This window comes from Phalangium opilio, unplaced genomic scaffold (genome assembly GCF_054372755.1).
Source record: "Phalangium opilio isolate 3A_F unplaced genomic scaffold, DU_Popi_V2 ptg000194l_1, whole genome shotgun sequence".
Lineage (NCBI taxonomy): Eukaryota > Metazoa > Arthropoda > Arachnida > Opiliones > Phalangiidae > Phalangium > Phalangium opilio.
In genome coordinates, this window is record NW_028324212.1 from 274,896 (window position 1) to 346,984 (window position 72,089).

The 72,089-nt window shown below is 37.5% G+C and overlaps 3 protein-coding genes and 1 long non-coding RNA gene across 4 annotated transcripts; 3 read left to right on the forward strand and 1 right to left on the reverse strand.

Moving 5' to 3' along the window:
• Positions 1-24,128: 24,128 nt before the first annotated feature.
• On the reverse strand, positions 24,129-24,281 carry LOC149622118 (uncharacterized). Its single transcript, XR_016374981.1, has 2 exons — positions 24,240-24,281; positions 24,129-24,175 (listed from the first exon to the last, which is right to left on the reverse strand). It is a non-coding gene; the product is annotated as an uncharacterized LOC149622118 (long non-coding RNA).
• Positions 24,282-24,323: 42 nt separating this feature from the next.
• LOC149622119 (uncharacterized) lies at positions 24,324-29,138 on the forward strand. Its single transcript, XM_089853573.1, has 3 exons — positions 24,324-25,082; positions 25,164-25,283; positions 26,845-29,138. The coding sequence occupies exon 3, from the start codon at positions 27,049-27,051 to the stop codon at positions 29,026-29,028; it is 1,980 nt and encodes a 659-aa protein (XP_089709699.1). The 5' UTR covers positions 24,324-25,082; positions 25,164-25,283; positions 26,845-27,048; the 3' UTR covers positions 29,029-29,138.
• On the forward strand, positions 29,078-32,388 carry LOC149622120 (uncharacterized). The gene is made up of 10 exons (XM_089853552.1): positions 29,078-29,125; positions 29,168-29,354; positions 29,441-29,587; positions 29,672-29,764; positions 29,831-29,893; positions 29,960-30,055; positions 30,137-31,534; positions 31,633-31,850; positions 31,923-32,082; positions 32,155-32,388. Exons 1-10 carry the CDS (start codon positions 29,078-29,080, stop codon positions 32,325-32,327), a joined length of 2,583 nt encoding a protein of 860 aa, XP_089709678.1. The 3' UTR covers positions 32,328-32,388.
• A 6,514-nt stretch (positions 32,389-38,902) lies between these two features.
• LOC149622121 (uncharacterized) lies at positions 38,903-41,341 on the forward strand. Its single transcript, XM_089853553.1, has 3 exons — positions 38,903-38,920; positions 39,001-39,282; positions 39,369-41,341. Exons 1-3 carry the CDS (start codon positions 38,903-38,905, stop codon positions 40,986-40,988), a joined length of 1,920 nt encoding a protein of 639 aa, XP_089709679.1. The 3' UTR covers positions 40,989-41,341.
• Positions 41,342-72,089: the final 30,748 nt, after the last annotated feature.

Here is a 72,089-nt window from a genome sequence, read left to right on the forward strand (position 1 = left end):
AGAACAAAGGTCGTGTAGATTGAGGTCAAAGTTGTTAGGGACTGGCCAGAAAGGTTATGTTTAATTACGGCCAAGAGACAATTTGCACGGGTCACCGTCCGAGAGACATGGGAGTGTTGGTCAAGGTTAGCCGTTATAATTGTACCCAAGTCGCGGTGTTCGGTAACACGTCTGATGTTGTTGCCCACAAGTAAATACGGAGATGGCGAGGTAGGCTGAATTTTGTTGGCTTGGATACTCAGAACAATGGATTTTGAATCATTGAATGAAAGTGCGTTCGCAAACGCACAAGCCTCAAGGGTCTTCAAATCATCCTGGAGAGTTTTAACGTCAGAATAAGAATTGATGACGCGGAATAGTTTAAGGTCATCGGCAAACAAACAACATTCAGATTGTAGATGTTCTGGTTCGTCGTTAATGTATACCAAGAAAAAAAGAGGACCCAAAACGCTTCCCTGTGGTACGCCACTATAGACTGGTAACGGGTCACTTAACGTCTGATTGACACGAACCATCTGCATACGATTTTGCAAAAACGCCGATATCCATTGTAGTACGTTATTGTTAATTCCATACATCTTGAGTTTGGATAGAAGACGGGGGTTCGGGACCGTGTCAAAGGCCTTGGACACATCAAGGTATAGGACATCCACGCGCTTCTTATTTTCATAGGCATCCATCCATAGGTTAAGTGAAGAAACATATTTGTAATTGTACATTTATTTTCTAGAAATCGGTGTTGGTATGGGGAAGGATATGGCGTCAGGTGAGTTGTTAGATCAAATTTGATACACTTTTCCAGTACTTTGCATATAGTGGACGTGAGGCTTATTGGACGGTAGTTTTTGCATTGGATTTTTGACCAGAAGTTTTGTAAATAGGAGTAATGTGTCCCATTGGCCAATTTGTGAGGAGACTGCCTTGTAGCAGCGAGTGTGAAAAAGGGCATGTCGTGGGCGAAAAATTGTTGAAGAGCATTTTTTAAGTAGTCGATGGGAATGGCATCCGGGCCGGAAGAGGATTTAACGTCCAACTGATCGATAACTCGTCATATGTTATTGAAGGAAGGCACGAGGTCATCCATAGTGTTGACGGTTAACTGAGGTAGATCAGAGTCGTCCGTAATACGCCGGTTGAAATTATGAACGTACGTTTCATTGAGGCAGTTGGTCATACGCAAGTCAGAATCTGTTAAATTATTTCCATCCACCAAAATGCTTAGACGAGATTTTGGTACTCTTATCTCTTTTCGTAAAAAGCGGTAAAATGCCCTTGGGTTTTTCTTCATATTCGAGAATTTCTTGCGATTAAATTGCGATCGGGCTTCGGAAACCAGCGTTTTAACTTTCTAAACCTGGGCTTTGTACTTCGTGTGCACCAAAAGGTATTCTAGACAGTCGGTGGTCGAATAAAATCTGCGCAACTGGCGCCACAGCTTGCTCTTACGGTTTATTTCCTTTTTGATGGAGCGTGGTAGTCGGAGTTGTTTACACGCTGGCAACACAGCGTAAAGGGGTATGCTTTGTTTGATGTAATCGAAAAGTTTGGTTTTAAAAAGCTGCCAAGCATCCTCCATGGGTAAATCGCGCAATATTGTCTAGTCCTCCTTCGCTAGTAGTGAGTTCAGTTTGTCGTAGTCGCCTTTAGAATAATCATAATCACGAGGAAAAGATGTTTCGGAAGACCGCAAAGAGCCCAGTGGGTACGTTATTAGTAATGATTAATGATCACTGCCGCCGATTGTCAAAAATAAGGTTACATAAGGAACAAGTAGGTTAGATGTGATGACGAGGTCCAAAATGGATGGAACCGAGCGTCGTTTACGAGCCTGACTATAACGTGTTGGGCGACGTACGTGCTGTGTAAGCAGACTCTTAGGTAAACAGTCCAGATGGAGCTCATGTTCCTTTGTAGCTTTGCGCTTAGTTTTCATGCTGGGCCAGTTAATAGAATGTTAAAATCACAAACAAGTAAGACTTCGCTTGATTTAGCACAGATAGTCCAAATATTGTCAAAGAGAAGTATGGTGCCCTCTAAAGATGTTGTTGGGGCCCTATAAACACAGCCCAAATTTAGCCACCTAATGCTTTCCAGAGGTTTTAGAGTTAACCAGAGGGATTCCTCAAACTGGCTTGCCATACTCTCTTCAAAGACTATAAAGTTCGATTTAACGTATATCATAACACCGCCACCGATTTTTCCCTGTCTGTCCTTGCGAAAGAGAGAATATCCAGGAAGCGTAAAAAGAGCATCTGCATGAGTAGAGTTGGCCCAGGTTTCAACCACACAAATGCAATCCGCCATCCACTTTGGGGCTATAGTACGTAATTCCCGTAATTTACTCAGTATAGATTGGGCATTGAAGTAAACCACCGTAAGATTCGACCGAGTCAGAGAAGCCAATGGTGTAGCAGATGATGTAGTACTTGTGACTGATAAAGGAGAAGGCTCAAGAGATTGTGCCTGAGTTAACAGTTTTTTGAAGAGGGAGGGAATTGAGGCTGATGTTGATCCGGAACAGGAAATGGGGGTCGCAGAGGCGGTAATGTAACATCAGAAAACGGTGGACACTGAGACTTGGCTACAGTAGACATGGGCAGGATAGTGCCAGTTTGTAGGAAACAGAGTAACTCTTTAGGTACCGTGGTCGATGGTGACGATGCGTTATAATGATCATTGGTAGAGGAGGGCACATCTTGTAGAGAGGCGGAAACATTAGTACTCTCAGCAGGACGCGTGGGCATAACAATGGTGCCTCTTCGAATGTAACAATCACGATGGCCTGCCTCGCGACGTTTACGCAGCTCAGCTACGAGATTACGATGAGCAGCCCGTTGTTGCACGGTACGATCTGGGATTACAGGATAGCTGAAGACATCAGACTGATCCCGTCGTAGATCATTTGCACCCTGTACAAACAGTTGACGGTGAGTGACTTTAGTAAATCGGACCCGAAGGGGACTTTTGGGTTGTCCTGAATGAAATCGGCCCAGACGATAAACTTGTATTTTGAGACAGTCAGAGTGGCAAAACCCCAGAGTTTGAAGGATTTTAAAAATCCAACGGCGATCAGCATCGAAATCATCGTCATCAGGTACTTCAAACATTATAGCGTTATATTTTCGTTCATGAATTTCGAGGCGCTCATCGAAGTAGCGGGTAATTTCCGGGTGATGGGGCGATTGTCCATAGGAAGTGAACCATCGCCAGATTTACTCTGCAATTTAATAGTGTTTTCTAGTGATGCCGCGAATATTGATTTTGCCGAATACCGAATACCGAATATTCGGCCATGCTCTCGGCCGAAGCTCCGAATATTCGGCCACCGAATATTCGGCCGTGAGATATGTGCAACTCGCGCGAAACCGGTTATGAGCTGTAACCCGTTCCGCGAAATACGTACATCCCCCGCACGGACCGAAATAGAGTGCTGTCAGTTGTGACGTCAGATCCAAGGTTAAACGTCATGAGTCTGCCTTTAGCAATGGGCGGCCATGACAGTTACCGTTTTTTCTTTATGGGAAAACAGCATGGGTGACGTCACACCGGCGCTTCTGACAGCACTCTATGGGACAGGTCTCATGGTGAGGTGAATAGGCAGACGGCTACGCGAAATCAAGGAAGATGTAGATAGGGAAGTTTGGTCAGTATAGGAATCTCTCTTCACGAAATGTAGCAGGTCACGTGACTTATATTCGGCGTTAGTTTGAACTGCGCAGGAAACCGGTAGTGCCGCCTATCCTCAACACGATGCGCGAGAAAAGTGCGCCGCGTGCGCACATGCACATCCACGCCGAAAACGGGATTTTTGGGCGACCGGAGTTATAGCGTTACACGAAACTTCCCTATCTCCATATTCCTTGGCGAAATGTAGGGTCACGTGGGAAAACTCTCCTCTCCTCTCGGCACTAGCTGTAACGCGATTACTGCTCTGCGCAATATTGGCGCGCAAGCAGAGAGAGGGATACACTGTTTAGATCCGCTCTCTACCGCCTCTGCTACAGCGCGCCTGCGCGGAAGCTTTCAACGTTGGTGATAAACTCGGGAAGGAGGGAATGAAAAGGGCGATTTTTCAACGCGCTCTCTTTAACACTATAGGACCCGTCTATAACGTCTTTAGGTTTTTGGTTCATTTGCGAGTAGATCGTGTCACTATAGGGAGAGGGCAAACCCATTCTTGCCACGTCATAGGCTTATATCTCTTACCTTGATTCCATCCCCCTAACGGGGGAATTTCAGTATCGCGCCTACAAACGCTCCCCTAAGTAGAGGTGTCGGATGTTCTTTCCCTCCCTGACAAACACCCTCTCCCTATATGCTTTTTCTTATTCATCACAACTTACCACTGATAGATTATAAATATTAAAGTAAAAATTGTTATTGAAATAAATAATTTTTTGAGTAATTTTTCCGTTTTTTTCCTTCATGATTGGATATTCGGTATTCGGCCGAATATTACGAAATATTCGGCCGAATACCGAATACGAAAAAAATGGCCGAATAGGCCGAATACCGAATAGTAACCGAATATTCGTGGCATCACTAGTGTTTTCCGCTTGAGAATCCACCCAGGACTCCAAGTCTTGTAAGGAATTGCGCAGTTCGAGCGGGTTAAGAGCAGCAAGGGTCTTCTCGTGACCCGCAAACTTTTCTGACAGAACCGCTACACTGAGCTTTAAGTCGGAAATTGAGGCAACGACATCCGAGTGTGGAAGAATCGAAAGGTGTAATTTGAGGTCTTCCAAACCTAGTTCGACATCATGAACACTCGTTTTAAGTCCAGCTAGTTCACCAAAAATCTTAAGGGGTTGGGCCTGAGGATCCATGGTAGTAAAATCGGGCGTGGGAACTGATAGATGTTGAGCGCGGATACCTGCCGAGGAGGGTTGCAGATCCAGCTTAGAAGAAAGCGTTTCCATCTTGGTCGAAAACTTAGAAATAGTCGTTAGAATCGAGGGACCAGTCGCTAGACAGACTGCAGAAGAAGACGAAGTTCGCGGAACCAGAGTTGACATGTTCTTGATATATGGATTCGGTGCTGTTCACACAGCCGATGTGGCACCACAAACCACAGAGTTCGCATAGTAAGACCTTGTGGTCATTTGTGACGGACATAGTGCAGACCGCACAGACACATACTGAAGGTGTAGAGCACTTTTTAGAAGTAGCTGGTTTTTTCGAAGGGGCTGGTTTTTTCGAAGTAGTTTTGACACACCTTCGCGTCGGAACCGTTCGCCCCTTTCTTGACTTTTCCTGGAGGGTAACAGGTTGGCTGGACTGGAAGGCAGAAGAAGATGAGGCAAGCTGATCGGCAAAGGTGACATCCGAAACATCAAATAGGTTGGTGGAAGCCGAAAGCACGCTCTCAGAAGAATGTAGACTTGTTGAAGATGACGGCGGATCATCCGTAATGTAAAATTTGAATTTAAAAACAATAAAAAAAACTAAGCCTTGGCCTTAAAATTTCGGAGTTTGAAAATCAAATTACGCGCGGGAGAAAAACGAAAACGAGACCGCGCGCCACCAAATTCACGTGACCTCCTCAATCTTCAAAAATATTAGTCTAACAAGTTGGGAAACCAAAATAAACCTCTCCGAGCCGAGACGAATTTACTTTCTAAACACAGGTCCACCAGCCAATGAGAAAAACCGGAAATACATAGTTCAAATTGGCGAAATATTGCCAAGGTCTTTAGCAAAGGCTTAAGCGTTTAACAATTTCCTTTGTATCCTCAATACTTCTAATGAGGACCTTAAATGTATCACTGAAGGGTGTATTTAACTTTCGGCTCACTCTGAACCATTAACACCTCCTATAAGAGGAGGCGAAACAAGGTCATTTCTAGTTTAAATCTAGAGTATCTTATTTCACAGACCCAATCGTTTCAACACTTGTGAATAGATGAAGAATTAACATCCATATTATCTAATGAATACAAAAAATGCGTTTACACTATATATAAATGTAGTAAAGCTGAATTAAAAAGGAAACACCAAATTTGAAATGTTAATATCAAAAGATGTTCTTGGAATATTAAGATGAAACAGAGCATTATAGCTACACAACTACTTAAAGAATCGTAATGCCGAAAAATATTTAAAATATTTCCATTTAATATTCTGCAAAAAGGAAATGTTATCGTTTTGTAAGAGATCTTATCATTCTACTCGCTTTATATTAACTTTTATGTGCGTGTAGTGTTTCGATTCGGATGCAATCTTCATTACTCGTTCTATATAAACTCTCACTTGTATCATTACATAGAAATAAGTTTATCTTAAATAATTAATTAAATATAAATGATATTAATTATTTTAATCGCCAGTAAATAACTTTAAAAATAGTTAAATCGTTTAAAATAAAGTTGTTCCTATTATCTTTCGAAACTTTGCTAATATTGACGTTTAAAGTGAAGGGTACCCCTCTTGCCAGCTTTCTTCAAATTTTGGGGTATATATACGATTCGTTTCCATTATAATAATAGATAAAAACGCATTCGCGTGAACCGATGGTGGAAGCCCTGCCATTGGGAGGCTAGACGTTTCTCGTAACCCTAGCCGATCGCCGCGTATATCTTAAAACCAAACGATAACGATGGAGAAGAAGCCGGAATGGACAAATAACTGAAGATGGTGGTGCATTGAAGCTGGTGTCAATGTGGGATTGACGAAGAACGGAAGATGGTGGTGCTTACGAGCCAGCAAGTACAGGCTAGTGTCCATGTGGAGTGGACAAACACTAGCCGATTGTGGTCCTTAGAAGCCAGTTAGTAAAGACTGGTGTTGGTAGATGAATGGCCAAATTTCCGTGAACCACGAACGCGTTCCGGAAATCGGGTATTTGTTTGCTCCGATTTGTAAACTGCGAACGCGGTCACGTGGGGTCTGACAGACAGATAGACAGACACACAGACAGACAGACACGGCCGGTGTAATACCTCTACCTGACATACGTCACTCGAAGAGGTAAAAAATATTCATTATAAACGAAAATATACTCTTTAATGGTGTTGAAGTATGTGTTGGTGACTCCACAGCCGGGGAAATATCAAACTTTAGATTTACGCTACTGATTAAAATGAAAGTTTGATTTGGTGTGCATTTTATGCTTAAGAAATTTAATGTGCATTTAGTACTCCAGATGTTATTGAGACCAGCTAAAGACAAGGCATGAGAATGGCACAAGGCGTACTTGGGGGTATACAACTATACATCCTAATTTTTTTTTATTATGCAAAGAATTTGTTTTTCTTCATTCTCATTTACATACCAATTTATAAACTTAGGCAGGTCGTCTACGAACCCTGTTTTATTTCAGGCCTGTATAAGAACCACACGGATTAATCAGTTTAGGGTTAGTTTTTATAGCACTTTTTAGGGTCAAAACATTTTAAAAAACTGTCTCGAGTCAAATCGCGCGGCACGCGATTAGACAATTCAAAATAAGCGCGCGCTTCTATAGAGCGCGACTCTTAACGGTGCTAAAACCTGTTTCAAAGTAAAGTTATACAAATGTCAACGTAATTAAGACGTTTAAATTAGCTTGCATTTGCCTTATGTAGTATTAAAATATATGCCTGAAAACAATGTAGGGTGCTTAGGTAAATAACATCGTGCCTGTTACGACTCCTTGGGAGAGCTATGACGAGTAATGTTCCGGGACTGAAAACAGGATCTAAATACGAGTTGTTCGCAAAAGAATTGATAACCGATAATTGGGTGAAAACGTCTTTGTTTTTAAATGTAGGAGCGAATCAGATAAATTGAAAACAGAGGTGTAAGCAACAAACTAGTACTTTATTTCTTAAAAAATGTCAAATCTAAAAATTGAAACTTCGATCATTGAACTTTGAAAATAGAATGGCTAACAAAATTTACGAAGTTTTAGCATGAATCTATATAACTGAATATACAGCTGCGTTTTGCTGTCTAACCTCTCGATAAGGTTTGGGCGGGGCTTAGCAAAAGGAGACATCGGTCACCTGTCTGCTAGTGTTAGGAGCGGAAGAATCTAGTTATATAGATTCATGGTTTTAGTGATTTCCCACGATAGGATGAGAGCACTCTTTTTTTTTGTTTGCTGGTGGTATCAACTGTCCCCTTTTTGGCAGGTCGGTGCAACCTTGCACGGAACCAATTATGCCATAAATCAAGTTTGAAGGGTTTTTGGGAACAGCTTTTACCTTTGATCTCTTATCGTGGGGAACTAAAAATTATTTAAAATTTAAATAAAATGAGTCTGATACTCCATGAAGTATCAGACTCATTTTATTTAAATTTTAAATAATTAATAGAACCATGGATCGGAAGTTTAACATTTATGATTATGGGAACTAAAAAGTCTTAATTTAAATTTTATATTTAGAAAATGGGCAAATCCCAACCTCGAACTTCGCGCTTTTATTTAATATTTTCAACAGTGCTTATGGGATGCGGATGACTATGAATCATTGCATACTATTTCGTCTTTTATACCCCGGGTTAGATTTATTTAAATTTATTTATTTATTTATTTATAAATTAACAAGTTGGAAAAACCAAAATATTACCTCTCCGAGTCAAGCAGTCTAGTACTATAAACTTATTTACCTAGATATGGAACTATTTCTCTTTTTTTCAAAGTAAAAATTTACGAATTATTGAAGCAGTATTCCAAGCATTGCGAATATACAGTAAAGCAGACGATATTTTACATCAAATAAGTATAAATCTTGGACACATGGAAATCAGTCAATGGGGAAAAGAACAGGAAATGAAGTGTATAAATTTTGGGGAGATATAACGTTTATGTGTTTGTAAAGGCCCAATTGTCTACGCTTCAGCTGCTTACCCGATATACTCATAGCTACATTCACAACTGGTTTGCAGTGTAAACACTATAGTCTTGTCTCACCTCAACAATGTTCTTAGTTTGCTAACATGCGTGTTAAGGTTAAATAACACCAAAGCTGATTTGTGGCTAGACGCACTGAAAGTCTTGCGCACCATAAAAAGAATGAAAACTCCGTAGCTAATACCCGTTTACCATTAGCCCTTTCACTGGTCTAATTGCCACCATGATCTTTTCTTCTATATAAAATCTATACCTGATTATTTAAACGTGCATTTAACTTTCGGCTCACAATGAACCGTTAATGTCTCTTCATTACAGACACGAAAATCAAAACCCACAGTTTACTACAACTCAGGCCTCAATTATTTACTCTTTAGTTCACTAGGCCTATTACGGTTAATACTTGATTTAACCACCAGAGTGTAAGCCTTAGCGTTCTTCTCGTAATGACTAAAGCAAGGACTATTTTATATACAGATGTAGTGTAGCTTAAGTAATATATAAACGCCATTTCAAATAATAATATTAAAAAAATGTTAATAGAATGTTAAATGAAATAGAGCTTTCAAGTTACAAAACTACTAAAGACCTCGTAATTACGAAAAATATTTCCACATATTCACTTTATGGAAAAAGGGAATATTAAGGTTCTGTATGATTTCTTTACACATCAACACATGGCGAACTGCTAACGTGGCGCACTAGTGTAACAATGAACAGAAGGCCTGGATCTAGCCAATGCGGGGCCTAGGGCAGATTGCTAACGCGAGGCCCCTGATTTCTTAGTATAGGTTAAAAATTATATATTTATTTATTAATATCAAAATCATTGACAAAATCCTCGAGGCTAGAGGACTTACTATCAGAATTTCGTCTGCTTATATTTTGGTTCCACCCAGAATGGTGGCATGGCCTAATAGATCACGTACTCCCGCTACACAAAACTGATAGCGCATCGTCTACAGGGGTTATGACCAATCACGAACGCTTGTAATTCTCTTTCTTGGGAAAGGTTTTAGTTCAGTTTTCATTGCACCATGGGCTTTCTATTATGTTCTCAGCGGTATGTTAATGTAAAGCCCACCCTACACGCTCAATAATTTGCGCAAAATACGTGGGGCCCGCTGTTATAGTTACAAAGTATAAATAAACGTTATCCAGACTAATATTTGTGCAAAGTTCAAAGCCACAAAACGTTTTAGGAAATAAAACATCATTTGCAATAAATTTTGCACAAGTTTTCCATTAAAAACTGAAAATAAAAATTGTGCGAGTTTTTTATTGGTCAATGTTATTTAAACAATTGAACGATATTTCGCATTCGAATAACATTAAACTCTGACTTTTTGACACCTTATATTTAATGTTTGGACAATATATTTGTACCCGGACTCTAAATCAAGAGTTTTATTGTGACAAAAATATTTTCAATATAATCGGAAATATCATGTGGAATTTAATCAATATATTTGTCCAATAACGTTTTAAGGGTTTTTTTTCCAAATATTGGCCATTCATTATAACATTGGATTTTAATTTAGAAAACTAGAGAAAAGATTTGGAATAATCTATAAGATGTTGAAATTTATAGATGCCCCCCTCTTTTAATTTAAGCAAAATATTGAGCGAGCAAAGGCCGCATAATCTGAATTTTCGAACAGTTGGATTTATTGAAATAAATTGAAAGGAAAAAAATTTGAAATTCTGAAACGGCCCGGGGGCCTTTGAAATTTAGCGGGGCCCTTGGGCCCGGTCTGCCTTGCGGGCAATCCGGGTCTTATGGACGTACACACACAGACAAAAAATAGACCGCTTTGTAACTCTTTCCGTATTAATTTTGAATTAAGAAACCAGATTATCTTAAATATTAAAATAAATATAATTAATATTAAATATTTCTTCGTAAGTTGTTCGCCTTATTGAGCGTTACATCGTTTTTTAAAAGAACAATTAAACGTTCTTGAGAAACTCTACTAATATTGTCGTGTGAAATGAAGCATACGCCTTTTGTTTCGCCTTACTCAAATAAGTGAAGGATTCGAATCGCAGCTGTAGATAAGAACATCGCAATTGCGTGAACCTTTGGAAGAAGACCCTGCCATTGGAAGGCTAGACGAATCTCGTAACCCTAGCCGATGGCCGCGTACGTCTTGACCTTAATGAAGATGGAGTAGAAGCCAGTATGTACATACTGGTGTCCATGTGGGATGGACAAAGACCAGAAGATGGAGGTGTGTAGAAGCCAGTGAATACAGACTGGTCTTCATGTAGGATGGACAAAAGACCAGATGATGGTGGTGCTTAGAAGCTAGTAAATACAGACTGGTGTCCCTGTGGGATGGACAAATAACCAGAAAATGGTAATGTTAGACAGACAATGGAGTAATATCCAGTGTAAGAGGAATACAATTTTCCAAATTTCCGGGAACTGTAAAAGCGGTACGGAAATTGAGAACATATTTGCTCCGATTTTCAAACGGCGAACGCGGTCCCCTAGGGTGTAACACCTGACAGACATACTCCCACACCCACACAGACGGATACGTCGAAATTAGAACCTCTCCGTGAAAAACGTCACTCGGATATATAAAAGCCACGGCTGCCGTGTAGGTAGCAAAAGCCGCAAAAACGTGTAAAGCATTCAAGCTAAGTAGAAAGTCGTCATGATTCAACGTTGTTTAAGTTTAAGCTCGTGAAAACATAAATTCACTAGGTACACCAACCTGCTCATATTCCTACACCAAAATGTTCTGAACATAATATTTTGAAATAATAATGAAAGTAAAAATTTCATGTTGACACCAAAGTAATGTTTCTGTTATACCAACTTTTCTACACTTGTTCAATCGATAAAAGGTAAAATTTAACTCAAACATCAAGGTTTTGTTTGATGTTTAGCAATATTAATGGATAAAGTTAAAATGGACGTTTCGTAGGTTGCCTGGTTTCTCATTTGTAACACAACAAAAGTAAGTATGTCTTATCAATGGTATTACTAGGTTTTTCCATGTGAAATATGATTTCCGCCAAGCTACTTCTTATTTTTGAAACTTTAATAGATGTAGCCCCTAGTGAACCGAATTGTTTCACTATATATTTTATGTGATATAATTTTTCGTGTAATTATAAAAAATGCAAAAGAAATCAGATGTGAAATATTGATGCAATGCTAAGGCGTAAACATCGATTCCAATGCTAATTAACAAATTTAAAATGATAATTTTTTGGAAAATTTAAAAGATTCCAAAATCCAATATAATTAAATTGCTCGAAATGAAACACTTATATTTAATTTCGTTACTTATATTTCGATCGAAAACTGCATAATATATATATAAGCGTACCGGACTTGTCGTTTTGGCATAAAGTTTTATTTAAACATGGTTTATTATGAAGTGCAAAGAAGTATTTCGTTAGCTTAGACCTTGCACAAACATAGACGGCTATATTTAAAATTGTAATTGAAAATATAGCTCTGGAACTTCGAGCGTAACTCGAACCAGAAACCTGAAACATACTAAATAATAAAGGCTGAAAACCGTCGGCGGCGACCATTTTAGATACGTCTAACGGGTAAATGTCCAGACGGAATGCCATAAAAAATAGTAGCAAAGCCTCCAGTAATAATGGGTCACTTTAGTTCTGTTCGGCTGTTACTAACACATCCACGTCACTCTAATTAAAGGTGTTTGCGATTACTAAATGTTTTTGTTTTCAAAGGCCATAAATTTTGAAAACTTTATCCCAGAGAAGCATGAAAGTGGTTGGCGGCGAAGGTTTCCACCCTACCTTTGGGGCTGTACCTCGTATGAGCAGTTCCCTGTAGAGCAGTTCTCGAAATAGCAACCGCGATTCCAAAAAACAGCGGTGTTTTTCAAAACTGCTGTTTTGGAAATAGCGGCTGCTTTTTTGGGAGATAGCAGCGTTTGCGTTGAATTTGGCGCATTTCTTAACAATACAGTTGTTTTCGTTGGTTTCAAAAATGTGACATACTAACGGATCGTGTTTATGAATTTTTCTTAAGGTACACTTAAATATTGTACTATTCTTCAGGCTGTACCAGTTTACAATTCTCATACCAGGATGGAAAAATATTTCGAGAAAGGTGCTTTTATTTCGGACGTAGATAATTGTAAACAGTAATATTTTGGAAAAGGCATATTACTATTTGGGAAGTTAATGAAGATAAACTAAAATATTTTGGAAAAGGAATAGCATTGTTCCACCATTTCCAAAATATTACTAGCCTAAAGCTAACTAAACGAAACAAATTATAAAAAATCCAGATTTACCTAACCTAATATGACCTGACCTAATGCTATTTAGTTGAAATAATCAATTTTAACCTAACCAAATTGTCCATATCTGACCTAGTTCATATAACCCTGTTGGGCCAGCTTACACCATAATAAACAACTATCGTTTTTTACATATCTGTTTTTCCGCTCTTTAGAAAACTGTTGTAATGGCACAACGCGTTTACGAGAACCGTTGTATCGGTAATTGCTGTTATGAGCACCGCTATTATGAAATTCGCTCATACGGGAACTGCTCATGTGAGGGCTTCCCACTTTTGGTGCGCTACAAAGTCGGCAGTAGCGATTGTACTGCATACCTTAATACTGTGTGAATAAAGTATCTAGTGAAATCTTTAAAGCCGAAGTCTTTTTGAAAGACTTATACTTAAGTATCAATCATGTCCGGATCATTTAAACTTGGCGTTCTATTTGATATGGTAAGAAAATATTTGCTTTCAGGCGAGATTCAAAATAGATACTAGAAACAAGTTCTCTTAAAGCGTGTATAAGATTTTAAAAATTAACCAAATATCATCAATGTCAATAAATGAAAGTCTATTTATAATATTTAATAAGACAAAATACACAAAAAATATGATTCTATAGAGTTATAAAATATTGTTTTTTTTTTCAACTTTCATTTATAACTTCAAACGTTAGTGGTTATGTTTATATATTCGTAATCTCTTTGTCGAGTACAGCAATATAAACCCAGGATGCCAAATTCCAAATTCCGCACAATTTTAAGGCCCGTTTGGGCACAGTTTTTACATCGAAATTTTAGTTCAACAGTTTTTTAACATAACCCATTTCTACAATGATTTAGGGTTAAATTTGGTTCGGTGAATCGGTTAGGGTTAGGTTTAGGATAGAGGCTTGCTATTAAACCTGATATTTGACCATTGCAATATTACTATCGATATGGCTCTCGAAGTTGGGGACGCAAGCTAGATGGAGTGTTTTCTCTTCCCCCCTTGCTTTGGCTTCCCGTTCGCGTTCTTAACTTTACACACGCTAGCTTGAGTCCTCATCAATGCGATGTGTCACACCTCCTCGGTAGTGAGAGCTGGTAACCCCTACGTTGTGTGGGGGACTACCGGGTGGTGACCTCCTACTTACCCCCTTACTCGTGGGATTCTTATGGATTCTAAACACTCACCTAAAACTAAATCTAACAAACCTACAGTGCAGGGGTCTGCTCAGGGCAGAACCCTCACTGATACCACTTTACAAGGGCTTGTATCCAGCGATACTCGTGCCTATTCATCGGTGCGTGTGTCTGGCAAGACCTCGAAACGTACCGTGCGTCGTCGTCTCAAACGACAGATTGCTCGGCAAAAGGTCAAATCGGGGTCTGAAACGGTCTCCACCCCCGCAGGTGGTGCGACGGCTCGTGAAAACCCAATGAAGAGGCCCAGAGCAGAGGATTCGACTCCCTCACCCAGTATCTCGCAGGCTGCGTCGAAAACGGCTAGGTCCTATAGTGACGCCGCCAGCTCAGAAAAGATGGCCATTGTTAAAAAAGGCTATGCGACAGCGGTCATCACGGAGGAAGACGTGGGCCCAATTCAGAAGGCGATTCTAGAGGCGCTGGATGGGATACCTTCGGGTAGCCCTCTACCGCGCCTTGCGAATTTTAGCCTGACGACCGGGGCCATAGTATACTCCTGTGAGGATTCGTTCACTGGGCAATGGTTCAAGGAAAACTTAGCCGACTCAGTGGTGGGGGATGCGGTGCTCTTAGTAATGAGAGCTAGCGAACTCCCTAAGCCGTTTAAGGTAATGTTTCGCACCAAGGACCAGATCACCAAAGAGCCGGCGGTTCTATTTCGGCGCCTAAAGGCTCTTAATGCAGGTTTTGCCACTGAACGTTGGAAATGTATCCGGACGGTACTGGGTACTGCTCATTGATGGCTCCTCATTGGAAGCCATTAAGAATGCTGGGTTCGTGGGCTTTACTGGAGTGGACAAGGGTTCCTTCAAACTCCTTCAGAACACGGAAGCCACTAAAACCACAGTAGCCGAGTCTGCGGCAGGGGGTGGGACTAGCGAGATGGGGATCTCGCTGTGGAGCTCTCTGGCGTCGCTCTAGGTACAGTGGGGGAGGAGGGGCTCATTCGGAAGTCTGTTCTTCCATGGATGAGTCCACCCTACTGGAAGAATCGGATGGGACCCTTCGGGGTTCAGCCGATGAGCGTTCTAGTGGTCCTGATGAAAGGGAGGATCTTGGGACTGGGAGCTTGCCTGGCAGGGGGGAGGTGCCACTAGTCCTCTCGGGACTGATGAGGTGTAGCTAGGTCCCTTCTGAACCCCTCTCTTAGGGACCATGGGGACGTTACGTGCGATTCAAATCAATCTGCACCATACTAAGGCGGCCTCTGCGGTACTCTGCAGGAGGTTTGCTATAGAGGATCTTGATCTGGCCCTCATACAAGAACCGTGGATTTGCCATGGCAAAATCCTCGGTCTTGACGCGGCGGGGTAACTATTTTATGACCAAACTGCTGATAGACCTAGGGCGTGTATTCTGGTTCGGAGGGATCTTTGCTGTATCTCTCTACCGTTGATACGGCGGCCGTGAAACTAGTCCTGGCCATTGGGCATGCCAAGCTGACTCTCACGGCTGTCTCTGTATACTTTGCCCACGATGCGAACTCTCCCGACAATTGAGGTGATCAATTTGGTCAATCAATGCGAGGAGAGAGGGGACAAAGTAATAATTGGCTGCGACACCAATGCTCATCACGCCACGTGGGGCAGTTCTGACTGCAACAGAAGAGGTGATGATCTACTAGAATATTTAGTTGGTTGTAAACTTTATATTCTCAATCAGAACAATGAACCTACTTTTGTTACTTTTTACAGAAGGGAGGTAATAGACCTCACGCTAGCCACAGAAAACCTCGCGTCTTCCGTGTTTAACTGGCATGTGTCCAATGAGCCGTCTCTGTCGGATCATAGGCACATCTGCTTTACTGTCGCGACTACCTCTGTCCCGGAGGGGACGGAGATACGCAATCCAAAACGGACCAATTGGGCCGGATATAGGGAGGATCTACGCCACGGAGATGGTCACACCCCTAAACTTACTTCACCTAAGGATCTTGATAGGGCTGCAGTGCTCTATCATTGAGTCGTTTCACCGGAACTGCCCACTCAAGACCGTAAACCGCTCGAGGCTTGTCCCTTGGTGGAACGCGGATCTCAGCCGGCTTCGTAAATGCACGCGCAGGCTCTTTAACAAAGCCAAGCGCACGGGTGACTGGGCTGGATACAGGCAGTCCCTTAACACCTACAACAGGGCCATTAGAGCTGCTAAGAAGGACTCCTGGCGGACCTTCTGTGAGCAAGTCTCCAATGTCCCTGCTACGGCTAGGGTCATGAAGATTCTAGCGCACGACAGCACACATCGACTTAATGCTATTAAGCTGCGGGACGGTGTGTACACTAAGTCTGGGGCTGAGACTCTATAGCACATGCTGGAGGTCCATTTTCCTGACTCTACTTTTATCAATCCAACAAACCCTGACTCTCTCTACCCTGTCTTGCACAGGGCTAAGAGGGAAGACTGGCTTGTAGCCAGACAGGTTGTCACGATTCCCAAGCTTCGGTGGGCTGTCAACTCTTTTGAGCCCTACAAGTCTCCGGGACCCGATGGGGTCTTCCCTCTGCATTTGCCGGAGGACTTAGAACAAATCGCCTCTCCGCTATGCATGTTCTACAGACTCTGCATTGCTCTCGGTCACATACCTCGTGACTGGAAACGCTCTAGGGTCATCTTTATTCCCAAGCCCGGGAAGGCTTCCTATCTCGAGGCGAAGGCATTTAGACCCAAATGCCTGACCTTCTTCTTCCTCAAAATTCTGGAGAAGCTGGTGGACAGGTACATTAGAGACGAGGTACTTTCGGTAACTCCTCTCTCTTCTTCACAATTTGCCTACCAAAAATTCAAATCCACTGAGACGGCCCTTCACGGCCTTACGAATTGCCTGGATAGGGCATTCGAGTTTCAGGAAATTTCACTGGCCGTCTTCCTCGATATTGAGGGGGCCTTTGACAAGGTCTCTAGCTTGGTTATTACTGAAGCTGTTTAGAGATTTGGCATCAGCGACACTCTTGGCCGCTGGATCAACTCCATGCTTACCGACCGCGAGGTGTCGGCGTCCCTCCTTGGGGACTCTCTAGGGGTGACTACCAGCAGGGGCTGCTCTCAGGGTGGAGTGCTCTCCCCCCTGTTGTGGTGCCTGGTGGTGGACGAACTCTTGGGGAGGATCGGGGGTGCTGGGGGCTGTAGCTGCTTCGGGTATGCGGACGATGTAGCGATAGTCTTTACTATCTACTCTCTCTAGCGTGGAGCATTGGTGTCAGGCGGTTAACCTCACCGTTAATCCTGATAAAACTGTCCTTGTTACTTTTACGAGGAAGAATACTAAGGATCTGTTCAATGATATTTCTTTCTTTGGCCAGGTCCTGACAAAGTCCTCCGAGGTGAAATACCTGGGGGTGACCTTTGATTGCAGACTCACATTGAAGCCGCATCTTGATCGGTGTATTAAGAAGGCCAAGATGCTCTTCTGGAGGACCAGGAGCTCTGTCGGCCAGACTTGGGGCCTCAACCCCAAGGCTGTACACTGGCTCTATACTGGGATCATCAGACCCATACTATCTTACGGGGCACTTGTCTGGTGGACAAGGGTCCGGCTTAAGACGGTGCAGGCTGCCCTGCGCAAGCTTGAAAGGCTTACCTGCATTGGGGTTACGGGGGCCATGAGATCGACCCCAACTGCTTCCCTGGAGGTGCTCCTTGACATGCTTCCTCTTCATCTCTTCATTGAGGAGGAGGCTGTCATGGGGGCCTACAGGCTCAACATTAGTGGCTGCTGGGTTCCAAGACTTTGGGATTACAGCCATACGAATCTCTTTCGGGAGTACGCCGCACTTGAGCCGTCGCTTACGATGTGCTCTGACAAAACCGTTACCAGTTTTGATTTCACTAAGCCATTCAGCATCCACTTCCCCAGTCGGGCTGAGTGGACTAACCTGCTGCCTCTTGGCACTGGGGGTGAAACTATTTGGTTCACCGATGGTTCCAAGACTGATTCCGGCGCTGGCGCCGGCTATTACTGCCAAACCACAAGGGTCGGCTTTTTTGCTTGCCTGGGCACCTTCGCTAGTGTGTTCCAGGCGGAAATTCCCGCGATCTGTTACTGCGTAGATTACTGTATTAACAAAGGGTATACCGGACGGACTGTGAGAATTTATTCTGACAGTCAGGCCGCCCTGAACGCGCTGAACCAGTGTCAGATTACCTCTCAACTGGTGCGCAGCTGCTTTGATCTGCTAGCGCGACTGGCATCCTGCAACAGGGTTCTGTTGTACTGGGTGCCAGGGCATAGCGGATATCATGGCAATGAGCAAGCCGATAGATTTGCGAAAAGGGGTTTTGCCGACGACCCTCTCTGAAGGTCGTGTCAGGAGAACGAAGAAACATCCGCTCACGTACTTTGCGAGTGTGACCGCTTCGCCTCGCTTAGACTAGAATATTTTGATTCACACACTTTGGAACCCTCGCGGGTCTCCTCTATTACGGTGGAGCGAATTCTTCGCTACGCTGTGACCACAGGTCTATTCACGGCCTGATTACGAAGTTGCACAATATGCCTTTGGCATCGGTGCTAGGGCGCGAGCCCCCTACTTACTAATAATAATAATAATAATATTAAAAGCGTACTGATATGTTGATGTAAAATATGAGAGTTATTCAGATGCCCTTTAATTATTAGTGATAATTCCAATTCATTTCATAAACATTTTTCGTATTCATTAATATTGCATGATAGCGTTAGTGGTTGATAAGTGAGTGTCATTAATTTGCATTTTTAATAACCGGTTTCATCGAGCTTGTTTTGTATGTCAAACGTTCATTGCGAGGGTTTTAATTGCCAAGTTTCAATGCAAATTGAATTGCGATGGTTTTAATTATGAAGTTTCAATGCAAATTGAATTGCGATGGTTTGAATTACAAAGTTTCAATGCAAATTGAATTGATAGTCCACGGTGATGAAAGATTAACAAGCGAAGGAATTGAGGTTTAATCGGGTGGAGAAGGAGGGGGGGATTTGGGGTGTTTCACCACCCTCGGACACGGGGTAGTCAGTTCCTGTAGGGTAGGCATTCTGACAAGTCCCTTATTCCCTCAAAACTTTGTCGCCCAGAAGCTAGGCTTACCGAAGTGAGCTAAACTCCCGACAGTACATATACTGCTCTTATTAGGCAACCTTTGTTTGAAGAAGTTATTTTGCAAATCCTTTTACTAGCCGTTGTCTTTTCTCACAAAGTTCACATTAAAAAGCATTTTGTTCATTGTGATTTGATTTTCGAAACTTGATATTTTAGTCGAAACATTAATTTGTCGACCATCTTTGTAATCGCCACGTAGAAGACACAGAAATACGTACTTTCCGCTGGATATCAATACATCACGCTCTTGTATTGTAGGATTATTACAAAATTCGCATCGCATTTCTGTTAATCTCATCCTTTTTTCCAAAGATTTCCAATCAATTTTATCTCGGTTTTTTAGCAGAAGATTGAAAATGTTGCTTTGAACAATATTTTCCGAATTTTGTTCAACTTGGCATTTTGGACATTTGGTAACGTTTCGAGACTTTGACCAAAAAAGATCTTTTTCAGTCCTAGAGTAATCGCCTTCCATTTCTTGGCTTAGTGTCGTCAAGAGGACCATCCAAAATTCACTGGCGTCTTGATGCTCATTTTGCGCAAAGTGATTGCCAACAGCTATTCTCAGTTCCAAGCCTTTACGGCTAAAACTACCTTGAGTACTCTCGATGTCGTCTATCGCGTTATGGAGGCAGCGTAAAACAGGTTTTTCTACGAATGATTCGTTGTAAGATTTGACCAATTCTCTTAATTCCGGCACTAATAAGAGTAGTTGCAAAACGCTATTAGAATAGCATGTTACTTAAGCATCGTTAGCTAAACCCTTCAAGGGAAAACTATCGAAACTCTGTTGGTCTTTCCTTTTCTTCTTCGGCATTTCCTGCGCCGTTTCGTCACATCTCACTTCCTCGCCTTCTAAAAGGCTTTTAGATAGAGTAGGTGCACTTCTTTTTCACCACGGCTTGGACATTCCTACAACTCAAGAATGGATTTAGGAAGGTTTTGCAGCCTTTGCTTAGGATAAAATGATATATATAAACCTTACGCGTACTTTACAATACTTCGATTTTTACCTATGAAATGATACACTCAAAGAAACCACATACAGTCCTATGGTTTTTAGAACTACTATTAAATATTTGGTCATTTATGACAAATTAATTCTAATAAAAAAATAAGTAAAAAAATGAACTTTCCGTTTTTCCCCCGAATAATTTCTGGTTTTTCTTACTGTTTGTGGAAAAAACATCAAGTGTCATCAATAATCAAGCATAATTGAAAAATTTAATCCATTTGCCGTTTTGAGTTGTTATTAAGGTTTTCCAGGCTACTTCCGGGCGACTTGCACGAACGCGAAAATAACGTATAATGTCGGGCGCGACCCGCATAGCTTTAGCTTAGACAGGGTTTGGATTCCGAGAAAAACTGAGACGCTAACTTTTCCGTTGAAATTTTCATTACCGAAATTGAAAAACCTATGTACACCCGTTTAGAAATCTAACCCGACACGTCAAGACACTAAACACGCACGTTTAGGAACCCATAAGCATGTGTTTAGAAATTTGAAGGACATTGTTGAAATTTTCTGATGTTTAGTATTTACATAGAACTAGTTCGGAGGTCTATCAATGTATGGTTTTCAGGCTAAGGTTTTATGCACCTTTTCATTTTGTTTTGAAACATGTTGCAGAAAAATTTTTAGAAACTTTACATGTATAACCGAGATTTAATGACGAATTCCTAAGCCCTGTTTTTTTTCTGTGTAGAAAAAACAAATTTGAGATTACCAGAAAATCTTTTGAACAAACTAAAGAACTGCTTTTAAACTTGAAAGACGAGGAAGGAAATCTTCTTGTAAAAGGCAAAAGGGTTAGCAATTTCAATCACCAGCATCCTGGCAATATCAGAAAAACACCTCATGCCAGAAATGCCTCAATTAGAGTGAGCAATATCACATGACAACGAAACATCAACATTAGTCATTTAAATGCAATGCAAACCAAATGTTTCCTTAAATTTATTTGCTTACCTACAAATTTTCCCAAGACTACATGGAAATAATTTTTAACACAATTCTTATAAAACGAGGCTGGAATAACCATCAAACATCAAAACAGTTTGAAGGCGCTTACAAAAGATCTTTAGCGACTCGCCTTACTCCTACTTAAACCGGAAATGTAACTGCTCTTGATGAAACTGAAATCCTCAGACTTTGCAACGTTCGCCTTTACCCGGAGTATGTCACTGAAATGCAAGCGTCAACAGTAGGAGAATTTCACAATCAAGAAGATGATGAAATTAAATAATTTTACATCCAACAAGAAAATTCATCGATTTTCAGAGAAAATTCAGTTTTCTAGATTTCTGGCTTTGTGGTATCGCATCTTTGCAAAGCCATAAGCGGCAAAACCTGTCTCCAGGCAATCGAAGAGCCCCCAAACTAGCATAATTATGCTTTTAATATGCATTCGCTATTTACGCAACTGAAAGACAATGGTGGGTTGCATAGACCATCTAAAAGTGTTTTTGAACTATGTCGTTTAACCGAGTCCTACATACGTCAAAATCAATCAGTTTCCATGCCATGCAAGAACATAACTTTGGCCATTGAACTTGCTGTTCTACGAACAATAGTAGGAATAGATATTTTCCCCGGTCTCCATGAACACATGTTTGTTGTTGAAGTGCGTATTGAACACCATGCAACCGCTTTAATTAACAAAACCATTAACTTCTACTGCATAGTCTGGCTTCACAAATTGGCTAAGGATAAAAATCCAGAATTGAAGGGCCAAGCCATCAGGCATAACTATCAAAGCTAATTTTATCTCAAAGCCAGTAACCAACCACTAACTTAACCCACTAAGGATAAAAACGCCTTGGCCAATAAAACAAATCTTTTATAAAAAGATTCACTTACGTTGCTTATACGAGTACAGATTATTACAATTTTATAATTACTTTTTATTTATTCCAGGCGAATAATTACGAAATGAAATGAAATAGAAGTTTATTGTGCATAATAAAAGTTGGGTCACAACTCACGAGATTATACACATTAATTAAAAATACAGTTACAAAATCAGCATTGTGCATTCCAGGTAAATAACATAGTGATTTTAACTAAATAGAAAATAGATTAAGCTTGTAAAAATCAGTAAGCATCCAGTAACTTGGTCCGAATTGGTTTTTTAACATCAGGTAATTTGTCAGAATAGAGATCAATAAGTGAAGAGATCAAATTGCATTTAGTTTGCATTCTAATGATAGGATTTATGCTTTTCCGCAGATTATAAAACAAGGTGGGATTTCGCAAGTTTTTTGGAACAGAGAAATGAATGGCACTTAACAGATTTGAGAGGGGAATGATCGTATGTAGCAATTTATATACAAATGTTATATCATTAATAGTTAGACAATCAACAATAGAAAATAGCGGCTGTCTGCCAGTTGCTAATTCCGCGCAGGTTGAGAAATAAGGCGGTTGCATTGACCAGTTTATTTATTAAATGTCGGGGGGTCTAGTGTTGACCGTGACCACTTTTTAAACTCCCCTTCTTTAGTAAAAAATAATTTCCCAGGGTACTGTAGTCAGGGGTAGTTTTGATATATATATCATAAAGTTTTCCTTGGAGAAGAGTAACACAACAATTAGTCTCCTGGATCGTGAAATATTGCTTGAAAGCAATGATTAAATGAAGAAACTTTGAGGAGAGTGACGGAACGCCGTTCGCCCGACCGGGCCGGTTAGCTAGCCTAGTTGGCTAGCTGAGATGTGCTTTGTTTTTAGGCGTCGTTAGTCGTAAGAGGTTTTATTGTTTGCAATACAACAAAGAATTCTCTTTAAGCAAATTTAAGCACTTCAATTCTGGAAAATTCTATTCGTACTAAAATGGAACATGTTTCCATAAAATATTTTGGCTGTCAGCCAGCTCTAAATTTATACCTCGTTTCTGTCAATAGCCGCCCGTACAAAAATTTTAGGCTGTAATTCATCTGCATACGCGCTTTTTTATCGCTATCACGCTGTAATAGGTATACATTAAGGCTACATTTTCTGCAGCTCGAAAAACCCGAAAATTTAACAACAATTCCAGAACTTCAAATTGTCTGCCGTTTCTACATTTTCTGTTTATTATCTGTTAATTGTCTGTACTGGCAGAAATATGCAGCGCGATTCTGCAAACGCGATGCAAAAGTAGAAATAACAGCTGCTAGTTTAAAACTGTAATTTGACCACAGTTATAGACATGTTACAGATCTGCAAAAGTGATGGAAAAGTAGAAATCCAGCTGCCAATTTAAAACTGCAATTTGACTATATTTATTGACATGTTACAGGTTTGCAAAAGTGATGAAAAAGTAGAAATACCAGCTGCTAGTTTAAAACTGCAACTTGACCAAATTTATAGACATGTTACAGGCCTGCAAATGTGATGGAAAAGTAGAAATCCAGATGCCAATTTAAAACTGTAATTTTACCTCATTTATAGACATGTTACAGGTCTGCAAAACTTATGGAAAAGTAGATATTCAGCTGCCAATTTAAAACTGCAATTTGACCACATTTACCCTAGTAGCACGGGGTTGCCGATTTGGTGGAGGGTCATTGCCGGGTGTGCTGGGAGACTGATGGTGATGGCTACGTGCTGTAAGCCTTGACTTGTCCACCACGTAGATATTTTGCCATCACATGAACATGTCAAAACCGGCAGCTTATATTTTATGTATTTTCTGCAAAATTTGCCACTATGTTTTCATACAGAAACCCAGCACCAATAATATTTTTAGTCGTTTTTTTAACTTCAACATAATAGTTATAGCTGTTTTGATAAATTTAATTTCGAAGTAAGTTGATATTAAATCTAAGGTACATAATCAATTATATTTAAGTATATCTCTAAATTCAATGCTGGTATTTCATCGTACAACTGAAGGGTATGGTGCTGGCAATTCTTTAACCCAAAGCGTACGATTGATATAGAGTAGTGTCGGTAGAGGGGGGAGTAGACTGTGTATCCCTCCCTCTAGGCGCGCTTTTGTAAGAGGGGATACTGTACGCGCCGCATGGTAGGGGGGGATGACACTTAGCTAAGAGATAGAAGGGTATGACGTTTGCATACGTAGAACTGACATTACTCTATAGGCGCATATGTCTCGCGTCACCGCGTGAAATTGTTGACTTATAATTTTGAAATATCATTTTTTGAGTATATATAGTGGTAAAGTGATCCGTGATAAAATTGAAACAGAACAATTTAGAATATTGAAATTCTTTCTAAATCATGATTTACGAATTTGCCAAATTTAATTTAATTTTGGTGTCATCATATTTAGAATTTGTTTACTCGGTCCAAAAATTGTTTCAGACTAGGAGTAATAATATTTGCACGAGGTTAGGCTACATATGGAGTATGAAATGGGCTGTGAAAATGGTATGAATCCTCCTAGTCTGTAAAATCGTACATCAGCATTGTCCATGGAGTAGTTTTTTATTGGAGTGAAACGAAAGTTACTTTAAAATTGCTGAATTTTTCTATGTCTCCTATAATATTTCTCCATGGTAGCAGATTTCTTGCAATAGAAACGGCGTTACAACCTCGTGGAGGAAAGTTTTTCGGTCGGTTTATTTTCTGGTAATCCGCGGTTTTTAGTTGTTACGGCTTTTTCGGCGCAAAAAGAAGGGAACAAAGAAATTCTCCATTCTCCAATCTAGACGCTTTTTAACTAGTTAATCTTTTAAGGGCTGTTTTGGAACGTTGGAGTTAAAAGGTGAATATACTTACGAATTTTTAAATTGTTAATTATAAATTACCAAATAATTCAATTAATTTTCTGTTTATTACTTGGTAGGATTTAGCGAGCATCTAGTCTTCCTAATGAATTACGCCGAGGCTTAGCTGGTTGAAGTTGTCTTGTGAATCACAATTTGTGACTGAATGTTCGAAATTTATTACAACGTTTAAAATAAAGGTAAGCCATTAATAGTTTAATTTTAAAAAGCCAAACCTCTTTGGTTTCTCATTTAGATAGTTGAAATCTCCGTTAGTCTGTTTTTTTTTTAAGTATGAGATAGTTTTTTTTAAAACTTAGTAATTTTTGAAAATTTTAGTTAACTTTTTTGAAAATCTTAGTTAAATTTTTTGAAAATCTTAGTTAAATTTTTTGAAAATCTTAGTTAAATTTTTGAAAATCTTAGTTAAATTTTTGAAAATCTTAGTTAAATTTTTGAAAATCTTAGTTAAATTTTTGAAAATCTTAGTTAAATTTTTGAAAATCTTAGTTAAATTTTTGAAAATCTTAGTTAAATTTTTGAAAATCTTAGTTAAATGCTTGAAAATCTTAGTTAAATGCTTGAAAATCTTGGTTAAATGCTTGAAAATCTTAGTTAAATGCTTGAAAATCTTAGCTAAATTTTTTAATTCTTAGCTAATTTTTTAATTCTTAGCTAATTTTTTGAATTCTTAGCTAATTTTTTGAATTCTTAGCTAATTTTTTGAATTCTTAGCTAATTTTTTGAATTCTTAGCTAATTTTTTGAATTCTTAGCTAATTTTTTTGAATTCTTAGCTAATGTTTTGAATTCTTAGCTAATGTTTTGAATTCTTAGCTAATGTTTTGAATTCTTAGCTAATGTTTTGAATTCTTAGCTAATGTTTTGAATTCTTAGCTAATGTTTTGAATTCTTAGCTAATGTTTTGAATTCTTAGCTAATGTTTTGAATTCTTAGCTAATGTTTTGAATTCTTAGCTAATGTTTTGAATTCTTAGCTAATGTTTTGAATTCTTAGCTAATGTTTTGAATTCTTAGCTAATGTTTTGAATTCTTAGCTAATGTTTTGAATTCTTAGCTAATGTTTTGAATTCTTAGCTAATGTTTTGAATTCTTAGCTAATGTTTTGAATTCTTAGCTAATGTTTCGAATTCTTAGCTAATGTTTCGAATTCTTAGCTAATGTTTCGAATTCTTAGCTAATGTTTCGAATTCTTAGCTAATGTTTCGAATTCTTAGCTAATGTTTTGAATTCTTAGCTAATGTTTTGAATTCTTAGCTAATGTTTTGAATTCTTAGCTAATGTTTTGAATTCTTAGCTAATGTTTTGAATTCTTAGCTAATGTTTTGAATTCTTAGCTAATGTTTTGAATTCTTAGCTAATGTTTTGAATTCTAAGCTAATTTTTGAAAATCTTAGCTAATTTTTGAAAATCTTAGCTAATTTTTGAAAATCTTAGCTAATTTTTGAAAATCTTAGCTAATGTTTGAAAATCTAAGCTAATTTTTGAAAATCTAAGCTAATTTTTTGAATTCTAAGCTAATTTTTTGAATTCTAAGCTAATTTTTTGAATTCTAAGCTAATTTTTGAAAATCTTAGCTAATTTTTGAAAATCTTAGCTAATTTTTGAAAATCTTAGCTAATTTTTGAAAATCTTAGCTAATTTTTGAAAATCTTAGCTAATTTTTGAAAATCTTAGCTAATTTTTGAAATATTTAAAAAGCAGAAATTTAAATATCACTAATTTTTTTTACTAAATTTCAGAATTGCATTTGGTTATCAGCTTGATTTCAATGAGGTTCTAAAAGAATTGGCCACATCTTTAAAGGGCAAGTCCTATTTTCTTTCTTTGTTTGATAGGTTTGTAGGCGAGTGTTTAACCAAAATATTTTTTAATGCGAAAGTCTAATAATATATAAACATTTAGTTTTAATTTTACCTGAATTTATTACCTAATATACATTTCTTATGGAGAACGTAATAAGCCTCAGTAAACGGCACATGAGAAGAAAACGGGCCACATATTTGAAAAATGTAAAAGCTAGGGTGTCTGAACGGTCTTGTGCTAAATCTGAAAACGAAACTCTCAACGATGTGGTTTCGGTTGAAACACACACTTATTCTAGTGAGGCGACGGATATGAGCAAAATTATTGCAAGCAATTCTTATAGCGATGCTGCTGAAAATAATAATATTTGTGAAAGCTCTGAGAGTTCAGATGATAGTTATGATAGTTATCCGAGTGACAATTCAGATATTAGTGTAAGTTCTGATAATGAACCTACCGATTTAGCACAAGATCTTCGAGACTGGGTGACTGACAACAATGTTGATACTGTTAAAGTCAATAGCCTGCTGAAAATTCTTAGACTACATAACCATAGTGATTTACCAAAAGATTCCCGAACTCTCTTAAAAACTAAGAGGCGAACGACAAATATTAGTACAGTTACACACGGAGAATACTGGCATGTGGGCCTTGAAAGAGGATTAACAAATTTTTTTGATACACATCCTGATTATTCTGAAGATATATCATTTGCCACTAATATAGATGGCATTCCATTATTTGAAAGTTCAAATAAAAACTTTTGGCCAATTTTGGTTGGTGTGTACAGTTTTGAAAATGGCATTGTTGGTGATGTATTCCCAGTAGGCGTGTTTTGTGGTGACCATAAGCCAGGTTCTCTGTCAGAATATCTAAAACCGTTTATTGAAGAACTGAATAGTCTTTCGGAGAACGGATTTTCTTATGGGGGAAGAATAAGAAATTGTAATCTAGATGGCCCATTCATATTAGACACACCGGCTAGATCCTTTGTCAAGAATACGAAGGGACACACGGGTTATTATTCGTGTGATAAATGCACAATTCCAGGCTATATGGTAGACCATAATATGGTTTTTCTGAATGATTTAAATGATGTAGTAACATTACGAACAAATTTAACCTTTCGAAATCAAGATAATGAAGAACATCATTTAAGTGGAAACCGTTCTCCCCTTGAAGTTTTGGATATCGATTTGGTATCGCAATTTCCTTTAGACTACATGCATCTTGTCTGTTTAGGGGTGACAAAGAGGTTTTTAAGGGCGTGGGTTAAAAAAGGGAAGTTCACAGTACGTCTGAGTAGTAATCAAATTACTGAGTTATCATTGAGACTTAAGAACTGCTCAAAGCATATCCCTAGTGAATTTGCAAGAAAACCTCGATCGTTAAAACACATAGATCGGTGGAAGGCCACTGAATATCGACAGTTTCTTCTTTACACAGGTCCTGTTTTATGTAAAGGAATTGTCGCTAATGACGTTATAGATCATTTTAGATTACTGCAATGTGCAATTTACATCTTAGCTTCCCCTAACTTTAGTAAAACTCTTCTAGACTATGCCTCGCAACTGTTAGAGTTATACGTTTCATCTTGCCCTGATTTCTATGGCGAAAAATTTGTTAGTCTTAACGTCCACGCTTTAACACATTTGTCTCTGGACGTGAAACGGTTTGGACCTTTGGACGCCTTTAGCGCTTTTCCATTCGAAAATCATTTGTACTTTTTAAAGAAAAAATTGCGTTCACCGAACCGGCCTCTTCAACAGTTATGCAAGCGGTTAAATGAAGGTCAAAGGCTCTGTGCTAAAACGACCAAAACTAAATCAACGCTTCTTAAGGGGCCTATTAAAAACACTAGTAGAAATGTCCCTAGCAATGCTCAGTCATTTAAAAAGCTTGAGACTCCTTTTTATAGTTTAACCACTTGTTTAGGCAATAATTGTGTTAAATTAACTACTGGGGATGTAATTTTGATAAAACACATTTATCGTACAAAGGAAAAAGAGATAATGTTAGCTGGGAGCTTATGCAAAAAATATGATGACATTTTTAAATATCCTTTACCTTCTTCTACCCTAGGCATGTTTGTTACCAAAATCTCCAAAAAAGTTAAATAATACCCTTTAAGCTTGTTTGAACGCAAATGTTTTTTTCATATAAACCAAAATGATTCCTTGGCCACAGTTATTCCTGTGCTTCACAATGCCTAGTTTTGTCAACTGTTATACTGCTTTGCTTTTTTTAAATTTATTTTAGATTTATGTGATATTCAGTTTCTCTGAAGGGACAGTAGAAGCTCTTCCCTTAGCCTGGTGCCCATCAGGAAACAAATGTTATTGGCCACCAATGCGTTTCAACCATGATATTACAAAATTAATTGCTGAAAACGCCAACCCTGAATCGGATTGGATTTTATACGATGGAAAAGTTATTTACCAGGCTGGTATGTTCCTGTGGTTTTTGTGTGTGCAGATGTAACACGCCTGAATATTGAAGATAAATATCTTAACTTTTCAAATTAAATTTTAGCTGATTATAGTCAAGCACGGGCGAAATTAAAAAAATCCGAGGTAACCTCAGATTTGGCAAGCGAAGTGGAGGATGCTGGGAGGGGAAAGAGACGAAGGTTCACGGCCCAAATTTGTTCTTCATTTGCGAATATGGAAAGTTCTGAAGGTTAGTTTTGAATTACAGTTTGAAATTATCTCATAATTTTTGCCAAAATTTTCTTATCTTAAAATTGCTGTTATATTCATATAGATGACGAAATACATTCGCGTAATAAAACTAAATCTGGTAAAGGGAGAAAACTTTTACGGTTACCAAAACCCCCTCCGATACCTTTAAATGATGGTAAGTGAACGACATTTTAGACCGTGTTAGTGTGTTTTGCTAACACCCAATTATATTATATTACAGTTGATGGAAAACATTTGCAAAACCTGACAACTTCAGAAACGAAAAGCTACAGCAACACTGAAAGTAATATTCAAAGGTCACTTTTACCTATATAAATTTATGCTTATATAACCTTTATTTTATTTGCAGGCAGTATCAAGAAAACTGGAATAAAGAATGCTAAAAGGAAGCTCAACAACAAAACTGAACTAAATGAAGCGCTTTGGCTACGAAAAACAGTAAAAAGTACTGCACTTGAAACTTTCAACAAAGGGAAAAAATCAACCACTAAACTTGATTCATATATTAATTCGACCCAAATATTAGACATTAAGGACCAAAAAATTTTGGCACGAAAATGTATCAACCGAGACAATCTGCAACAAAAACATGACGACAGAGACAATCTGCAACAAAAACATGACGACAGAGACAATCTGCAACAAAAACATGACGACAGAGACAATCTGCAACAAAAACATGACGACAGAGGCAATCTGCAACAACAACCTGACGACAGAGACAATCTGCAACATCAACCTGACGACAGAGACAATCTGCAACACCAACCTGACGACAGAGACAATCTGCAACACCAACCTGACGACAGAGACAATCTGCAACATCAACCTGACGACAGAGACAATATGCAACCAAACCATGACGACAGAGACAATATGCAACCAAACCATGACGACAGCGACAATATGCAACCAAACCATGACGACAGCGACTATCTGCAACAAAAACATGACGACAGAGATATATTACCCCTGAAACACGATGTCAGAGACACGTATCCTCAAAGAGATGCATCAGCCCTAAAATGTGACAACTTGGATCTATCAGCTCAAAACGATGATGGTGAAGGTGTATCAGCTCATAAACAAGGCAAAGAAAAGCAAGACTCCTATGATATATCATATCGAAAAAATGAAATCGGAGGGAATGCAGCAAAACATGACAACGGAGACTTTTCCACATCAATTGTTAACCACGGGCTAGTTTCCACTGCAAACAGCCATATTTTGACCTTAGAACAAGATTTTACTCGCATATCACATTCCAATGCAACAGATGTTTATGAAGATGATTTGGCTTCCTCAAAATCTCCAGACCAACATTCATCCACAGAATCTCTCTCAATTACTTCTACTTTAAACAATAAGCATACGGCCCTGTCCTTAAAAAAATACTCCTGTAAAGGAGGTTGTAAAGTGAAAACTTGTACAATCCCGAAAAGTTCTTTAACGCTCAAGGACAAAGTTTTCCGCAATATTAATAAATCAAGAAACTTTGAAAAAAAGAGCAACGCAGTGTTCTCGCCTTCAAAAGTGAGAAAACGTAAAAGTTTAAAAGACCTAATTTCACCAAGTAAAGAAAGAAGGGAAGTCGTAAGTCTCGAGGAGACTACTCCACAAAGGCGAAAAAACTTGTTCAGAAACCTCGATTTTTCACCTTTGAAAGATGATGGAAATCATGAAATTTGTCAAGGAACTAATGGAATATTGGAATTTAACCACGAAAGAGGGCGTACACTACATAAAAAGGCTTTGCAATTAAACCAAGATTATGATCGTCGAAATTTAAGACAAGTTTCTCCTTATTCTCCTAATCATAATCTGGATCCTAAATATACAAATATGAAAGAAGGAGCTTTTACTGAGAGAAGTTACGAGGCAACAATAATGGAGAGACATACTAAAGGCCAAAATTTCGACTCAGGTAATATCATTAAATAAAGGTTTTGTTGGTGGAGACAAGGTAGATTCCACTATCAAAGATGACAAAACAAGATTATATAAGTTATAATTTTTTCCTAGATCGTAATGATGAAAAATTTAAAAAAGCTGTCATGCTAATGCTCACAGATCTTAATACAAAAATGGATTTGCTACTTAATCACAGTAAAGAAACTTTTAGTGGAAATCGTACGGAGTTCTTTGATATTGAAGGGTTTCCAAAACTACCAATTAGTTCCCTCAAAGACCTGAAAACTGTTGAAAGTCTTTTGGACAATGACGAGATACGAAAACAAGCTGTATGTGTTTTTGGTATTTCTTCTTAACAATATTTTTATAAATAATTATTTGCAAAAACTCTCTTTCCCTAGATTATGAATTTTTCAACTTTTGGAGGTAGGAAGCCATCTGATTGCTGTAAGAGAATTTTCAGCAAAGTAATAGCACACGAAATAGTACTCAAGTTTAACTGGGTTGGTTCGCAACAGAAGTTTTCATTCGCCGAATTAAAGCTTAAGAACGTCATAGTAGGTAATGATCTACCAAAAGTAGCGCGTAAAGTGGAAAAATTAATTTAACGGCTACAAATACTTATACTTCTAGGTGCAATACAAACGAATTTTAAAGGCATTAAAGAATTTGTAGTTGAAGGCACTGTTCAGAAATTCTTAAGAGGTGCTTCAGATCGAAATGGAGGGCGGAGAAGACGTGCAATGAAAGCTGGAATGTCAAAAGAAATTAGCGAAGACGAACACTATAATGTAGATGATGACTAAAAATGATATTTAAATGTGCAATAATAATTGAGGAAAATAAACTTGGATAAAAATAACAAAAGGAATTGTATGGCTTGAAATCTAATTGAAATTAGGGTGATTAGGTCAATAAATAATTGCAGGAAAAAGTAGTGTACAATAGTAGGGTAAAAGGGTTGATGGGTGGCGATACAGTGGTGGGTAATTGTAAGCATACAAGATGAAATAGTGGTGGAAACGTTAAGGTCTACCAGTAGTATGAGTGTAGGCCAACTAGGTTAATGAGTTAGGATTTCATGATGGTTTACTGTAGGCCTACCAAGCTTCTAAATGATGGACGCGTGTAGGCCTGCCAGGTTCTTAAATGATGGACACCAGCAGGCTTGACAGGTTGATAACCGATGGACACCTGTAGGCCCGCCAGGTTGACAAATGATGGTCATCTGTAGGCCTGCCAGGTTGACAAATGATGGTCATTTGTAGGCCTGCCATGTTGATAAACCTGGATACCTGTAGGATTACTGGATGGTGGAGTGGCGAATAAGTGATGGGTTAGCGAAGGTTTAGCGAATAGATGAATGGTGGCTAGGTGTTGGCGTAAAAGCTTAAAATATATGGCATAATGGTGGCTGTGGTTATGGGCATGTGCTGGATAAATAATTAAAACCCGGCACCAAACCAACTGCTGACCAGGTAGGACACGGCCAGTTATGACCCAGCGCTGCACCAACACTGACGGCCTGAAGCGCGCCATCACGTGGTGGGCCAGCACTTTTGTGCTGCTAGGGTATAGACATGTAACAGGTCTACAAAAGTGATGGAAAAGCAGAAATCCAGCTGCCAATTTAAAACTGTAATTTGACCAAATTTATAGACATGTAACAGGTCTACAAAAGTGATGGAAAAGCAGAAATCCAGCTGCCAATTTAAAACTGTAATTTGGCCATTTTTAGAGACATGTTACAGGTGTGAAAAAGTGATAGAAAAGTAGAAATACCAGATGCTAGTTTAAAACTGTAATTTGACTACATGTATAGACATGTTACAAGTCTGAAAAAGTGATGGAAAAGTAGAAATCCAGCTGCCAATTTAAAACTGTAATTTGACCATATTTATAGACATGTTACAAGTCTGAAAAAGTGATGGAAAAGTAGAAATCCAGCTGCCTATTTAAAACTGTAATTTGACCATATTTATAAACATGTTACAAGTCTGAAAAAGTGATGGAAAAGTAGAAATCCAGCTGCCAATTTAAAACTGTAATTTCACCATATTTATAGACATGTTACAAGTCTGAAAAAGTGATGGAAAAGTAGAAATCCAGCTGCCAATTTAAAACTGTAATTTGACCAAATTTATAGACATGTAACAGGTCTACAAAAGTGATGGAAAATCAGAAATCCAGCTGCCAATTTAAAACTGTAATTTGGCCATTTTTATAGACATGTTACAGGTGTGCAAAAGTGATAGAAAAGTAGAAATACCAGATGCTAGTTTAAAACTGTAATTTGACTACATGTATAGACATGTTACAAGTCTGAAAAAGTGATGGAAAAGTAGAAATCCAGCTGCCTATTTAAAACTGTAATTTGACCATATTTATAGACATGTTACAAGTCTGAAAAAGTGATGGAAAAGTAGAAATCCAGCTGCCAATTTAAGACTGTAATTTCACCATATTTATAGACATGTTACAAGTCTGAAAAAGTGATGGAAAAGTAGAAATCCAGCTGCCAATTTAAAACTGTAATTTCACCATATTTATAGACATGTTACAAGTCTGAAAAAGTGATGGAAAAGTAGAAATCCAGCTGCCTATTTAAAACTGTAATTTGACCATATTTATAGACATGTTACAAGTCTGAAAAAGTGATGGAAAAGTAGAAATCCAGCTGCCAATTTAAAACTGTAATTTCACCATATTTATAGACATGTTACAAGTCTGAAAAAGTGATGGAAAAGTAGAAATCCAGCTGCCAATTTAAAACTGTAATTTGACCAAATTTATAGACATGTAACAGGTCTACAAAAGTGATGGAAAAGCAGAAATCCAGCTGCCAATTTAAAACTGTAATTTGGCCATTTTTATAGACATGTTACAGGTGTGCAAAAGTGATAGAAAAGTAGAATTACCAGATGCCAATTTAAAACTCTAATTTGAGTACATGAATAGACATGTTACAAGTCTGAAAAAGTGATGGAAAAGTAGAAATACCAGATGCCAATTTAAAACTGTAATTTGAGTACATGAATAGACATGTTACAAGTCTGAAAAAGTGATGGAAAAGTAGAAATCCAGCTGCCAATTTAAAACTGTAATTTGACCATATTATTATAGACATGTTACAAGTCTGAAAGAGTGATGGAAAAGTAGAAATCCAGCTGCCTATTTAAAACTGTAATTTGACCATATTTATAGACATGTTACAAGTCTGAAAAAGTGATGGAAAAGTAGAAATCCAGCTGCCAATTTAAAACTGTAATTTGACCATATTTATAGACATGTTACAAGTCTGAAAAAGTGATGGAAAAGTAGAAATCCAGCTGCCTATTTAAAACTGTAACTATTCCACATTTATAGACATATTGCAGGTATTCAAAAGTAGAATTTCCTACTTTTGAATACCTGCATTATCTCTCTAAATGTGGTTAAATTACAGTCTTAAGTTGGTAGCTGAATTTCTACTTTTCCATCACTTTAGCAGACCTGTAACATGTCTATAAAAATGGTGAATTTAGGTCAAATTAAAGTTTTAAATTGGCAGCTGTATTTCTACTGTTCCATCACTTTTGCAGACCTGTAACATGTCTTTAAATGTAGTCAAATTGCAGTTTTAAATTAGCAGCTAGATTTCTACTTTTCAATCACTCTTTCAGACCTGTAACATGCCTATAAATGTGGTCAAATTGCAGTTTTAAATTAGCAGCTGGATTTCTACTTTTCTATCACTTTTGCAGACCTGTAACATGTCTATAAAATTGTCAAATTACAGTTCTAAATTGGCAGCTGCATTTCTACTTTTCCATCACTTTTGCAGATCTGTAACATGTCTATAAATGTGGTAGAATTGCAGTTTTAAATTAGCAGCTGGATTTCTACTTTTCTATCACTTTTGCAGACCAGTAACATGTCTATAAAAATGGTCAAATTACAGTTCTAAATTAGCAGCTGGATTTCTACTTTTCCATCACTTTTGCAGACCTGTAACATGTCTATAAATGTGGTCAAATTGCAGTTTTAAATTAGCAGCTGTATTTCTACTTTTCTATCACTTTTGCAGACCTGTAACATATCTATAAAAATTAAGCACTTCAATTCTGGAAAATTCTATTCGTACTAAAATGGAACATGTTTCCATAAAATATTTTGGCTGTCAGCCAGCTCTAAATTTATACCTCGTTTCTGTCAATAGCCGCCCGTACAAAAATTTTAGGCTGTAATTCATCTGCATACGCGCTTTTTTATCGCTATCACGCTGTAATAGGTATACATTAAGGCTACATTTTCTGCAGCTCGAAAAACCCGAAAATTTAACAACGATTCCAGAACTTCAAATTGTCTGCCGTTTCTACATTTTCTGTTTATTATCTGTTAATTGTCTGTACTGGCAGAAATATGCAGCGCGATTCTGCAAACGCGATGCAAAAGTAGAAATAACAGCTGCTAGTTTAAAACTGTAATTTGACCACAGTTATAGACATGTTACAGATCTGCAAAAGTGATGGAAAAGTAGAAATCCAGCTGCCAATTTAAAACTGCAATTTGACTATATTTAAGACATGTTACAAGTTTGCAAAAGTGATGAAAAAGTTGAAATACCAGCTGCTAGTTTAAAACTGCAACTTGACCAAATTTATAGACATGTTACAGGCCTGCAAATGTGATGGAAAAGTAGAAATCCAGATGCCAATTTAAAACTGTAATTTAACCTCATTTATAGACATGTTACAGGTCTGCAAAACTTATGGAAAAGTAGATATTCAGCTGCCAATTTAAAACTGCAATTTGACCACATTTATAGACATGTAACAGGTCTACAAAAGTGATGGAAAAGCAGAAATCCAGCTGCCAATTTAAAACTGTAATTTGACCAAATTTATAGACATGTAACAGGTCTACAAAAGTGATGGAAAAGCAGAAATCCAGCTTCCAATTTAAAACTGTAATTTGGCCATTTTTAGAGACATGTTACAGGTGTGCAAAAGTGATAGAAAAGTAGAAATACCAGATGCTAGTTTAAAACTGTAATTTGACTACATGTATAGACATGTTACAAGTCTGAAAAAGTGATGGAAAAGTAGAAATCCAGCTGCCTATTTAAAACTGTAATTTGACCATATTTATAGACATGTTACAAGTCTGAAAAAGTGATGGAAAAGTAGAAATCCAGCTGCCAATTTAAAACTCTAATTTCACCATATTTATAGACATGTTACAAGTCTGAAAAAGTGATTGAAAAGTAGAAATCCAGCTGCCAATTTAAAACTGTAATTTGACCAAATTTATAGACATGTAACAGGTCTACAAAAGTGATGGAAAAGCAGAAATCCAGCTGCCAATTTAAAACTGTAATTTGGCCATTTTTATAGACATGTTACAGGTGTGCAAAAGTGATAGAAAAGTAGAAATACCAGATGCTAGTTTAAAACTGTAATTTGACTACATGTATAGACATGTTACAAGTCTGAAAAAGTGATGGAAAAGTAGAAATGCAGCTGCCAATTTAAAACCGTAATTTGACCATATTTATAGACATGTTACAAGTCTGAAAAAGTGATGGAAAAGTAGAAATCTAGCTGCCTATTTAAAAGTGTAATTTGACCATATTTATAGACATGTTACAAGTCTGAAAAAGTGATGGAAAAGTAGAAATCCAGCTGCCAATTTAAAACTGTAATTTGACCAAATTTATAGACATGTAACAGGTGTGCAAAAGTGATAGAAAAGTAGAAATACCTGATGCCAATTTAAAACTGTAATTTGACTACATGAATAGACATGTTACAAGTCTGAAAAAGTGATGGAAAAGTAGAAATCCAGCTGCCAATTTAAAACTGTAATTTGACCATATTATTATAGACATGTTACAAGTCTGAAAAAGTGATGGAAAAGTAGAAATCCAGCTGCCTATTTAAAACTGTAATTTGACCATATTTATAGACATGTTACAAGTCTGAAAAAGTGATGGAAAAGTAGAAATCCAGCTGCCAATTTAAAACTGTAATTTGACCATATTTATAGACATGTTACAAGTCTGAAAAAGTGATGGAAAAGTAGAAATCCAGCTGCCTATTTAAAACTGTAACTATTCCACATTTATAGACATATTGCAGGTATTCAAAAGTAGAATTTCCTACTTTTGAATACCTGCATTATCTCTCTAAATGTGGTTAAATTACAGTTTTAAGTTGGTAGCTGAATTTCTACTTTTCCATCACTTTAGCAGACCTGTAACATGTCTATAAAAATGGTGAATTTAGGTCAAATTAAAGTTTTAAATTGGCAGCTGTATTTCTATTGTTCCATCACTTTTGCAGACCTGTAACATGTCTTTAAATGTAGTCAAATTGCAGTTTTAAATTAGCAGCTAGATTTCTACTTTTCAATCACTCTTTCAGAACTGTAACATGCCTATAAATGTGGTCAAATTGCAGTTTTAAATTAGCAGCTGGATTTCTACTTTTCTATCACTTTTGCAGACCTGTAACATGTCTATAAAATGGTCAAATTACAGTTCTAAATTGGCAGCTGCATTTCTACTTTTCCATCACTTTTGCAGATCTGTAACATGTCTATAGATGTGGTAGAATTGCAGTTTTAAATTAGCAGCTGGATTTCTACTTTTCTATCACTTTTGCAGACCTGTAACATGTCTATAAAAATGGTCAAATTACAGTTCTAAATTAGCAGCTGGATTTCTACTTTTCCATCACTTTTGCAGACCTGTAACATGTCTATAAATGTGGTCAAATTGCAGTTTTAAATTAGCAGCTGTATTTCTACTTTTCTATCACTTTTGCAGACTTGTAACATATCTATAAAAATTAAGCACTTCAATTCTGGAAAATTCTATTCGTACTAAAATGGAACATGTTTCCATAAAATATTTTGGCTGTCAGCCAGCTCTAAATTTATACCTCGTTTCTGTCAATAGCCGCCCGTACAAAAATTTTAGGCTGTAATTCATCTGCATACGCGCTTTTTTATCGCTATCACGCTGTAATAGGTATACATTAAGGCTACATTTTCTGCAGCTCGAAAAACCCGAAAATTTAACAACAATTCCAGAACTTCAAATTGTCTGCCGTTTCTACATTTTCTGTTTATTATCTGTTAATTGTCTGTACTGGCAGAAATATCAGTGAGCACAAAAATAGAGGAGTGCCGGAGAGACCAAAATCTCCGTCAGCCCCCCTTTCAAAACGTTACCAGTGCCAGTGGCTCTCTAGGAGCGTGGCGCACATGCGCAATCGGCGCAAGCGAGAGAAAAAAAATCTGAGAAGTTTGTTTACGTTTTTACGGCCGAGGCTTAGTGTAACTGTGATACTCGTGCATCAATATACGGTCCTGTACCGCAGCGCTTCGTGTATCGTGCATGCTTAACAGTGCCTCGGTAATTATCAAATTTCTTTCTTGTTTTTAATCTACTGACCCTTTCCAGTGTTTAATTTTTTAACTTCTCAATATTCACAGAAAAATATGGCCATTATAAAGTATTGTTGTTACCGTGGCTGTCGCAATAATTCGAGGGATTTAGATCCCTCTGTTGTTCAAGGGGCAACTTTTTACCCTTTCCCAAAGCCCAAAACTAAACTTGAAAAATGTAAAAAGTGGTTAATAGCTATAGGAAGAGAGGATTTAAATAATGTGGATCAGATAAAGGGTCACCATTATGTATGCAATTACCATTTTGAGGATGGTCAGGGACCTACAGATAGAAACCCAGATCCGATTCCATATGGAGGGAACGTTAATGTGAGTATTATCAAAAGCTTAAGTATAATCTATTAGCTTTGTTTTTTCTTATTAAAATAATTACATTGTCTATCATTGTGTCAAAGGAGGCTAGAACAATTTCACCTGTCTTACTCGATCACGAATCTGTACAAGATATGGATGTACAAGAAAACAATGTGGTTCACCAGGGTGAAGTTACAGAGCTAGTAATGCCTGATAATAATAAAACCAGCAATGTATTGAACAGTGAATCGTCAACAAATATTACACACATTCAGCAGAAGCAAGGAAATTTGAATGATCTAATGTTAAAATTTTTGCAATACCAAGTTCAAAATTTGGAAAAGCAACTAAATTGGGGTGTTGTCAACAATTATGATTCTGATTCCCTGCTTTTCAACAAAGCCACAAGTTATGGGAAAATTGTTTGCGTTTGTGTTGAAATTAACTCTATATTTGAGGTCAAAGTAGAAGCGCTTGGCAATTTAACTAGAGAAACTAATGATATTTGGAAATCTGTAAAATTCTACAAGACTATTAACAATTTCGACGAGCTTTTAACACTTTTAACGTTCCTTGATTCCTGTTCACTTTGTGGTGGCATTCCGGATAAAGAATTGATTGATCTTGAGAAAGGAAATAAAGGGTCCCAGAATAGTTTCACCAATTCGCTACATTCCACAGAATGTGAATTTATTTACGTAGCTAAAGGAATATCAACTCGGTGCAAAAAATGCAACGCGTTGAGAATAATATTGTCAAAAAGATTTAAACGGCGAAAAGTAGTAGTTGAAACAAGAAAAATTAAACGTTATAAGACGATGACTGATGAACAGAAGTGTCAACTTCTAAAGGAAAATCGAAAAGAAATCCGAAAATTGAACAGGAAAATACTGGGTTTAGAGAGGAAACTTGAAAAACACCTCGATAATGTGAAGAAGAAATTGCAAGAAAAAGATAAACAGATTTTCAGCGAAATTTTGGAAGAGAATCCCTTTATAAGCAAAGAAAATTTCAAACTTATAATGATGAAACAACAAATGGAAGTCATTTCTTCTAAGAATACAAGACCAAAGAAGTGGAACCCGGCGATAATAAAATGGTGCATGTATCTTCGGAGTAAATCACCATCTGCATATGAAGCTCTTAGGGAAGTTTTTGTTTTACCCGCCCGAGGAACTTTGTACCCGTACCTTGGAGCCTTTTCGGGAGCAAGTGGATTTTCCCTTGACGTAATTAAAGAAATGCGGGCAAAGATTGATTTAAAAAATTTAGAGGAACATAAGAAGTACTTTTCCATTATCGTTGACGAAATGAAAATTAAGGAAGATTTGGTATACAAGGCTAACACTGGTGAGCTTGTCGGGTTTTGTCATCTAAACGAAGCGGGTGATAAACTGAAAAAAGCTGAAAACAAAAAACTTGGTAAAGACACCTTGGAACCTACATTAGCGTCACATGTTATGACAATAATGGTGCGTGGATTGACCACTAATTTCAAGCACATACTCGGGTATTTCCCATGTCATAACATGACGGGAGAAGAATTACACTCAATTATAGATGAAGCTATTGAAATACTAGAGAACAATACTTTCAAGGTTTTAGTTGTCATTGGCGATAAATCTTCAATAAATCAAAAGTTAATCAAAATAAGCACTGACGTCGACAATGGGGTCCATTTCAAGGCTGACAATATCTACGCACCTATTGACGATCCTTGACCAATTTTTTATATTTCTGATCCACCCCATTTAATCAAGACTGTACGCAACTGTTTTGCTAACAGTGGAAATATGAAACCTCGGTTATTAAGAAAGAACGGAAAGCTAATTCTGTGGGAACACGTTCGCGAAATGTATAATAAGGATTGTCAATCCCAGTTACGCCTTTGCCCAAAATTAACCAACAACCATATATCTCTGGGACCTTTTTACGCAATGAGAGTGAAGTTTGCCACTCAAATTATGAGTAAAACTGTCGCTTCAGCAATTGAAGAACTAGTCGGGGAAGAAGCGTCTGAAACTGTGAAGTTTATTTTGTTATTTAATCGCTTTTTTGACATTTTAAACACGAAAAATCTTGGAGAGGGAATAAGAAAAAGAAATGAAGATCTAAACCCGTTTTATTCGTTAAATGACTGGAGATTTAAATGGTTAGAAGAAGATTTTTTGGGATATCTAAAAGATTGGAAGAACGAGGTTGCCTCATATCCAGATGCATCTCCGGAAGGACGAAATATGATGCAGTTAAGTAGGGAAACCTTGGAAGGCATTCACACAACTGTGTATTCTATAATTGGAGCTGTTAAATTTTTACTAAATAAGGGTGCCAAATTTGTACTAACGGAAAGGTTTAACCAAGATCCCCTTGAACACCATTTTGGTAAACATCGGCGAGTAGTTGGTTGTCACGAAAACCCTGACCTCCTAACCTATGGTTATAATGAAAGGAAGTTCAAAATTTTGAAGCCCTTAATTAAAGCACCAAAGAATGGCAACACGTCAAAATTTAAAATCCTAAACAAAAATTACCCAAAACACACCTAAAATACTGAAACAAACATTAATTTTAATTTTTTGAAATTGCACTAGGAACTTTAACAATCTTTGGTTAAATCAGGAACATTTTTTTAAGGAACATTGGGTCTAGTTTCATTAAAAATCAGGTACAAATTTAGTATGAAAGCGCAATAAATTTTTTAAATATCACAAGTATTGAGTTATCACTTAACGCCATATAATCCACTATCTGAGCAATTATTTTTCATTCCTTGTCGAGTTCCCTTGCGCTCAGCAATATCCTTCCATTTAAGCTCATGGTATTTCCTTTGACTGAATGATCTGAGAGCTACTCCCCTACAGTTTGCAAAAGTATCACAGATAATGTGGAACGCTTTCTCCATCTCCGTCTTATCATCATCTTCCCCCCATAACATCTTCCATTTTTCCTGTACATCTTCCTTTTCGAGTCTTTTTTGCACCAAAGTTTTGGTCATAACATGTTCAGTTAATACAGCTTGTTTGAATATTGGTTCAGTTTGGTTGTGAATGTATTTAAAAAATTCAAACCCCTTTGGCGTTAGTGTTATGAGACCTCCTCTACTTAATTTCTCTGACCAAGCAGCGTAGGCTTCTATTTTGTATTTTATTTTTGGATCCCCACTTCCAATTTTCAGAATACAATTTTCAAAAATCTTAGGGTTGTCATATTTAATCGCCAGTTTTCGCATAATAAACGCCCCAATATGGTGTACAACCTTTTTTGTCTTCTTTTTTTCTTCTAACGGCGTTAGAAATTTTGTTGATTCTTGAAGTTTGGGACCGGCTACGTCTGGTTTCAGATTCACCCACTTGACAAGAACTTCATCAAAAAACCGTCTCAACCAGTCATTAGCAATTAGTTCTTTGCCAAAGTTACTTAAGGTATTGAACCCCTGGACTGATTTGAAACAACTCATAACTTCAGTTTTGGTGTTTGAGGATGACCGCAATACTCTTGAGTGAATTTTGAACGAGGCTTGATCTTTTATATTTTTCTCACGTAATGTGGAAAAAATATTTAGCAAATTAGAGGTAATTTAAATTTTTTTGGGGTTTTCGACAATATCATTAATGACTGGCATCACAGATGGGTCAATTTCTTCATCAAACTTTATGTTGGCCATTAATTTTGCAGCTGTTTCAGATAAAGCCACCCCATTCTCCAGGAAAAACTTTGCGTCAAACTCTGAAATCGTAATTGTTTATTTTCATTTTAATGAGACACGAACAATATAACAATTCATATTATTTTCATAACTAACCAGTAGATTTAAAATTTTGGGCAAAATATAGCTTAGGCTTTTCTGATTTTTTGTTCATTAACTCGCTTGGCATTTGCGTCTGGGACAAATCCAAAGGAAACCCTCCTTTGTACTCATAATAACCCTTAACAAAGTAAATAAGAATTAAAATCAAGCCTGAAGAAATTATTATTTCAAAACAATCCTTAAAAAAAATTAAAAAAAAAATAATCAAGCTTTAACAATAAATCAAAAATTAAATTTTACATACCGGACAGTTTGGTATTCCAAAGTTGAAAAGTGGTACAGCATTTGATTCCATGGGTCCTTTACCGCCTAAAAAATGCCTTGAGCACACATAATGTGTTCTATTTATCTTTTCCGCCGTTAAATCAATTCTACCACACGATATTATCCATCTTTTACATAGCTCAAATTTGGTTTTATGTTTGGGGAATGGTATGAATTTTATATCGGGGCTACCGTTTTTAGTAGTATTGTTACAGTTTTTGTAACAGCATTTCTTATAAGAAACCATTATTAGGCCTATAAATTGTTAAATAAAAGCGTAAATTAACTGTAGACAAAGCTACAGTAACCAGTGAGCCGACGCTGGCTGAATGCTGAGCCTCTAACGGTATTTTCGGGTTTATCCTTTTTGAATTTCCTTCTCAAAGGATCACGTGACGTCTTACTCCTCGGCTATGCTCGAGGTAGATGCGCGTGAGAGCCATGGTGCCCTGCCGTTATAAAGTACCTTCCCCCTTCTATCTTTGACTCTCCTTTCGATTCGTGCTCACTGGAAATATGCAGCGCGATTCTGCAAACGCGATGCAAAAGTAGAAATAACAGCTGCTAGTTTAAAACTGTAATTTGACCACAGTTATAGACATGTTACAGATCTGCAAAAGTGATGGAAAAGTAGAAATCCAGCTGCCAATTTAAAACTGCAATTTGACTATATTTATTGACATGTTACAGGTTTGCAAAAGTGATGAAAAAGTTGAAATACCAGCTGCTAGTTTAAAACTGCAACTTGACCAAATTTATAGACATGTTACAGGCCTGCAAATGTGATGGAAAAGTAGAAATCCAGATGCCAATTTAAAACTGTAATTTTACCTCATTTATAGACATGTTACAGGTCTGCAAAACTTATGGAAAAGTAGATATTCAGCTGCCAATTTAAAACTGCAATTTGACCACATTTATAGACATGTAACAGGTCTACAAAAGTGATGGAAAAGCAGAAATCCAGCTGCCGATTTAAAACTGTAAGTTGACCAAATTTATAGACATGTAACAGGTCTACAAAAGTGATCGAAAAGCAGAAATCCAGCTGCCAATTTAAAACTGTAATTTGGCCATTTTTAGAGACATGTTACAGGTGTGCAAAAGTGATAGAAAAGTAGAAATACCAGATGCTAGTTTAAAACTGTAATTTGACTACATGTATAGACATGTTACAAGTCTGAAAAAGTGATGGAAAAGTAGAAATCCAGCTGCCTATTTAAAACTGTAATTTGACCATATTTATAGACATGTTACAAGTCTGAAAAAGTGATGGAAAAGTAGAAATCCAGCTGCCAATTTAAAACTGTAATTTCACCATATTTATAGACATGTTACAAGTCTGAAAAAGTGATGGAAAAGTAGAAATCCAGCTGCCAATTTAAAACTGTAATTTGACCAAATTTATAGACATGTAACAGGTCTACAAAAGTGATGGAAAAGCAGAAATCCAGCTGCCAATTTAAAACTGTAATTTGGCCATTTTTATAGACATGTTACAGGTGTGCAAAAGTGATAGAAAAGTAGAAATACCAGATGCCAATTTAAAACTGTAATTTGACTACATGAATAGACATGTTACAAGTCTGAAAAAGTGATGGAAAAGTAGAAATCCAGCTGCCAATTTAAAACTGTAATTTGACCATATTATTATAGACATGTTACAAGTCTGAAAAAGTGATGGAAAAGTAGAAATCCAGCTGCCTATTTAAAACTGTAATTTGACCATATTTATAGACATGTTACAAGTCTGAAAAAGTGATGGAAAAGTAGAAATCCAGCTGCCAATTTAAAACTGTAATTTGACCATATTTATAGACATGTTACAAGTCTGAAAAAGTGATGGAAAAGTAGAAATCCAGCTGCCTATTTAAAACTGTAACTATTCCACATTTATAGACATATTGCAGGTATTCAAAAGTAGAATTTCCTACTTTTGAATACCTGCATTATCTCTCTAAATGTGGTTAAATTACAGTTTTAAGTTGGTAGCTGAATTTCTACTTTTCCATCACTTTAGCAGACCTGTAACATGTCTATAAAAATGGTGAATTTAGGTCAAATTAAAGTTTTAAATTGGCAGCTGTATTTCTACTGTTCCATCACTTTTGCAGACCTGTAACATGTCTTTAAATGTAGTCAAATTGCAGTTTTAAATTAGCAGCTAGATTTCTACTTTTCAATCACTCTTTCAGACCTGTAACATGCCTATAAATGTGGTCAAATTGCAGTTTTAAATTAGCAGCTGGATTTCTACTTTTCTATCACTTTTGCAGACCTGTAACATGTCTATAAAATTGTCAAATTACAGTTCTAAATTGGCAGCTGCATTTCTACTTTTCCATCACTTTTGCAGATCTGTAACATGTCTATAAATGTGGTAGAATTGCAGTTTTAAATTAGCAGCTGGATTTCTACTTTTCTATCACTTTTGCAGACCTGTAACATGTCTATAAAAATGGTCAAATTACAGTTCTAAATTAGCAGCTGGATTTCTACTTTTCCATCACTTTTGCAGACCTGTAACATGTTTATAAATGTGGTCAAATTGCAGTTTTAAATTAGCAGCTGTATTTCTACTTTTCTATCACTTTTGCAGACCTGTAACATATCTATAAAAATTAAGCACTTCAATTCTGGAAAATTCTATTCGTACTAAAATGGAACATGTTTCCATAAAATATTTTGGCTGTCAGCCAGCTCTAAATTTATACCTCGTTTCTGTCAATAGCCGCCCGTACAAAAATTTTAGGCTGTAATTCATCTGCATACGCGCTTTTTTATCGCTATCACGCTGTAATAGGTATACATTAAGGCTACATTTTCTGCAGCTCGAAAAACCCGAAAATTTAACAACAATTCCAGAACTTCAAATTGTCTGCCGTTTCTACATTTTCTGTTTATTATCTGTTAATTGTCTGTACTGGCAGAAATATGCAGCGCGATTCTGCAAACGCGATGCAAAAGTAGAAATAACAGCTGCTAGTTTAAAACTGTAATTTGACCACAGTTATAGACATGTTACAGATCTGCAAAAGTGATGGAAAAGTAGAAATCCAGCTGCCAATTTAAAACTGCAATTTGACTATATTTATTGACATGTTACAGGTTTGCAAAAGTGATGAAAAATTTGAAATACCAGCTGCTAGTTTAAAACTGCAACTTGACCAAATTTATAGACATGTTACAGGCCTGCAAATGTGATGGAAAAGTAGAAATCCAGATGCCAATTTAAAACTGTAATTTTACCTCATTTATAGACATGTTACAGGTCTGCAAAACTTATGGAAAAGTAGATATTCAGCTGCCAATTTAAAACTGCAATTTGACCACATTTATAGACATGTAACAGGTCTACAAAAGTGATGGAAAAGCAGAAATCCAGCTGCCAATTTAAAACTGTAATTTGACCAAATTTATAGACATGTAACAGGTCTACAAAAGTGATGGAAAAGCAGAAATCCAGCTGCCAATTTAAAACTGTAATTTGGCCATTTTTAGAGACATGTTACAGGTGTGCAAAAGTGATAGAAAAGTAGAAATACCAGATGCTAGTTTAAAACTGTAATTTGACTACATGTATAGACATGTTACAAGTCTGAAAAAGTGATGGAAAAGTAGAAATCCAGCTGCCAATTTAAAACTGTAATTTGACTACATGTATAGACATGTTACAAGTCTGAAAAAGTGATGGAAAAGTAGAAATGCAGCTGCCAATTTAAAACTGTAATTTGACCATATTTATAGACATGTTACAAGTCTGAAAAAGTGATGGAAAAGTAGAAATCCAGCTGCCAATTTAAAACTGTAATTTGACCATATTATTATAGACATGTTACAAGTCTGAAGAAGTGATGGAAAAGTAGAAATCTAGCTGCCTATTTAAAACTGTAATTTGACCATATTTATAGACATGTTACAAGTCTGAAAAAGTGATGGAAAAGTAGAAATCCAGCTGCCAATTTAAAACTGTAATTTGACCATATTTATAGACATGTTACAAGTCTGAAAAAGTGATGGAAAAGTAGAAATCCAGCTGCCTATTTAAAACTGTAACTATTCCACATTTATAGACATATTGCAGGTATTCAAAAGTAGAATTTCCTACTTTTGAATAACGGCATTATCTCTCTAAATGTGGTTAAATTACAGTTTTAAGTTGGTAGCTGAATTTCTACTTTTCCATCACTTTAGCAGACCTGTAACATGTCTATAAAAATGGTGAATTTAGGTCAAATTAAAGTTTTAAATTGGCAGCTGTATTTCTACTGTTCCATCACTTTTGCAGACCTGTAACATGTCTTTAAATGTAGTCAAATTGCAGTTTTAAATTAGCAGCTAGATTTCTACTTTTCAATCACTCTTTCAGACCTGTAACATGCCTATAAATGTGGTCAAATTGCAGTTTTAAATTAGCAGCTGGATTTCTACTTTTCTATCACTTTTGCAGACCTGTAACATGTCTATAAAATGGTCAAATTACAGTTCTAAATTGGCAGCTGCATTTCTACTTTTCCATCACTTTTGCAGATCTGTAACATGTCTATAAATGTGGTAGAATTGCAGTTTTAAATTAGCAGCTGGATTTCTACTTTTCTATCACTTTTGCAGACCTGTAACATGTCTATAAAAATGGTCAAATTACAGTTCTAAATTAGCAGCTGGATTTCTACTTTTCCATCACTTTTGCAGACCTGTAACATGTCTATAAATGTGGTCAAATTGCAGTTTTAAATTAGCAGCTGTATTTCTACTTTTCTATCACTTTTGCAGACCTGTAACATATCTATAAAAATTAAGCACTTCAATTCTGGAAAATTCTATTCGTACTAAAATGGAACATGTTTCCATAAAATATTTTGGCTGTCAGCCAGCTCTAAATTTATACCTCGTTTCTGTCAATAGCCGCCCGTACAAAAATTTTAGGCTGTAATTCATCTGCATACGCGCTTTTTTATCGCTATCACGCTGTAATAGGTATACATTAAGGCTACATTTTCTGCAGCTCGAAAAACCCGAAAATTTAACAACAATTCCAGAACTTCAAATTGTCTGCCGTTTCTACATTTTCTGTTTATTATCTGTTAATTGTCTGTACTGGCAGAAATATGCAGCGCGATTCTGCAAACGCGATGCAAAAGTAGAAATAACAGCTGCTAGTTTAAAACTGTAATTTGACCACAGTTATAGACATGTTACAGATCTGCAAAAGTGATGGAAAAGTAGAAATCCAGCTGCCAATTTAAAACTGCAATTTGACTATATTTATTGACATGTTACAGGTTTGCAAAAGTGATGAAAAAGTAGAAATACCAGCTGCTAGTTTAAAACTGCAACTTGACCAAATTTATAGACATGTTACAGGCCTGCAAATGTGATGGAAAAGTAGAAATCCAGATGCCAATTTAAAACTGTAATTTTACCTCATTTATAGACACGTTACAGGTCTGCAAAACTTATGGAAAAGTAGATATTCAGCTGCCAATTTAAAACTGCAATTTGACCACATTTATAGACATGTAACAGGTCTACAAAAGTTTTAAATTGGCAGCTGTATTTCTACTGTTCCATCACTTTTGCAGACCTGTAACATGTCTTTAAATGTAGTCAAATTGCAGTTTTAAATTAGCAGCTAGATTTCTACTTTTCAATCACTCTTTCAGACCTGTAACATGCCTATAAATGTGGTCAAATTGCAGTTTTAAATTAGCAGCTGGATTTCTACTTTTCTATCACTTTTGCAGACCTGTAACATGTCTATAAAATGGTCAAATTACAGTTCTAAATTGGCAGCTGCATTTCTACTTTTCCATCACTTTTGCAGATCTGTAACATGTCTATAAATATGGTAGAATTGCAGTTTTAAATTAGCAGCTGGATTTCTACTTTTCTATCACTTTTGCAGACCTGTAACATGTCTATAACAAGTTGGGAAAACCAAAATATTACCTCTCCGTGTCAAGAAGATTATATAAACTTAAAGTATCCAATGAAAACGTTATTATGTTTCTGAGTTGGGGTTTCCCATTTTTGTTGTTGTTTTGAAAAATATATCGCAATGCACGGGCCTTGATAGATATAGGAGGCAATGAATGAAATATATCACAATGCACGGGCCTTGATAGATATAAGAGGCAATGAAGGAAATATATCGCATGCACGGGCCTTGGTAGATATAGGAGGCAATGATAATCTCTCTCTTTGCACCAGAGGTTTATCTTTAATATTTAAATAAATATAATTATTTTTAATTATTTTAATCTTCAATAATTAACATTAATAATAGTTAAATCGTTTAAAATAAAGTTATACCTATTATCTTCTCAAACTTTGCTAATATTGACGTTTAAAGTTAAGGGTACCCCTCTTGCCCGCTTTTTTCAAATTTGGGGTATATATACGATTCGTTTCCATTATAATAGTAAGGAAAAAGCGCAATTGCGAAAACCTTTGGTGGCGATCCCACCTTAGGGAGGCTAGACGTTTCTCGTAACCCTAGCTGATCGCCGCGTATATCCTAAAACCAAACGATGATAATGGAGTAGAAGCCAATGATACAGATTGGTGTCTATGTGGAATAGACGGAAGACCAGTGGATGGTGGTGTTAGAAGCCAGTGTAAGTGCAGACTGGTGTCAATGTGGGATTGACAAAGAGCAGAAGATGGTGGTGATTAGAAGCCAGTAAGAACAGACTGGTGTCCGTGTGGGATGGACAAAGACCAGAAGATGGTGGTGTGAGAACTCAAGTAGAGGAGCCATTTCCGTGACTGTGAAAGCAGTTCGGAAATGGCGAACACGTTTGCTCCGATACGCAAACTGCGAACGCGGTCACGTGGGTGTAACAACGGACAGACAGACAGACACACAGACAGACACACACACAGACAGACACACAGACAGACACACACACAGACAGACACACACACAGACACGGCCGTTACAGAACCTCTCCTGGACTACGTCACACGGAGAGGTAAAAATGGTCAAATTACAGTTCTAAATTAGCAGCTGGATTTCTACTTTTCCATCACTTTTGCAGACCTGTAACATGTCTATAAATGTGGTCAAATTGCAGTTTTAAATTAGCAGCTGTATTTCTACTTTTCTATCACTTTTGCAGACCTGTAACATATCTATAAAAACGGTCAAATTACAGTTTTAAACTAACAGCTGGTGTTTCTACTTTTGCATAGCGTTTGGAGAATTGCGCTGCATATTTCTGCCAGGCTAGACAGTTAACAGTTAACAAACAGAAAATGTAGAAACGGCAGTCAATTTGCAGTTCTAGAATTGCTGTGAAATTTTCCCGTTTTTTGAGCTGCAGAAATGTAGCCTTAATGGTTACAGCGTGGTAGCGATAAAAAAGCGCGTATGCAGATGAATTACAGCTTAAAATTTTTGTACGGGAAGTCAACTTCGAGCGCTCCATAAATTTTTATCTGCTTCTGTTAGGTATTGATATTACTGCTTTTATTTTCCTAAACTTTGAATAAACAATTGGTTAGGCCTAAAAAGGCATCTTAAAAAAGCTTTACTCATTCATCTCAGTAAGATCTTTTGATCTAATACTGTCACGTCTCGATCCTAAAAATATTTAAACCACCATAAAAGATAGAAAATTGAAACATTTTTGGTCATAAAAGGGCCAGTATTGTATATACAGTTATCAATACTTCGTAATGCTAGAGACTTACTGAGAGCTAGTTCGAGAATGACTCGAGATTTGAATACACTCGGTTTTGCAGTCCAACTTCACCGATTAAGACAAGATCTACTATCACCATGGCGCTCGAAATGTGAAGGAAATTGCGAACCAAAGTACTTTAGCGCTATCATATAAGTCTACAGCAGTTTTCCTGGTTGCGAATAGACGTAAAACAAGCCTGTCGGGACCCTTCCCTTCAGTTGTTATCGGTTTTTAGCTACAAGTTTTAAAGACTTTTTCGATTATGTTCTGTGAGCGTGTATGTTGTGGATGTTAGATAGACGAAAAGGCCTTTTTAGCTAGATGTGGTAAGAACTTGTACATGTACCTAAACAGTTGGACCATATCAGATATTACTTTAGCAAGTCAGAAAAGCGTGTATTCAGATGAATTACAGCTTAATATTTTCGTAAGGGAGGAGTAAAAGTTGGGAATAAATCTCTCCAAGTCGAGAGGCAATTTAGAGCCTATTTTTAAATATTTAAAAAAAATACAATTGATATTTATTAATTTAATCGTCATTAATTTACCTTAATTCTAGTTAAATCGTTTTAAGGAACTTTATTCCTAAAATAATTTTAAACATAGCTATTGTTGACGTTTGAACTCAAGCGTAAGCCTCTTTAAAATTTTTTGGAAATTTAGGGTATATAAGGCGACTTATTCACAATAATTGATAGGAAAACCCGCAATGACCCTGCAAAGCAATCGAAACGCGCCTGCAATGATCCTGAAAAGTATTTGAAAAGCGCCTGCAATTTTCCTACAAAGTATATGAAAAGCGCCTGCAATTATCCTACAAAGTATATGAAATGCTCCTGCAATTATCCTAAAAATATCTGAAAAGTACCTGCAATGATCCTACAAAGCATTTGAAACGCGCCAATAATGATCCTGAAAAGTATCTGAAACGCGACTGCAGTTTGCCTACAAAGTATATGACAAGCGCCTGCAATTATCCTAAAAAGTATCTGAAAGGCACCTGCAATTATCGTGCAAATTAAAGTATCTGAAACGCGCCTGTAATGGTCCTTAAAAGTATCTGAAACGTGGCTGCAATGATCCTGCAAATTATTTGAAACGCGGCTGCAATTATTCTACAAAGTATCCGAAACGCAGCAGCAATGACCCTGCAAAGTATCTGAAACGCGCCTGCAATGATCCTGCAAAGAATCTGAAATGCACCTGCAATTATCATACAAAGTATCTGAAATGCACCTGCAATGATCCTGCGAAGTATTTGAAACGCATCTGCAATTATTCCACAAAGTATCTAAATCGCATCTGCAAAGAATCTGAAACGCGGCTGCAATGACCCTGCAAAGTATCTGAAACGCACCTGCAATTATCCTACAAAGTGTATGAAAAGAGCCTGCAAATTAATCTTAAAAGTATCTGAAACGCGCTTGCAATGATCCTGAAAAGTATATTAAAAGCGCCTGCAATTTTCCTACAAAGTATATGAAATGCTCCTGCAATTATCCTACAAATATCTGAAAAAAACCTGCAATTATCCTACAAAGTATCTGGAATGCGGCTGCAATGATCCTAAAAATTATCTGAAAAGCACCTGCAATTATCCTGAAAAAGTATCTGAAACTCGACTGCAATTTGCCTAAAAAGTATAAGAAAAGCGCCTGCAATTATCCTAAAAAGTATCTGAAACGCGACTGCAATTGGCCTACAAAGTATAAGAAAAGCGCCTGCAATGATCCTGAAAAGTACGTGAAACACGCCTGCAATTTTCCTACAAAGTATATGAAACACGCCTGAAATTATCCTAAAAAGTATCTAAAACGCGCGTGCAATTATCCTAAACATTATCTGAAAAGCACCTGCCATTATCCTAAAAAGTATATGAAACGCGCCTGCAATTATCCTATAAAGTATCTGAAACGCGCCTGCAATTATCCTACAAAGAATATTAAACGCACCTACAATGATCTTGCAAAGTATCTGAAACCCACCTGCAATTATCAGACAAAGAATCGGAAATGCACCTGCAATTATCCTACAAAGTATCTGAAACGCGCCAGAAATGATCCTGAAAAGTATCTGAAATGCGCCTGCAATTTTCCTAAAAATTATCTGAAAAGCACCTGCAATTATCCTAAAAAGTGTCTGAAACGCGCCTGTAATTATCCTACAAAGTATATGAAAAGCGCCTGCAATTATCCTACAAAGTATATGAAAAGAGCCTGCAATTATCCTAAAAAGTATCTGAAAAGCACCTGCAATTATCGTAGAAATTAAAGTATCTGAAACGCGCCTGTAATGGTCCTTAAAAGTATCTGAAACGCGCCTGCATTTATCCTACAAAGTATCTGAAACGCATCTGCAATTATCCTACAAAGAATATGAAACGCACCTACAATGATCCTGCAAAGTATCTGAAACACACCTGCAATTATCCGACAAAGAATCGGAAATGCACCTGCAATTATCCTACAAAGTATCTGAAACGCACCTGCAATTATCCAATAAAGTTTCATAAACCCGCCTGCTATGATCCAAAAAGTATCCGAAACACGCCTGCCATTATCCTACAAACTTAGCAATTTCTGACTGTAACATGCATACAATATATCTGGAAGGTACAGTACTTGTAATGAGCCTACAAACATCCTGATTTCTTACGGGAGTTACTATTTCCCCTCTGTTTTCTAGCTGTAAGGTAGCTCTTTTATGACTCTAGAGTAGCTAAATTTTGTATACTGCTGTACTCAGTTTCCAACGGAAGATATTTTTTCTGCAAAACGTCTAAAATGTTCTGCATTGCTCTCTGGAATGCATCTTAATTTTGTCTCAAGTTGAACCTTTTTCAGGTTTATTCCAGCATTATTCCAGAATATTCCAGTTTATTTGCAATATATTGCAGATTCTAAAAAATCTAATTAACAGAAAAATGCAGCCGTAAATTTTTTTACGGGGTGAGAGCTGGGACATATTAATAAGCAATTGGGGTAAATTTTACACCTTAATGATGAAGCCTCGCTGACTAAACGTTGACGAAAACTCTTTAAGGGAAATAATGACAGACAGAACTGTATAGTATATTTTATTTAATAACATTTTACATTTGCATTACTTAAATTCAAATTCTATATAAAAGGTAAGAACCATTGCTGTCCATTGGATCTCTAACACTTTTTCTAAATTTCGACATACCAAGGTAGCTCTTCCAATTTGTGGCTGTTTTTTTTAAGTCTTTTATAACACTATGTTTAATTAAATGATATTATTTTCGGTTTATGTTAAATATGTAACACACTGTTCCGCTGTTCTGTTACTAAGCCTTCTCAAAGAAGTTAAAGGTTTCTGAAATTATTGGGAATAGATGTTTTTTAGACTCAAGTGTACGTTACCAAAAATTGTTTCAAACTTACGCTTATGGGTCGTAATTCTGACTATTAAGAGTATCCCATTCTCAAGCTTTATATTTTATAACGCTTTATTGTTAAATTATTTAATATCAATTCTGGTTAAATACGTAACACCAGGAGTTCATTATAAGCCCCCTTTATTACACAACAAGGTTGGCCACTCTCGGTTATGAGAAGTGTATCCTTGTCATATGCATCTATGTTTGGCCTGTTAGGACTCCTAGGACTCCCAACTGAAGTCAAGATCAGTCTTGGAAACAGCATAGATCCAAAACAAATTTATTAATTGCTCGGACCAGGTTTTTTATTCGAAATCCGCCGGTTACTGGTCCTTAGGAACAGTTTATTAATTGTGACAGGTGAAGTGGGTGCTGGCGATCCGGTGGCAGGTGATGTTGGTGCTGGCGATCCGGTGGCAGGGGAACTGCGTGCTGAATATCCTGTGGCTATCCGGCGGAAAGCATACCCAAAAAACTCAAATAGAGTAAAATTTCATGGTTTTATTTATTTTTTCATCCCTTAAGGGATACACTTACTTGAAGTGCATAACCGGTCCAAAGAGGAAGAGACGTCCTAACCAAACCTAACCTAACATAACACAAATGTTTTGGAAAAGGTATATTACTTGAGAAGTCAATGAAGCTAAACATCAATATTTTGGAAAAGGCGTAACATTGTTAAATGATTTATAAAATATTACTAACCTAACTTAACCAAACCTAATCTAACCTAAAAAACCAAAATAAAATACCCCAGCTATAACATCCAATTTGTAACTCAACCTAACAATGCTATATTTCTCGTTGTGAAATCCTTAATACTGCGGAATTATAAATACGCCTTCTAAATTCAGCACTTGCAAGGACATTAAATTCGATTATTATCGATTATTCAGAATTATACTTATAATTCGATTTTAGTAAATTCACCTTCCTGATGGAGATTCGACCGAAGATTTTCTGCGTGACGATGCTACGCTTTACCACTAGACCACGGTGGGAGGCAGACCACTTCGGAATCAAATAAACTAATATACTAGCTTGGAACTTTCGGTTGAAGGGAATTTCTTCCAATGGGAATCGATTGAATGGGAAAATATTCCCTTTTAATAGAAAACCGCCATTGGGCTAGACTTTAAAATACTGGCTAGAAATTTTCGGACGAATGGGATTCGTTCCAATGGCAATCGGTTGAATGGGTAGACTCCGTCTGGCTAACAAATAGACCAATCCATTAATTGCTTGCAAAGCAACAAACATATAGGGGCAAAACATTTATAGGTGTCATTTTAATGTTAAGAGCTTCACATAGACGTCGCCACTTAGTTTTTCCAAATATCGTCTGCTAATAAACAGAAAACCTCAGCGTGTTTTAGAGTTAACGAATAAAACTTAGTAATGAATTTAAATAGTGCAATTGATGGTGGATTAATTTTTCCTATGTTCGGGTACAAAAGAACAATAAAAAACGTTCCTAAAATCACTGAGAAATGCATTCAAAGTTTCTACAAGGAAAGAAATCAAACCGCGAAGCATTATAACAAAAGCTACAACTACTATGTTGAGGAATATGTTCTTTCTGAAGAAATAGTCAGTAAAACAGTCATGTGAGTAAATTTTGAATGGAGGTATTAATTAATTTAGGTAAAGTCTAATTATGTGTGAATCTTTAGGGGAAGATATGGTTTTTGTGAAGTCGCTTTGTTATCATAGTCAACGTAAGAATTTGTCCCCACATACTTAGAATTTCAAACTCCGAGATTTTGGACGCTAATTGTGGATGCCCAGCTGGTGTTAATGGCTCGTGTAACCATTCTGTTGCATTTTTAAAGCTGCTATCAAAATTAAGATCCAACAATGTTGATAAACCCCCCACTCAATTATCGTGTACCGATAAACCTCAAAAATGGAATCGTCCAAGAGGAGCAAAAATTATACCTTTTTCTGTGATTGATATGAACACCCAAGCACCTAAAGCAGGTGGAAGTTGTAAACCAAAATTGTGCAATATATACAAGGCTACAACGGAAACTACAGATGAAAAGGAGGCTGCATTATCCACGACAGGATTAATAAAAGATCTAAATGCAAGTGGAGTTGATGGTTGGGCTAGCTTACTCACTGTCCCTGACAAAGTCGAGTGGGTAGAAACTAGGATTGGTAAACAATAAAAGGGCCAACTTTAAGCCTACAACTTGCGCTGGAAGAATACGGCTTATAAGTTATTCATAATATTCTGGTGTTCAGAAGTGAAATGTTTGTTCGTTGTCAAAATGTACCATCTGATAGATTTTCCATTTCAATATATTCCATTGTGAAATCTAAACCTTGGAGGTTAAATGATTATCCTAACCAGTTTTCTAAACTGAAGGAGGCTATATTAAAGGTAATATCTATTGTTTATCCAATTCCATATAAGTAAAAAACCTAATAATTTCGAGAATTTATCAGAAAAATGAAGTCTCACTGGAAGAGGCGGGGAAAAACTGGAAGAGGAAACAAGAAATCAAAGTGATTGCCAACTGTGGAAGAAGCTGAGAGAGACCAGGCTTAGTTCATCAATGTTTGGCGCTGTTAGCAAGCGGAAAAAATCAAAAATGGACTGATGCTGGTATACGTAACATCGTCAAACCAAAAGATATTGGCAATTTGAACGCCATTAAGTATGCGAAAAAATTTGAAAACTTGGGGAGAGACAAATATATTGAGTACATGTGAAACTTCGGGCACAAAGTGTCTGTTTATCCATCGGGGTACATAATTGATCCCAACCAACCTTGGCTGGGGACTTCCCCAGGTGGACTGGTTTATGACCCAAAAGAAGAAAGTCCCTATGGACTTTTAGAAATTAAATGCCCTTATCCATTGAAAGATAAAACCCCTTCTGAAGTTCTGAATTTGGAGAAAGATTTCTCCGTTAAAATTGTATGTGGAAAACCTGTTTTAACTGAAACACATAATCACTATTATCTAATATTGGGTCAGATGGCATTGTCTGGTTTACAATGGTGTGATTATGTAAATTTTTTCCCAGCTGGGTTAATAATTGTGAGAGTACGTTTTAATTCTAAAAGGTGGCAAGAAGTGCAACCACTTCTAAAAGCTTTTTTTTCAGCCATATGCTCCCAGAATTAGCAAATGAAACTATTTGAGTACCTGAAATTTAAGTGATATATTTTTAGTTCCGAATTATAATTGGGGGTGATTGTAAGTTCCCAAGTAATGTGATCAACCTCAGAAAATTAGATATGCTTAATTTTAATTCTCATTTGAGTGAAATTTAAAAATGTGATTTTTTCATTTATTTGTTACTTAAAAAATTAAAAACCAAAGAAAAACCAGGAACAATTCTCAATTTTTCATTACTTTTATTTTAAATCTGGTTCGAGGCTGTTCTTTATCTTCCAAACTTTTATCTAAGTTACTTTGATCTTATCCATAATCTAAACTCTCCAAATCAATCATTGGAATGTCCACCTTTTGTTGTTCTTGGCCTTCTTTAATTTGCTCTTGAAGAAATTACCATCTAGTTCAAGAGAAGCATTCCCAGGCTCCAATGTTTCTTCTTGAAAACTATCGTCATCGTTTGTCTCTTTTACCAAAGTTTCGTCATAACAAGTAACTGAATCTAAACTTTCATTGTGGTTAATGACCTTTTTGATAATTGGACTTTGAAAGCAAGACAAAAGAGTAACCGCTGTCTACAACTGAATTATTACTGGCGCAAGCGTTCCAGGTATCAATTATATGAAGTCCTCGAATCCTTAATATTCTTCGTTCTACGTGGATTCTGAGTGTAGCTATTTTGCGTGTTTTTTCAAGTTCAGCTTTAGTACATTGGGAAGTTTCTTTTAAAAAAGTGGGTTTGTTTAGTTCTAAACCCTTCTTTTCCAACAGTTTTTGAATTAAAAAGCCTTTATCAACCATTACGCTATCATTTTCGGCGAAATCTAATGACATCAAACCACTACGTCACGTTATTTCTTGGTCGGAAATGCTACCCGTAAACAAATGTGAAACAAACGTGACGTAACCGTTGGGGCTTATTCCAAGCAAAAATACTCGCGAGTTGATACTAATACGGTCTTACGGGCATTGAATTTCTGATTCTTGACAACTATCATAACATTGCGATTAACATTGCTCTCTCTTTCTTTTCTAAGGCCATCAACGACACTAAGGGCGCGGTCAACCTTCAAATTGCAGCTAGAAAAAAATTGCATAAAATAAATATGGTGAACATATCTTATGGAAATTATGGTTATAATTAAAGCAAAGTTCCTTTGAAAATCATGTCTTATTACTATCAAAGCATTTATGGCTTCCTATCTTTTCAATGGCAATTTTCACATATTTTCCTGTTTTATATTTTTTATTTCTCCTATAATTTCTAATAAAGCAACAGTAAATTATACAAAAACGAGTTTTGCTTCGCAGTCCTTAAAAACTGCATTTATACACAATCCTTGGCGACACTTTTTCAAACCCAAAAAGGGCCAGAAACTAGAAATTATTATATGTATTGCAATTTGAAATTAAGTTTAATCGATATGAGAAATTGGGTTTTAATTGCGTAGTTCAAACATTTGTTATGATTAGAAATTTTACAACAAAAATGGGTATAAATGCGCGTTTCGAGATAAAGGGAGCTTAGATTTTCACGTACGAAATTGTTCTCATAAAAACTTATCCATGTCAAATAATTTAGGCGAAAAAATACAAAATGAGCTTTTAGCATTTTAATTTTTTCAGGGTGGAACAGGTAAGAAGATCACTTATTTCGATTAAAATTTCGCTTTACTAATCCTAAAATGAGACCCGTCATTATGATTTGTGACCCTAAATGCAGTGTCGTATTTCTGACATTTATCATACATTCAGAATAAATGTTCACTACGCGTGTTGTTACACGCTGTATGAGTTTTAAACTTCAATTTGATTTCGAGTCTTAAGCGTCCTTGATTTTAGCTCTTTGTTCCAAAACCGAAAAATGCCGCATTTATCCCCGTTTTTGTTGTAAAATTTCTAATCATAACAAACGTTTGAACTACGCAATTAAAACCCAATTTCTCATATCGATTAAACTTCATTTCAAATTGCAATACATTTAATAATTTCTGGCCCTTTTTGTGTTTGAAAAAGTGTCGCCAAGGATTGTGTATAAATGCAGTTTTTAAGGACTGCGAAGCAAAACTCGTTTTTGTATAATATCTGTTCTTTTGGGGAAAAACATTATTTTGGAAAAATTGGTTCTAGAATTGTCAAGCTCAGTCGACCTTTCTTTAACAATAATTATAATAATAATAATACTAAATCGTAACTTATATTTGGAATCGTCGGAAAGTTCATGCAAAATATTCGTTGGTTAAAGTAGCTGATAGGCTTAGGTATTCAAAAATAGGCCCAAAAGGTTTTAAAAAATCACGTGAAATTAAGCGCGAGCTTTGAATTGAAACTTTAATGAAACGTCGCACGTGCTGGCGTGTGATGCTAGCGCGTGGTTTAAAAACCTATACAAAAAGGTCAACTTAACTTTACACTACGCGAAATGAGATGCTATACCTTTTCAGCCTTTGCTAGTGCTGTACTGTTAGGTTGTGAAAAAGTTGTACCCCCTTGGTCGCGAAACCTTGGGTCTAACTCGCAAAAATTTATCCACTTCGTAATGATAAGCTCCATAGAGTTTAACATTATGATTTCGGATTCAGTATAAATAGAAAATCCCTGACGGGATTTTCTTAATTTCCTATAATCAGAAGTCCATTAAATTAACCTAGAAAGTAACGGAATAGCAGGGGAGGGGGTTGGGACTCCCCTCTCTTGTGTAGCAATACTGAAGAAGTGCGAAACATTGGCGCCACCTGGCGACAACTTTAATCAGACCTTTGGTAAATTTGCAGCATTGAGAGAGAGAGAGAAACAGCTATTGGTTGAACATGCATGAAAGCTGGATCTCTAAAAAGACCGGAAAACTCCCCCCTTCCACTGTACAAAGCGAGTTCCCTCTCTAGCATAGCGTCAGGGGACGGGATCGAGGAGTTGTGAATTTTGGAACAGTGAAATCCGTTCGATGTCTCTTCTGACTCTTCATAAACCTATTAAAACAACCTCGTTAAGAATAAGGTCCAGGCTGCGAAATTTCAACTTCTTAAGTAAAGAGGTTCGGTCTGGGCGTTAAAATTATAAGTCAGTCATGATATATTTGTGGATGGAGCTAAAAAGGAAGTGCTAATCTTTCCGCATTCCCAAAATAGTCGGCGTGCTTCTATCGCGTCTGTCAGTGTCTGGGGAATGCTGGTACATTCTAGGGGAAAACCCTGTCCTCAGAAGGTGGTGGTTTCCAACCACTGTTGGTATCTGCACAGTGGTTAAATCGGCATCACCTTGAAGTTTAGCCAGAGCCTCGCAGCTGGGAAATTTGAGAGGTGCCGCCCACGCCTTCCCTTCCCTTCCGAATAACGTGGAATACCCCCCCAGAGTAGAGAATATATTGAGAAATGTAGTTAGTTGACCCTAACCCCCCCCCCCCCTTCATAAGAAGTTGATGATTTAGGCCTTGGCCTTAGAGACAAGTTTAACGCCAATTTTCCAAATAACAATATTCTTCTTTTTTTAATAAAAATAATAAAATTGCATCGTAATGGTGCAATTGATAAACGAAATTTATTATTATTACTTTGCGCGCGCAACGGCCTGCCAGTTTGCCCGAACTAAATTGCGTTGTGTTTGAGCACGAACTTTAAGTAACCGGCTTGGGAGTGCTAATCTACTGTAATTTACGCCTAGCGACTGAAAAAATAGGGTTCCTTCCTGTCCTATACTTGCGTTGCAATCTGAATGGGATATATCCATAAGTGACATAATAAACATAAGTATGACTCTTCCCATTGTAATAATGCAAATTTCCAAATGAAGCCTATAATCTACAGTGATACTCTCGCTTACATCAGGCCAGGACTTGCAACCCCGTCGAGTACTTCATGCTGGTCTTTGACGAATGACAAAATTTTCCAATTTTACCAATCAGAATAGGGTCCGTCCATAAACTACGTCACACTCTTATGGGGGAGGGGGTTTGTAAGTTTGTGACGGTCCGTGACGAGGGGGGAGGGAGGGTCCTTCGATGCCTGACGTCACATTTAAAATTAATTTATTACAAAGTCAGTAAGAGGTCGATTGACCCTTTAGTTATAAAAGAAAAAACCCAACGTTTCAAAGTCCACCGTGAGATCGACCTCTACAATAATTTAACAAAATTTTTATTCCATCATCGCTTATATAGTAGAAACTGTACGCTATGATCACACACTTACTCTTACGTGTAGCCAATTTAAACATCGCATTTAAAATAAACAGACCCGTTCACTGCAGAACTAAATGCACGTACGCATAAGGACTGCTAAATGTAGTGTCAACTTAAACTCTTAAATGTCACTGTTTATTCGCCACTAGCATTAATAAGGATGAATCGGATCCTCCATCGCACATTTTTAAAATCTCAACACCAAGGTCGATTAGCCTAAGGTTTTCAAGGGACAATGTCGAAAGCTATTAAGTGTGCCCCTTTAACTAAGCTTTATGTAAATATTTTGGAAGACTATGAAAAAGCACATCCAGACAATAAAGTTCTAAAGCTCAATCAGAGGCAAACGATATTTGTAAAAGCTTAAAACGGAAATGAACTTTGACTTTCAAGTCGAGGAAAAAATTTCTGAGTGGAAAAGAAGAAATAATCTCTTTTTAAATTAATCAAATTAAATTGGTATATTAAGACAAATCATAGTCGGTTGGGTGGTAGTTAAAGAAATGTGACGTGGTTTTCAGGGGAGGGGTCTTAGAAAACGTGACAAAGCGTGATCTGGGGGGACGGGGGGTCAGAAAATGCCATTTTTCGCGTGACGTAGTTTATGGACGGTCCCATACACCATCTCCTTCAACATATTTGTGTCGGAAATAGCTCGTCTGCTATTATATTCTTGTATTGGTTCGCGCACCGACGACAATCTGGCGGCAGCAGTTTGCCAAACTAACCCGAAATAGGACGAAACTAATAAATATACTCTCTTAAGTTTTAATGCTCGACTAATTATTGTACAGACCCTGCTACCGCTTGAAGTGAGTACAAAGAAGGCTACGTTACACATGCCACTGCAGCGAAGTTAAATGGCGAATCCGTGTGGATTCAGGGAGCTACATTTCTACACGTATTACGCCCTGTCGGCAGGAGAATCTACAATACTCTGCCAATTCCAGACGTAGACCACGCCCGTACGGTTCCGGTAAATATAGCACAAACCCCGTCTCAGGTGCCACAAAAAAGTGTATCTGACACTACTTTCCGTTCTATAAAGGATTTTGCTTGATTTAAAGCCTGCGCATATCACTCATATAACAGAAAGTAATGTTCTGTCTTTCTTTTATTCTTGCCACCTTTGACACGCTATGCTGCCAAGTTTGTTGACAGGAGCCTTTCATGAGAAAGGAGAACCATGGGAAAAATCAACTGACCATAAGGCTCCACCATGTTTTGGCCTCAGCTATAATTCCCTGGTCTATCCAAAAGATAACGAAGCAATGACAGAGTGAAATCCGGCTTTGGTCCCATTGAACCGAATTCCCATTCGACAGAACGGCTTTTTTGTGGTGTCCCATTCGACCGAACGTAGCCAAAAGGTGCGATTTTATTATAGTCTCATTGGACCGAAATTCTATTGAACTGGAAGAAGACATACTGTGTGGTTTTGCATTAAATATATTTTTAATTAATATGAGAATATTTTAGAAAAGGTGGTAGCTAATTAAAAGGAGAACATTTTGGAAGATGTGGCAGCTAATTAGTAGGAGAATGTTTTGGCAAAGGTTGCAGCTAATTAATAGGAGAATATTTCGGAAAAGGTGGCAGCTAATTAATAGGAGAATGTTTTGGAAAAGGTGGTAGCTAATTAAAAGGAGAATATTTTGGAAAAGGTGGCAGCTAATTAGTAGGAGAATGTTTTGGAAAAGGTTGCAGCTAATTAATAGGAGAATATTTTGGAAAAAGTGGCAGCTAATTAGTAGGAGAATGTTTTGGAAAAGGTTGCAGCTAATTAAAAGGAGAATATTTTGGAAAAGGTGGCAGCTAATTAATAGGGAAATCTTTTGGAAAAGGTGGCATCTAATTAATTGGAGAATGTTTTGGAAAAGGTGGCAGCTAATTAATTGGAGAATGTTTTGGAAAAGGTGGCAGCTATGCATTGTAAAGGCGTTAGATAAGTGGCAATAAGTCGCAAGATGACTTGGTCCAATTAGCTAGCTGAACCTATTATTATTATTATTATTATTATTATTATAATTAATTGGAGAATGTTTTGGAAAAGGTTGCAGCTAATTAATAGGAAAATATTTTGGAAAAGGTTGCAGCTAATTAATAGGAAAATATTTTGGAAAAGGTTGCAGCTAATTAATAGGAAAATATTTTGGAAAAGGTTGCAGCTAATTAATAGGAAAATATTTTGGAAAAGGTGGTAGCTAATTAAAAGGAGAATATTTTGGAAAAGGTGGTAGCTATTTAAAGGGAGAATATTTTGGAAAAGGTGGTAGCTAATTAAAAGGAGCATATTTTGGAAAAGGTGTCAACGAATTATTGGAACCAAACCGAACCAAACCTAACCTAACCTAACCGAACCTAACCTAACCCGAGGGGGAAACCACTAAGAAAATTTTGTACACCTGATTTCAGATTTCAAATGACTTCAATTGAACTATCATAGACTTCATTTGACTTCAAAGACTTAACTAACTGTATTTGATTTCAGATGACTTCAATAAAATTTATAAAGACTTCAAGTGACTTCAATATAATTTATAAAGACTTCAAGTGACTTCAATACAATTTATAAAGACTTCAAGTGACTTCAATACAATTTATGAAGACTTCAAGTGACTTCAATATAGTTTATAGACTTCAAGTGACGTCATTACATTTTATAGACTTCAAGTGACTTCAATAGAATTTGTAAAGACTTCTAGTGACTTCAACATATTTTAAAGACTTCAAGTGACTTCAATAGAATTTATAGACTAAAGCCAATTTCTATTTTTTTCTCAAGACTTCATTAAATTGTAATAATTAAAAAATATCTATGTACTTCGCTATTAAGTACTAAGGTGCAGAGCAACCGAAAGCAATTATCTATGCAGAATTATATGGTCTCAAGAATTCTGCGACGTTTCACGCGGGAAAATATGATCACGTGATCGGCGCTTATGTCTCAAGAATTCTGCGACGTTTCACGCGGGAAAATATGATCACGTGATCGGCATAGATATGTTAGTTTTACTATATCTATGGTGATCGGCCGCTATTTACGGAAAGAAGTTTTTGTCGTGGCATAGCTAACTCAATCACGCCAGTGAGCGCTTGGGCAGTAGTTTTTGCAAGGGGTCGGTCATTCATGAAATCCCGTACGCTACCCGCGAAATCCAACTTAAGAAATCTCATAAAAAAATCCGAAATCAATAACGAAATAACAAAACAGTAAAGAAATCAAAAAATCAGTAGATAAATCACAAAATAAGTAGAGAAATCACAAAATCAGTAAAGAAATCACAAAATCAGTAACGAAATCGCGAAATCCATTACAAAATTCACGAAATCCAAACTCAAAAGAAATCACAAAATCCAACGAAATCAATTGAAATATCCCAAAATCTGCCGAAATCATGGAAAAAATCCGAGGAAATCACGGGAGAAATTGCAAAATCCGTTGAATTATATCGAATTTTGAAATCAAACAAAATCCGACGAAATCAAACGAAATCCGAAGAAATCAAATTGGATTTCGAAATCCCGTACACTTTTTCCAAAACGTCCGACCCCTCAGGTTTTTGAAACTGATTATGTCTGATTCATACTCGAATTCATAGTTCAGAGAACTAGAAGACACAATTTTTAAATTGGCTGCTTGTATGCTGTATTTTGAAGGTTCCCAATTTAGTTAAATAGTAGTTTAAATTAAGCCAATTAAGCTTCGCCACAAATAAAAATATATTGTTTTTACGAATATTCTTTGAAAACGGAATGATTAGTCCAAAAAGGAAAAAATTCTGGGCAAGAGTGTCTGGCACAAGAGTCTGGTAGCATTGCACCTCCGAAAACGGCCGAAAATTGAGGGATCAAGATCAGGGCCCCCCCTGTTTGACTGGAAAATTTATAGGACATTGTCCACTGTAGTGTGCAGCAATAGTAACACATCTCCATAGTCAAGCTATCAAAACTTCCAAAATTTTATTGGTCAAACTGTCCAGTGACCCCCTTAGTTTTTAACAAAATTATGGCACATTTTAAGATTCCAGTGTCCTGTGCTTATTTCCGGCCCTGATCAAGACTATCGAAAATAAAATTTGAAGAAAAGAAAATTTCCACTTATGAAAGATGGAATTTCAATAGACTTCAAGGGATTTTTCTAGCACTTCATTTGACTTCAAGAGATTTCCAACGGACTTCGTATGACTTCTAAGAGACTTCAAGAGATTTCCGAGAGACTTCAAGAGATTTCCGAGAGACTTCAAGAGATTTCCAAGAGACTTCAAGAGATTTCGAAGAGACTTCAAGAGATTTCGAAGAGACTTCAAGAGATTTCAAAGAGACTTCAAAAGATTTCAAAGGGACTTCAAGAGATTTCAAAGGGACTTCAAGAGATTTCAAAGGGACTTCTCTTGACTTCAGAGAGACTTCAAGAGATTTCAAAGGGATTTCATATGACTTCAAGAGACTTCCGAGAGACTTCGAATGACTTCAAGCGATTTCCAAGGGACTTCCTAAGACTTCCGAGATTTCAACTAAACTTTGCGATTTATAGAGACTTCAAAAACAATTTATGGACTTCAATTGTGATTTCAAAAATTTTGTACACCTGATTTCACAAGTGGTTTCCCCCTCGACCTAACCTAACCTAACCTAACCCACCCGAAACCAAAATATTAAAATTTTAATTTAAAAGTTAAAGACATTGATGGAACTACCATTAAGGCTGTACTTCATTTTAAGCACAATTTGTTTATTAATTCTATATACCTCTTGCCTTGAAAGGAATGAAAGTGAGCGTTTTAATTAGTATCACGAAACATTTACTTTCAATATTATTAACATACATTTCGGAGATTTGAACCAACAACCTATCGCTTCGCAGTCCAACATCGTATCCACTACACCACCGAATCGCTGACGGCTACAGTGTTTCAAGTTATATTCATGTATTTTTTACGGGCATATTCGGACGATTGGGATTTCGGTCCATCGGGAATATAGCCATTGGGCTGGAAATCTAAAATCATTGCGGGATATTCGGTCGAATGGGATTTCGGTCCATTGGGAATTCTGTTGAAAGGAACGATACCGAAATCCGTCTTCGTCGTCCGCGTGCAATCCTACCCAGTCATTCCCATTTCTGTACAGGTTAACCACGACAGTGTTGAATTCCACCCCGGTGCACATTTGTATCAAACCTTTTAGTTTTGTTAAAGATTTCGGCCAATTTTTTTGACTGGCGTGCGATAATTTTCTGTTAGCAAAGTAGGCCAATAATAGGCTTTGACACAAACGAAGAGAAAAAACAAATAACAGCGATAAGGGTGTAATGAAAAAGAACCCTGGGTGGTCAAATGATTGTTAGATCTTTTTTCAATTTATCAAGTCAGTTCTTTTGTAGCCGCGGTACTCACTCTTTAGTCACCGTCATGTTATTCATTATAAATTAATATGCTTTTATTTAACCTTAATAAATTGAGTTGTTCATCAAACTCGTTTGTTATGATTCGTCCGCTAAGAGCCTTTAAGGCTCTTTCATTTAACAAGTGGTAGCAGAGCGTGGTTAGTGTTGAGATGGCGGAAGCCGCGTGTGATAAACCGTATTAACCGAAAACTATCCTCGATTCGGAAAGTTATAAAACTTGGAGATTCGAAGCTGAACTGCGTTTAAAAGCCAAGGGACTATGGAAAATCGTAGAAGGTACGGAGACGTTATCAAATACTGCAACTACAGAGGAAAAGGAGTTATACGAACCAAGGAGTGCCAAGGCCCATGAGCTACTTGCTTTATCCATAACCGAAGAAAATCAGAATTTGATCGACGAATGTGCAACCCAAACGAAGTCTGGATATTTTTCAACCAAAGTCCAAGGCCCGTATCGGTGCATTAAGAAATGAGTTCTTTACAATGGTCTGTAAACGTGATGAAACAGTGCAAGCTTTCATTGGAAGACTATATGGGGTTAAGAGGCAGCTAATTGAGGCAGGAGAGACGGTTCTGGATAAAGACATTGCCTACCATCTCATCCGAAAGTTACCGGCGAGTTACAGTATGCTTGTTCAACAAATCACTACAGCGATAGTGATTTCACATCGGCAAACATTATGAAGACATTGATGGCGGAGTACAATCGACAGAAGCAAGAAGACAGTTCAGCGGTAGAACAGAAGGAAGCATTCGCGACACAAACCAAGTAGAAGAAACCTCAATCAAGAGTTGTATGTCAACCGAGTCAACAGCCAAGATATAATCATCGCCCTCAAGGACTACCATTACGGTGTTATAATTGTAATCGACTAGGACATCGCGCCAGCGAATGTCGCGAATCGCGCCGAGAAGAAAGACCTCAGTATGAATCAGTAGTAGGGACTATACAGATACGCATGGATCCAAGATGGCCGCCACCCCAAGATGGCCGCCAGCCAACCAACTCCAGCCATGTATGTTATTGTATAAAAACAGCTTACCCTGCCTTCCACCATGCTAGGCCCGCAAACGTGTCTAAACCAACCCAGACTTGTGTTATTTTGCCAGATTTCTGTTTGAATTTCCCGCCATAAAACCTTTAAATATGTCTGAGAAACAAAGTCGAATATATAAATAAAGATTTTTTAATAACAAATAACATATCCAATAAAATAGAGAATAACAAGTATATAAACAAAGATATTGCCATTGTTTGTCATTAAGACTTCTTTTCTCTGAGTTATGGCTTGTGCCCACATAAAAAACATGTTACATGCTGAATCTTAAATTAAAACTAAAGTTATTTACCGGCGCTTCTACCGGACAACAACAAGGTTTTTTAGATCTAAAACAGGTTGGTTTTGGCACTTCTTGATTTTGAACTGTAGGCTTTACTCGCGGTGTGCCCAAAACAATCGAATTTGGTCTCTTCTCACGTAGCATTGCCTGATGAATTTTGATGAAAGACAGGCAGGGTAGTCGAGGATTGTTAGAAGACAACCTTTTAAGTGAAGCCCTCCATCGGTTCTCGAAGATCTTTAGCGTTTCGACGTGGCTTGGTTGTTTTTGCCGCTTCTTGGGTCCAAAATGTATCCAGCGTTGAAGAGAGCCACGTTGATGTCGTGAAATTGTTAAGTTTGAGAAGGACATCGAAGTCAGGATTCCAGTTAGAGCCGTACTGAAGAGAACGTGTTCCAATTGGTGCAGGGTACGTAGAACCTTATGCGGTGGGGCCGGACTTGTGAGCTTTTACGGGCCATGTCCCGTAAAATTCTTCGTTGATCCTTTACCTCCCGAAGGAAGTTACATCCGAGCCACTGCGCGGCTTGGTCTTCCGGCCCAGGTCTGGTTGTTTGACCCACAACCATCAAGCTTTCTTTGTGCTTTCGGATGGCAGAAGCGACTTCACACAAATTTTACGCGACTTTTAAGAGACCAACTCCAAAATTTTCTATGATGGAAAACGCGTCATATTAAGTCCTGGCGCCAACAACCAGACGAGCAACAAATAATTAAACTTGGCAGGTCTGTTTGATGGCGCCAGAACTTCCTTCATTGCGGTAGTCAGTTGTGTGGATGCATATGACACCGCAATGAAGGTCGATTCATGAACCTCCTCAACATGATTCGACCTGGTTTTTTTGTTCTATTTCCTGCATTGGGTCCCAAACCATGGCCGACGTTGAGTGGTGGGCCGCAAAAATGCGACTTCACGCAAATTTCCGCAACTTTTGTGCATGTAACCAGTAAAGATTACAAAACAAGTTACGGAAATCGAGGCACATGAATCGAATTTGGACTCTTCCCAGGCTATTCCTGAGAAGAGACGGATGGAACAATCGAATTTGGACTCTTCCCAGGCTATTCCTGAGAAGAGACGGATGGAACAATCGAATTTGGTCTCTTCTCACGCAACAAAAGCTGTGTGAGTCCACGATCGCCGGGTAAAGACATCTTCGTACTGGTACTGAGTAGTTTTATGGATAAGCGTCTAGTTAAACAACTGATAACTCTCTCTTTAAAACACGGTTCTTATATACTAAAAGATCGAGGTCAAATTTAATATTAGAAGAGTTCTCTAGGCAATGCTTTCGATAAATTTATTTGTTACCGACCCCCCAATCTTTAATCTATTTTATTGGATGCGGTTTAATTAACTATTGACGTAGATGGTTCAAGGATGGCGACTTAAAACCTTCCTTGTTTTGAGGAAAATATTTTATTGGATGCGGTTTAATTAACTATTGACGTAGATAGTTCGAGGATGACGACTTAACATCTTCCTTGTTTTGAGGAAAATATTTTATTGGATGCGGTTTAATTAACTATTCACGTAGATGTTTCAAGGATAGCGACTTTAAAGGCTTAACAATTTTGTTGTTTTGATGAAAATAAACGGAGTGTTTTTCAAGATTGTCCATGGCTCAATGCGTAAAGGCAGGGTTTACTATGGTGATACCTAAAATGGTGACAGGTTCAAATCCTGGCTCAGCCATCGAGCCATGGCCAATCTTTTTTATGTATAAAATAACGTTAGCCTAAGAGATCAGTGTTAGTTGGTAAACAAGCGTCAGTCATGAATGACGACTTCTTTTTAACTCTAGCGTCTAATACGTGTCTAGATATATATCCAAACAATACCCAGTCAAGTTTTAAAAATTATTTGCATCAGCCCTTAAATTTGAGTAGTGATTATGAAGTTGGGTTGGCAGAAATCATATTTCCAAATCATTGGGTGAATATAAGCGAAGATTTTAACAAATTCGAAATTCAGGTCATAGAAGATCCAAATCGTGGCAATTATACGGCTGTTCGTGAGCCTGTTGAATATTATAAATTAGAGTTACCAGCCAACCTTTATTCCAAGACCAAGGAGTACGAACTTCCTAAAAATATTGTAGAGCTTTTAAATGATGATGTTAGAACTCATCCGTATTTAAAAAATAAATTACTTTTTAAATTAGTTAATAAATATAAAGACGGAGCTCGTGCAAATAATCAGCTAGATTTAAACTTTCCCGTTTATTTGCAAGTTTTAGGCGATGAAAACATACGGGTCAAAATACCAGATGGCTCTCCCCTATCCACGTTATTTGAGTTTAAGGGGAATAATTTCGAAGACGTTCCTTTTATATCCAAATTTCCTGTATCAAAGCATGCGCGAAAAATATCTTTAAATTACACTAACAATTACGTTGAAATCGAAATTGAAAATGTTGGAAATAGTTTCAAAAAAAAATTTGATTACAAGTATATTCCTAAGACAGCTCTGAAGCGCAAAACTAGCCACGAAGTTCCGTCGATAAGAAAAAAACCTCAACCGGAATATAAGCCTGTAGCCCCATCTATGCCTATTTTACCGCGAACTACTCCCTTTCTTCCAATTCCTATTACTGCAGCTAAGCCCGTAGTACCTGTACAACCACAGCCAACCAAAATAACCCCTCCTCCAAAACGAAAACCTTCACCACCACCCAAAATAACCCCTCTTCCAAAACGAAAACCTTCACCACCACCCAAAATAACCCCTCCTCCAAAACGAAAACCTTCACCACCACCCAAAATAACCCCTCCAATACGAAAACCTTCACCACCACCCAAAATAACCCCTCCAATACGAAAACCTTCACCACCACCCAAAATAACCCCTCCTCCACCACCCCCGAGACGCTCCTCTCCTCCACCAACCCCGAAACCTCCCTCTCCTCCACCGGCACCAGCACCACCAGCCCCGAAACAAACCCTACCACCGCCCCCGAAAGCCTCTTCTCCGCCACCACCCCCAAAACCTCCCTCTCCTCCACCGGCACCAGCACCACCAGCCCCGAAACAAACCCTACCACCGCCCCCGAAAGCCTCTTCTCCGCCACCACCCCCAAAACCCTCCACTCCACCACCGCCCCCACGCTCAAGACCCCTCGCCCCCTTTGAACCATTAACACCCACGCCTTCGCCCACACCCCCCTCATCTCCAGAGCTACCCGTATTACCGACTCCCTCCCCACCACCGGTTGATGAAAAACCCTTGTTTCCGCAACCAGTCGATCCGCCAGCAAAAAAGCCTGAACCAGTCGATCCGCCAGCAAAAAAGCCCGAGCCGCCCATTAACCCGGAAGATTATGATAACTACAAAATATTGTTTCTACCGCAAACTTTTAGAGCCCGTGACACGCCTGAGAAAAACGCCGAAGGGCTTTATCGGGCTAATTACAACAGCTCATTATCCAATTGCCCCGCTAACTAATGCTAAATATGTCGAATTTATTATTCCCCCCTCTAACAATTACTTGGATTTGACTAAAACTCTTTTGAGATTAAAATTTCGCGTCTTACATAGCGATGGGACTGTCGTTCCCGCGGCTGAGAAGCAAGTTTCGGTGACAAATTTAATAATTGCCGCGCTCTTT

Bases quoted from the DNA above. Each gene is read 5' to 3' on its own strand.
- LOC149622119 (XM_089853573.1), top strand. From the start codon at position 27,049: ATGGAGAACGTAATAAGCCTCAGTAAACGGCACATGAGAAGAAAACGG.
- LOC149622120 (XM_089853552.1), top strand. From the start codon at position 29,078: ATGATTCCTTGGCCACAGTTATTCCTGTGCTTCACAATGCCTAGTTTT. The intron at 29,765-29,830 runs GTAAGTGAACGA...ATTATATTACAG, and splicing joins TCCGATACCTTTAAATGATG to TTGATGGAAAACATTTGCAA. The intron at 31,535-31,632 runs GTAATATCATTA...ATTTTTTCCTAG, and splicing joins AGGCCAAAATTTCGACTCAG to ATCGTAATGATGAAAAATTT.
- LOC149622121 (XM_089853553.1), top strand. The intron at 39,283-39,368 runs GTGAGTATTATC...ATTGTGTCAAAG, and splicing joins CATATGGAGGGAACGTTAAT to GAGGCTAGAACAATTTCACC.